The following is a 55687-nucleotide window of genomic DNA, read 5'->3' as shown; positions in this document are numbered from 1 at the left end:
TGGACGCTATCTTCAAAATAGTGGAAGGGTTTTTTTGATTTCTTAAAATTTCGGAGTTTTTAAACCGCTGTATCTCAGTTTCTAGTAGGCCTATTTAGGATTTTTTTAGCTCGTTTCAAGCGCGAAAGTCTCCTCTTTCGAGTAATTTCATTCCATTTTCTGGGAGACAAACGGTTTGGACGCTATCTTTATATTAGTGGAAGGGTTTTTTTGATTTCTTAAAATTTCGGAGTTTTTAAACCGCTGTATCTCAGTTTCTAGTAGGCCTATTTAGGATTTTTTTAGCTCGTTTCAAGCGCGAAAGTCTCCTCTTTCGAGTAATTTCATTCCATTTTCTGGGAGACAAACGGTTTGGACGCTATCTTTAAATTAGTGGAAGGGTTTTTTTGATTTCTTAAAATTTCGGAGTTTTTAAACCGCTGTATCTCAGTTTCTAGTAGGCCTATTTAGGATTTTTTTAGCTCGTTTCAAGCGCGAAAGTCTCCTCTTTCGAGTAATTTCATTCCATTTTCTGGGAGACAAACGGTTTGGACGCTATCTTTATATTAGTGGAAGGGTTTTTTTGATTTCTTAAAATTTCGGAGTTTTTAAACCGCTGTATCTCAGTTTCTAGTAGGCCTATTTAGGATTTTTTTAGCTCGTTTCAAGCGCGAAAGTCTCCTCTTTCGAGTAATTTCATTCCATTTTCTGGGAGACAAACGGTTTGGACGCTATCTTTATATTAGTGGAAGGGTTTTTTTGATTTCTTAAAATTTCGGAGTTTTTAAACCGCTGTATCTCAGTTTCTAGTAGGCCTATTTAGGATTTTTTTAGCTCGTTTCAAGCGCGAAAGTCTCCTCTTTCGAGTAATTTCATTCCATTTTCTGGGAGACAAACGGTTTGGACGCTATCTTCAAAATAGTGGAAGGGTTTTTTTGATTTCTTAAAATTTCGGAGTTTTTAAACCGCTGTATCTCAGTTTCTAGTAGGCCTATTTAGGATTTTTTTAGCTCGTTTCAAGCGCGAAAGTCTCCTCTTTCGAGTAATTTCATTCCATTTTCTGGGAGACAAACGGTTTGGACGCTATCTTTATATTAGTGGAAGGGTTTTTTTGATTTCTTAAAATTTCGGAGTTTTTAAACCGCTGTATCTCAGTTTCTAGTAGGCCTATTTAGGATTTTTTTAGCTCGTTTCAAGCGCGAAAGTCTCCTCTTTCGAGTAATTTCATTCCATTTTCTGGGAGACAAACGGTTTGGACGCTATCTTTAAAATAGTGGAAGGGTTTTTTTGATTTCTTAAAATTTCGGAGTTTTTAAACCGCTGTATCTCAGTTTCTAGTAGGCCTATTTAGGATTTTTTTAGCTCGTTTCAAGCGCGAAAGTCTCCTCTTTCGAGTAATTTCATTCCATTTTCTGGGAGACAAACGGTTTGGACGCTATCTTCAAAATAGTGGAAGGGTTTTTTTGATTTCTTAAAATTTCGGAGTTTTTAAACCGCTGTATCTCAGTTTCTAGTAGGCCTATTTAGGATTTTTTTAGCTCGTTTCAAGCGCGAAAGTCTCCTCTTTCGAGTAATTTCATTCCATTTTCTGGGAGACAAACGGTTTGGACGCTATCTTTATATTAGTGGAAGGGTTTTTTTGATTTCTTAAAATTTCGGAGTTTTTAAACCGCTGTATCTCAGTTTCTAGTAGGCCTATTTAGGATTTTTTTAGCTCGTTTCAAGCGCGAAAGTCTCCTCTTTCGAGTAATTTCATTCCATTTTCTGGGAGACAAACGGTTTGGACGCTATCTTCAAAATAGTGGAAGGGTTTTTTTGATTTCTTAAAATTTCGGAGTTTTTAAACCGCTGTATCTCAGTTTCTAGTAGGCCTATTTAGGATTTTTTTAGCTCGTTTCAAGCGCGAAAGTCTCCTCTTTCGAGTAATTTCATTCCATTTTCTGGGAGACAAACGGTTTGGACGCTATCTTTATATTAGTGGAAGGGTTTTTTTGATTTCTTAAAATTTCGGAGTTTTTAAACCGCTGTATCTCAGTTTCTAGTAGGCCTATTTAGGATTTTTTTAGCTCGTTTCAAGCGCGAAAGTCTCCTCTTTCGAGTAATTTCATTCCATTTTCTGGGAGACAAACGGTTTGGACGCTATCTTTATATTAGTGGAAGGGTTTTTTTGATTTCTTAAAATTTCGGAGTTTTTAAACCGCTGTATCTCAGTTTCTAGTAGGCCTATTTAGGATTTTTTTAGCTCGTTTCAAGCGCGAAAGTCTCCTCTTTCGAGTAATTTCATTCCATTTTCTGGGAGACAAACGGTTTGGACGCTATCTTCAAAATAGTGGAAGGGTTTTTTTGATTTCTTAAAATTTCGGAGTTTTTAAACCGCTGTATCTCAGTTTCTAGTAGGCCTATTTAGGATTTTTTTAGCTCGTTTCAAGCGCGAAAGTCTCCTCTTTCGAGTAATTTCATTCCATTTTCTGGGAGACAAACGGTTTGGACGCTATCTTTATATTAGTGGAAGGGTTTTTTTGATTTCTTAAAATTTCGGAGTTTTTAAACCGCTGTATCTCAGTTTCTAGTAGGCCTATTTAGGATTTCTTTAGCTCGTTTCAAGCGCGAAAGTCTCCTCTTTCGAGTAATTTCATTCCATTTTCTGGGAGACAAACGGTTTGGACGCTATCTTCAAAATAGTGGAAGGGTTTTTTTGATTTCTTAAAATTTCGGAGTTTTTAAACCGCTGTATCTCAGTTTCTAGTAGGCCTATTTAGGATTTTTTTAGCTCGTTTCAAGCGCGAAAGTCTCCTCTTTCGAGTAATTTCATTCCATTTTCTGGGAGACAAACGGTTTGGACGCTATCTTTATATTAGTGGAAGGGTTTTTTTGATTTCTTAAAATTTCGGAGTTTTTAAACCGCTGTATCTCAGTTTCTAGTAGGCCTATTTAGGATTTTTTTAGCTCGTTTCAAGCGCGAAAGTCTCCTCTTTCGAGTAATTTCATTCCATTTTCTGGGAGACAAACGGTTTGGACGCTATCTTTATATTAGTGGAAGGGTTTTTTTGATTTCTTAAAATTTCGGAGTTTTTAAACCGCTGTATCTCAGTTTCTAGTAGGCCTATTTAGGATTTTTTTAGCTCGTTTCAAGCGCGAAAGTCTCCTCTTTCGAGTAATTTCATTCCATTTTCTGGGAGACAAACGGTTTGGACGCTATCTTCAAAATAGTGGAAGGGTTTTTTTGATTTCTTAAAATTTCGGAGTTTTTAAACCGCTGTATCTCAGTTTCTAGTAGGCCTATTTAGGATTTTTTTAGCTCGTTTCAAGCGCGAAAGTCTCCTCTTTCGAGTAATTTCATTCCATTTTCTGGGAGACAAACGGTTTGGACGCTATCTTCATATTAGTGGAAGGGTTTTTTTGATTTCTTAAAATTTCGGAGTTTTTAAACCGCTGTATCTCAGTTTCTAGTAGGCCTATTTAGGATTTTTTTAGCTCGTTTCAAGCGCGAAAGTCTCCTCTTTCGAGTAATTTCATTCCATTTTCTGGGAGACAAACGGTTTGGACGCTATCTTCAAAATAGTGGAAGGGTTTTTTTGATTTCTTAAAATTTCGGAGTTTTTAAACCGCTGTATCTCAGTTTCTAGTAGGCCTATTTAGGATTTTTTTAGCTCGTTTCAAGCGCGAAAGTCTCCTCTTTCGAGTAATTTCATTCCATTTTCTGGGAGACAAACGGTTTGGACGCTATCTTCAAAATAGTGGAAGGGTTTTTTTGATTTCTTAAAATTTCGGAGTTTTTAAACCGCTGTATCTCAGTTTCTAGTAGGCCTATTTAGGATTTTTTTAGCTCGTTTCAAGCGCGAAAGTCTCCTCTTTCGAGTAATTTCATTCCATTTTCTGGGAGACAAACGGTTTGGACGCTATCTTTATATTAGTGGAAGGGTTTTTTTGATTTCTTAAAATTTCGGAGTTTTTAAACCGCTGTATCTCAGTTTCTAGTAGGCCTATTTAGGATTTTTTTAGCTCGTTTCAAGCGCGAAAGTCTCCTCTTTCGAGTAATTTCATTCCATTTTCTGGGAGACAAACGGTTTGGACGCTATCTTTATATTAGTGGAAGGGTTTTTTTGATTTCTTAAAATTTCGGAGTTTTTAAACCGCTGTATCTCAGTTTCTAGTAGGCCTATTTAGGATTTTTTTAGCTCGTTTCAAGCGCGAAAGTCTCCTCTTTCGAGTAATTTCATTCCATTTTCTGGGAGACAAACGGTTTGGACGCTATCTTTATATTAGTGGAAGGGTTTTTTTGATTTCTTAAAATTTCGGAGTTTTTAAACCGCTGTATCTCAGTTTCTAGTAGGCCTATTTAGGATTTCTTTAGCTCGTTTCAAGCGCGAAAGTCTCCTCTTTCGAGTAATTTCATTCCATTTTCTGGGAGACAAACGGTTTGGACGCTATCTTCATAATAGTGGAAGGGTTTTTTTGATTTCTTAAAATTTCGGAGTTTTTAAACCGCTGTATCTCAGTTTCTAGTAGGCCTATTTAGGATTTTTTTAGCTCGTTTCAAGCGCGAAAGTCTCCTCTTTCGAGTAATTTCATTCCATTTTCTGGGAGACAAACGGTTTGGACGCTATCTTTATATTAGTGGAAGGGTTTTTTTGATTTCTTAAAATTTCGGAGTTTTTAAACCGCTGTATCTCAGTTTCTAGTAGGCCTATTTAGGATTTTTTTAGCTCGTTTCAAGCGCGAAAGTCTCCTCTTTCGAGTAATTTCATTCCATTTTCTGGGAGACAAACGGTTTGGACGCTATCTTCAAAATAGTGGAAGGGTTTTTTTGATTTCTTAAAATTTCGGAGTTTTTAAACCGCTGTATCTCAGTTTCTAGTAGGCCTATTTAGGATTTTTTTAGCTCGTTTCAAGCGCGAAAGTCTCCTCTTTCGAGTAATTTCATTCCATTTTCTGGGAGACAAACGGTTTGGACGCTATCTTCAAAATAGTGGAAGGGTTTTTTTGATTTCTTAAAATTTCGGAGTTTTTAAACCGCTGTATCTCAGTTTCTAGTAGGCCTATTTAGGATTTCTTTAGCTCGTTTCAAGCGCGAAAGTCTCCTCTTTCGAGTAATTTCATTCCATTTTCTGGGAGACAAACGGTTTGGACGCTATCTTCAAAATAGTGGAAGGTTTCATCGATGAATATTCAGCTTATTATATGCTTTTCAGGGCCATTATATGCGATAGTTAGTGATGAAGAATTCATTAATGAAATAATTAAGAAAATAAAAGAAAACGATGTAACATCAATTAAAAATCAATAAAAACAGAAAAATTTAATATACAAAAAAATATAACAATTAATTGAACACATAACAATTAATTGAATCAGGAGAAACATAATAATGTTATTTAACATAAGATTCAAAGATGAGAAAAGATTGAAACACAAGTAAGATATTTTATATTGAGATGAACAAAATCTAAAGAGAATTGAAATATAAATTAAGAATAACATAAAGATTAAACAATATGAAAAACCTAAAAATTATAAATAGAATTTAACACATATATTTATTGAATTGAAAAAATATGTATAAAAGTAAAAAATTGTAATTATTTAATACATGTATTTATTGATTTAAAAAAATATGTATAAAAAAAATTTAACTTTGAAATGCATCATTAGTGAATAAAACATTAAAAAAAGGAAATAAAGATTATTTAACTATTATAATATAAAAAGAGATTGAATCATTAGAGGAGAATTAATTCTGAAAATTAAAAAAGATCTAAAAATCTAAAACATTCTAAAAAAGAATTTAACACAAGTATTAATTGAATTACAATATATATATATATATATATGAAATTTAATATTAAAAATTTGCTAAACATAGGTGTTTTCTCTAAACATTTTTCTTGATTTGAATAATATTTCTGTTAAATTCTTCTTTTAATTTAATTTTTTTAGATTTTCATTGAGATTAATTAATTCTTCTATTATGTTTTATTTCTTTTTAATTTATAATGATTAATTCCTATATAATATATTTTTTTTTAAGTTTTACTCATTATTTATGTATTATAATGTTAAATTCTTTTTTCATATGTTGCAATGTATAAAAGAATTTAATTTTAGAAATGATGAATCTAATACAAACGTAAGGGAAGAATATATATAAAATAGATATTAACTATTATAAAATAAAAAAAAATGAAAAACATTAGAGAAGAAGAAATTAATTAAATTTAAAGTTAACAAATTTTAAAGAAACTGTAACTTAAAAAAGAATTTAGAATAAGTAATAATTGATGTAACAAGAAAAATAAAAAAAAAAGAATCTTGATATAATAATTAAGTAATTTTCGCAAAAATTGTTATTAACTTTATAAGTTAACAATAAAATGAACAATAACAAATAAATATATAAAAATTGATAAATCATTGATTAACACATTCGAATATTTTGATAAAATCGGAAAAAGTCATATATTTTCGTTCGTTTTCGGTTCGCACTTGTATAAATAGAAGATGGGCAAGAACAATCATTTCCTATCGAACTCGCATCGCGTTAACATCAAAATTATAATATTTTAACTGAAATTTTATAACATAGAAAATTATTTTTTATTATTTATTCTTATATTTATTATATATATATTCTTTTTTGTTTTTATTTTTATTTTATCTAATTTTTAATTTTTAATTTGCATTAACATCAAATTCTTTATTTTTTTTTTTTACTTTTAATTTTTAAATTTCAATTTTTTTTAAGTTTTTTGTATTTTTTTTTAAATTTTTAATTTGATTATTTTTATTTAATTTTTAATTTTTAATTTTTAATTTTTATTTTAATTTTAATTTACTTTATTTTTTAATTTCTTTTTCAAACTTTAAATATTTGTTTTTTTAATTTTTTTTTAACTTTATTTTATTTTATTTTCAATTCATTTTACCTAATAATTTTTAACTTTTAATTTTTAACTTTTACTTTACTTTTTCTTTAATATTCTAATTTCATTTATACTTATTAATTTTTTATCAATTTTTTAATTTTTAATTTTTATTTTTATTTTAGTTTTAATTAAAATTTTTAATTTTGTTTAACTTTGAATCTTTAATTTTACTTTTCAAATTTTTAATTTGATTTAGATTTTAATTTATAATTTTCTTTCGATTATATTTCAATTATATTTAACATTTAATTTATACTGCTACAATTTATATAATAATTATAATTATTATGTGGATCTCGACGTAGTCACCTCCTTGTTGGTGAAACCCGGTAATTGGCATCAATTTTCATTTTATATTATTTGGTCAAATTATTGCAAATATTACATTAAAAATGTTATATTAGAATTATATTAAAATCATTAGTTTTGAAAACTGATACCAAGCTAAGAACTACACTAGTTTTAAGTTTTTACTTAGTTTAAGTTTAATTTATTATTGTATATTTAACTTGTAAAATTTTAATTATTTTGCGAGAAACTTCGAATATTTATAATTCGCGATATAATTTATTATAATTAATTATAATCTAAATTTTGATAGTGAACAATTATAATGTAAATTTTCCAAATTAATACTTCATAAACATTTTTGAATATTAAAAAGTATCACAGCAGTATTTTCTTAAATAAATGTTTGAAAGAAGAAAGAAAAAGAAGGAAAAATATCAAAGCATATTTTACTTCTTTTCTTATCCTATCCCTCTCTATTAATACAATTTTATTTTCAGTAAATTTTTGTAATTGTGCGCAATGCAATCAGTAGAGTCAGTGTTTGCTTCCATAAAAGTTTTTTTAAATTCTTTAATGAATAATGCGAAATTAGAATCAGGGTTTGCTCACCGAATTTAATTTAATCGCGTTAAAAAATTATGTGTTTAAATAATTCGTCAGTGTTTCTCTCAAGAAAATAAGGCGGTTATCCATCACGCGAAGAGATAATTATTTTTCATTTTATTTAAATTCTTATTTTTTTATTTTAATATAAAATCGTTAGATTTTTAATTTTTAAATTTAGAATTTTTACATCAGATTCTTAATTTTTATTTTAATTAAAGTACATTAGAATTTCAAATTTTATTTTACTATTAATATTAGTTTAGTAGAGTTTCATCTTTTTTTTGTTTCAATTTTTTCAAACAATAAATATACAAACATAAAAAGAAAATATAAAATAAATGTTAACTATTATAAAATAAAGAAAAATGAAAAATATGAAAAAAAAATTAATTAAACTTAAAGTTAAGAAAATCTAAGAGAATTGAAACTTAAAAAAAAAATTTAGAATAAATATTAATTGAAATAAAAAGAAAAATAAAAAAAAGTACTTAACATAATAAAATAAGTTAATTCAATAAAATTGCAATATATAAAAGAAGAATTTAATATTGTAAATTTGATAAGATAAGATAATATAAAAACAATTAAATAAAAGAATAAAATTTATTAAATTTAAATATGTAACATTTAAATGTTAAATTTTTTTTATGTTGCAGTTTTGTTAGATTTATTTAATTATTATGTTAAATTTCTTGTTTTTTATTCTTATTCAATTAATTCTTATGTTATATTTATTTTTGATGTTTCATATCTTTTAAATTTTTTTAACTTTTGGAAAAATTAATTTCTTTCTTTATGTTATTCTTTTTTTTTTATTTTATAATATATATAATAATTACTTCACAACTATAATAGTTTAACTTCTATATTATATTCTCTTCTTATGTTTGTACATTTATTCATTTACATATTATGACATTAAATTCTATGTTGCAATATAAAAAAAGAATTTAATTTTTTAATATGTAATATATAAATAATGAATAAAGCATAAAAAGAAAATATAATATAAAAATTAATTAAACTACAATATAAAAAAAGGAACATAAAAATAGAATTTAACACAAATGTAATCTAAATTAAAATAAAAAATCAATTAAATTTATCAAATATACAATATTAAATTAAATTAAAATATAATCTTAAATGCAACCTTAAATTAAATTAAATTATTAAACTCTTTCTTTATATGTTGCATTTTATTAGATTTATTTAATTATTATGTTATATTCCTTTTTTTTATTTTTCTTTCTATTTCAATTAATATTTATTCTAAATTCTTTTTTAAGTTTCAATTATTTTAGATTTTTTTAAGAATAAATTTCTTTATTTTTTGAGAATAAATTCTTTTCAATGTTTCAATGTCTTTTCATTTTATGATAGTTAACTTTTATGTTATATTCTTTTTTTATGTTTATATATTTATTATAATAATAAATATATTTATTTGCAACAATTAATAAATAAAAATTATGTAAATCTAAAAAAGTTGCAACATATAAAAAAAATTTAATATTTTCGTATACAAATAATAAGTAAAACATAAAAGGAAATATATAATAGAATTAAATATTATATAATAAAAAGAGTTGAGACATAGAAGAAATTAATCAATCATAAAATTAAAAAAATCTAAAAAAACCAAAACATCAAAAATGAATTTAACATATATATTAATTAAATTGGGAAAAAACATAACAAAAGAAATTTAACATAGTAATTAAATATACTATACTCTATATTAGATTTATTCTAATAAAAGATATAATAGAGGAATAAATAACATAGAAAACATACGAGTATTAAGAAAAATGCTTTAGGAAAAAAAATTTGTAAAATATGTATGTGAGAATTATCTATTAATTATTTATTATTATTAAATATTATTAATTACTATAATGAATAAAAAAACAAAAAAATTTAGAATATTATGTTTCTATTATATTTTAAAATAAATAAATTTAAAAAAACCTTATTATATTTGCATGAAAGTTATTGAATTCTCTTAATTGCCATGATATATGCAATAAAATTATTAACTTTTAAAAATATCCCGTTTTCGAAGTTCCAATCAAATGGTAATATCACATAAAATTCAAATCTAGTATAATAATGGTTACGCAAACATATATTATTTAAATGATGATAATTTGTAATAAATTGTAATAATTTGTAATTTGTTAATAATTTATAATGAAGTTTGATAACCATAATATAATGTTTTATCAATAAAAATTTTACTTAATTACATATTTTTGCCGATGAAACGCAACTTGTCATCACGATTTTCAATTGTAGATTAATGACATACAACGCACAATGATGCACTCTGATTGGTTTTGTCACTAGACTTTAAAATGGCTTTCTAATTGGTTGAAGTGAATTGTATCACTTCAACCACGCGAAAATTAAAGTATAATTAAAAATATTTAAATTTATTAGATTAAAAATGTAATAAGAAGAAATTATTGTTACAATATAATTTAATATAAAAGTAGTCCAAAGAAATGATTGAAATATAAGAAATATTACATTTAAAATAAAAATTGATTAAATCTGAAAAATATATAATACAAATATACATATATATATATATATATATATATATATATATATATATATATTGTAATATAATATTTTACCATTTATTTTTTTTTCTTTATATATTATTTTATATATAAATGATTTTTAAATACTTAAAAAAAATCATATTTAAATATTATTTTAAAAAATATTAAATGAAAAAAATTATAATTTTATTTTTGGATTTTATAGAATTTATAATATATAATAATCTATAATTAATTTTTATCATAATTTATTATGAATTACTATTGAATCGTAATCGATTCTAAAATAAAATTTGAAAGAAAATGAGAATTAATCTATATAAAATGCATAATAATATTTTTTTTTAATTTTAAAACTTATTTTATTAAAATAATTACGGAATAAAAGTTTATATCTAATATTTGCTTCATAAAAATAATTTGTAATTAAAAAATATATTTAATACTTAATAGTTAAATATAGTTAATAGGAGCCATTTCAATTATCTATTCTATAATTAATTAACTTACCTGTTTTATAATTTATATAAATATAATCACATATGTATTTTATATATGTTCTTAAAATTTTATAACAAAATATTTATTCTATTTTTTATTTATAATTTTGTATATTGAATTTTTTTTAATTATTATTAATAATACAATTTTATTCCGAATCATATCAGTAACATTGAAAATGATACTAAAATGATGATCTTATTTCGGATACATGGGATAAAAAAATATATTAAATATTAAATCTATTCCATATTTCGTCTATGATTAAGGCATGAAATAAAAAATACATCGAATGTTACATCTATATAATGCTTCATTAATGTTTTTTCAGACCAAGAATTGTTTTTACCAAGAATTTGGATTTTTCATCCCAAATTTTGAAATTATGTAAAATTCTTGGAAATTTTCTAATTTCTAGCACAATTACACAAATTAAATTTAAAACATATAATCTCTTAAGATAGTTCTTTCTATTAATTTATATAGATATAGATTAACCATTGATAAAATATAGTGTAGATTCATTATTTAATATATTTTTCTGATTTTCCATAAATAAGTTACACAATAGATTTATTACTATATATAAGTGGTGATAAAAAATCTCTACATATGTCATCTATCATATGAATTCTTACATTAAGAATAGTGGAAGATTAAAAAGTCTAGATTCTTGGTTCTAACAATACGATTCAATAAAACACTTGCCATTTCATCCTCTACTTTTATTTGATTATCGTGTGAATTACATCACTGAATAATATTAATTTTTCCACCACTTTCAATGTGGGAATTTATGCGGCAAACCTAGATACATAACAGAAAGTAGTTTTGTGAATTGTAGTTTTGCAGCGTCATTTACCATATGCCGTGAATGCACTCTAATTTGTATCATACGTGATAGAAAACATAGCAGCTAAAATACAGTATTTTGATCCACCAAGTTTGGCAAGTTCAGAAAGGTAATAGTATTTCATTTCACTATATATTTTATCAATTACAATGTATATTGAATTTTATGTAATTTAGTGATAATGAAGTTTGTTTGAATGAAAAAGAAATTTTCCTTGTTGACGAATTATGCGAAGATATTAGTCTCCGAGACCATCTTCTACAGGTGAATTTTTTTTATTTAAATTCACTTCTTCTAACATAAATTTTTTTATTTGAGTTTCTTACTTATTTTGGTGATTAAATAAGTGATATATTAATTACTTACAGAATTATTGATTTGGAGTACTTGTGTTTGGCAAACAGGATGTACTTGGTTTACTGAAGTAGAGTCGTTTTATAATTTGAAGAAATCAGTTAGAACTTCCCAAAGTACTTTTATCCTTTACCATATCATCTATAGATTAAAATAATTTTTATTCTTAATTTTTATTAAGTTTTGTTTTGATTATTTATATATCTTTTTAATTTAATCAATTTTTAATTTAACACAATCTTTTAAAAATAAATTAATTTTAAAAATAAATTAAAAGAGTTATTTTTTTTTGTTTGTTAAGTTCACAGAGATCACCTAGATTGAGGAGACAACTTTAACGTAGTTTATCTCAGTTTAGCAAAAAACTTCTGCAGAATCTATTCTTAGAAATAAATCAAGAACAATATACATAGCTGGTAAGCCACTATGGTATAATTCAGCTGGTCAACAAGTAGAACTTTTTATAATTAGTTGGTAACAATAAAAATATATATATTATTTTAAAAGAAAATTATACATATGATGTTAACTGATAATATTATGATTTTTAGGTATTTGTGGAGGTAGTGCATCTGGAAAAACAACAGTTGCAACAAAAATTAGAATCTCTAGATGTACCTTGAGTAACATTCCTTAGTACGGATTTATTTTATAAAATATGAAAAATTTGTTATAAGTACTATTCTTTAAAACTAAATGCAAATAAACAATAACATATTTATTTTTTTTTGTTATAGGTATTAAATGAAAAACATTATAAAACGACTACACATAATGAATATAAATCTGACGCTTTTGATATTGAGTTGATTAAAAAAACATTAGCGTTTGAAAGAAGGTAGAATAGTGGAAGTTCCTATCTATAATTTTGTAACGCATTGTAGAGAAAGTAAAACTGTATGTTGATATTGGTAAAAATATTATATGTATTATATTATTTTACGTTTTTAAAGAAAACAACACATGATGCCAATGTGATTATATATGAGGGAATATTCATTCATTCAATATTAACGTTTTGAAGCCGACCTACTGTCAGGAAAGCAGAATGAGAGGGATTAAATACGTAAGATATGAAAGTAAAAATCAAATTACCATTGATCTACTTCCTTCGATTGGTGAAGATTTGCGACATGAAGGTGTTTGTTGATACTGATGCTAATATGAGGCTTGTTCGGAGATTATAGAGATTATAGTAGAGATATATCTCAAAGAGGAAGAAACTTGGAAGGTGTATTAAAGCAGTATAGTATTATGGTACAACCTGCTTTTTATTATTATATATCTCCATTAATGGTATACGCGGATATTATTGTGCCTCGTGGCGGAGATAACAAAATCGCGATAGAACTCATGTGCATAAACAACTTCAATTGGTAAAATTAACGGTTTCTTAGATGTTGATATCTTTTATTCATTATTTACTTATCATCATTTCCTATTCTAGAGAGATTTCAAACTCAGAAAAAAATTAACTCATTCTTATATCGGTCAGCCACCTTCTCTCTCTGTCTGCTTCCAGATACACCTCAGATAAAGGGCTTACACACATTTCTAAGAAACAAGGAAACATACAGAGATGAATTTATATTTTATTTTAAGCATCTGATACATTTAGTTATTGAATACGCACTATTTCTTTTATCTTTCGAGGTAATATATCAGTGAAATATGAACAAAATGAGATTTTATTATTTAAATTATATATTTATATAATTATATATTTATAGGATGTAATAGTAGAAACACCACAATGAGTATTATATAATGAAAAATGTGCTGCTATGAATAAAATATGCGGGTTTTCATTTTGCGTGCGGATGAAACGATGGAACAAGCTGTCAAAGATATATGCAAAGATATTAAAATAGGAAAAATATTTATCCAAACGAATCAACAGACTGGAAAGCCAGAAGTAAGTGTACCTTTATAAAATTCTTCATTTTCATTAAAATATTAATATAAAAATTATCGCAATATTTTTTCAGCTTCATTATCTACGATTGCCAAAAGATATTAAAGATTATAAAGTAATACTGATGGATGCAACAGTAGCAACAGATACTGCTGCTATTATGGCTATTCGAGTCCTATTGGATCACGATGTTACAGAAGAAAACGTATTGTTTGTATCTCTACTTATGGCAGAATTTGGCGTGCATTCGATTGCTTATACATTTCCGCGCGTAAAGATCGTAACATCTGCCTTGGATCCTGTGATAAATGAGAAGTTTTATGTATTGTCCAGTATCGATAATTTTGGAGACCGATATTTTGGAACCGAACCATCTTCGATCGATGATTACAGTACAGTTGATCTCACTTTTCAGTTTCCTCAAAGCTATTAATCTGTTATTATACAAAATACAGTAATCTCATATTACCTCTAATAAAATTTGTGTTATTAAGAAACTTATGCGGTATTCAATATCGATTGTTTATTACATTTTAATCCATTTTACTATGTGATTAAAGTAATGTTGTATCGATATTAGAACCAATAGTACCTCCTTGTGCGCTTATACCTGTACTGCATAATTGTCTGTAACTTCGAGCACTTGCTCTACAGGAATGGCGCCAAGAATCCAAATGACCAGAACTGGGATTACTCGACAGTCCCAAAAGATATGTGATTAATCTATCCAGAGCGGCCAAATCTTCGCTCGTACTGCCAGAACCTTCCAGTAAATTGAAACCATTAGATATAGCTTGTTCTTTTTGTTCAGTATTTGTACCATTACTGGTGTGAAGTCCAAATTTTGGTGTAAACTATATGAAAAACAATCTTATGTTTATGTTATAATAATATAAATAATATATATAATAATTACATTGATTAGAAATTTTACGTTACCTCTGGACCATGTTGATCATAACTTGATCTTTGGACTTTGCGGAATGTTTCATCATCTATAGCTTCACGCACCGCTTGATTTAACGTTTACTCTAGCACGCGTTGTTTTGTTTTACTTAATCCACCGTAAAAACTGATAAAGATTTTATTTATTTTTTCATTAAATTGAAATTATAAATATTGTACGACTTTAAATAAAATTTTTATATATGGAAATTTTGAATTGAATCTATTTTTTTAAGATATCTTGATTTTCTTTTACTTATATTAGAAATATATAGAAGTTAGAAAATATAGCGTTTATGATGCGAAAAATTTTAATTAACTGGAATCTAAAGAACTGTTATCTCGTGAAATATTTTTATCACGAACCAAGCGAATATCATGTTCCCAAAAACGACGTAGTTCTGGAGCAGCTACTTAATCTAAATAGAAACCACGCATTTAATCTCAAAGGAAATAATAATACTTATATTTCCAATCATTTATTCTATTTTATCATTAAATAAATTTTATCCCAATAGATTTATATTAACTAATGAATTATTTTTATTAAAAAACTCTTCCTAATTTAACTATTTTATCATTAATATTCCTCTATTTATATTGATCGTTTAAAACATAAAAGAAATGAAACTACGTAATAAATAACTTACATATTCATTATAGATATTAAATCTTCTAATCTTCTATCCCTATTAATTATATTTATTTACATAATCATGAGACACGATCTGAAATTATCAAGAAATCTGCATTCTATAAGTAGATAATTTATTGCTCACCTTAAGCACGATGATCGTGGTGATAAAGATACACATTACGTTAACAAAGGTTAGGCACGCGCTGATTATGCAATTATATAAGAATTCGACGGGTAGGTAATCAGTATATACGTAGACATATAAGATGTTGTAATTGGTATAGGATTCTCATTTCGTATGCGGCATTTTAATCGGTCGATAAATTAACCATATATATCCAAGCAAAAACCTATATAAAATAAAACCTATGAGAATAAATTTCATCGATTGTTACAGTCAGATTAACAACCATCCATTAATCAATCTCTGATGGAATGAGAACGCCCCACTCTATTGCCGACATCATATCTATCTTCCCTCGCAAATTATTCTGTCTGTTTGTGACGATAGCTATCCAATTTCGATATTTTTCATGCGAATATATATGTATATTTCGACTCATGATCGGATATGTGAATAATAAACGGGTAACAAAAAACTCAAATTTTTGAGTCGATTGATAAAAAATATTTTTATTTTATTTTATTTTTTTTATTTTTATTCTTCTGTTATATTTATGGTTATTGTTTTGTACTTACGCAATTTACTATCGGTGTAATAATAAAGAAGTTGATATAGCAACTCCAATTAAGGGACCACTGCTTCCTTGCAACAATGTCACAGCTACACTTGTACCTGATGGGAAAGCCCATCCAGAAGGATCTATAATTTCCTCGGCAAGAAAATATATAATTCATGTGAATCTTCATTATTTTATTTTTCTTATTTATCTCTTTAGTTTTACATACAGAATTTAATATCATTATTTAATAGTGAAAACGTATCTATCTTTCATCTCATCGGTTGGCCAGTCGTTGTAACCCTAAAACATTTCCATGGTACCAAGAATGAGACCGAAGATGAAGCCAAAGAATATAGAGAGGAATATAAGGAATAAAAGACTTTTTAGACCAATAAATTGAAAATTCTATCTATGACGGTTCCGAAGGTTAAGGACATCACAGAATCCTTAATAATATTTAAAAAAAAATTAATTATTATAATCAATTAATAATTATAATCAAAGTTTAATTAAGATGGAATTTTACTATTAAGACACTAACATTGCAGTCACAATATTGATCGCACTATATGAATTTATTTAATATTAATTATATTTTACTATTGACCGGGCAGTGTAACCAATAAATAAAACATACGGATTTGGAGAAATAAATATATTTATTTACACGCAATTGCGCGTATCTGCTCACGGAACATGAGGAATGAAGAATTTGTATCGAGGAAAAACAAATATATACCAATTGAATGAAATAGTAATGCTGCTGACAACATTCAATCAGAAATAAAATTTCAGTGAAAGTTTAAATTCTATATATCATTTATATTTTGTCTAATTCATTTATATTAATTATTCATTTTAATGTTTTGTACTTTATTTATGTGCTCTTAATTTATTTAATTTTTATTGTATTTAATTTTGTAGTTTTAGGTAGATCTCGATAGATCTCGAGTCATCTCCTCGTGGTGAGATCTGGTAATTGACATTTTCCAAAATTTTTCATTTTAAAATTTTCTCTTAAAAAGAATAATACATGAAAAATAATTTATTAACATAATTCAATAATTTTCATAATATTTTTTTCTTCTTCTTTGGAAAAGAAAGTTAAGAATTACGCTTTAATCTATTCTTCTACGTTCTACTTAATTTAATGAGCTTTCGTATTTTTTTCCTTTTTTCTATTACATTTACTTTTTATGTATTTATTTAATTTTTATCTTAAATTATTTTATTGCGTCATTAATTCTCCCAAATTCGATTAATTTTTATTGGTAATTAATTTTTGTGTTTAATTCTTATTATATTTTTTCGTAATATTACGGATATTTATAGGATTTCAATGTATAGGAAACTATAACATTATATCATATTATATAATGTTTCAATTTTCGCGCGGTTAAATAAATAAATTTGCGCCATTTCAACCAATCAAAAACATATATATATATGTTTTCCTATTCAGAACTTTATTATATATATACTATAGTAAAGTTGTACTATATATATATATTATATTATATTATTTATAGCGCATAGCGTCATTTCTTTTTTGTCAAAAATCATCGCGACAAGATATATTGCCAGTGCGAGTAATCTTTCAATTACGCGATAACTACTTAATTCTATCTATTTTTGGTAATTAACAATGGATTCTACTAAATATTGTAACAATAAAATTAATTAATATTCCGAGTTTTTTATGCTTTTTCCTTTGATCCACAGTTTTATTGTTGAGGTTACTGATATTACTCGTATTGCACATATTATGAACTTTTCAGTCAAGATTTCAATGGTTATTGTTTATTTTAATATAATTTTAATTTATAAAATAGTCCACAGCATATGAATAATCTGTAATGGTTTTTCACGTAAAATGGCATTTAAAATAGTAATATATTAATACAATTAAAAAATTGAATAATTATAGTTGAATCGAAAATTAATATCACAGAAATATAAATTTAGTTTTAGTTTTTAAAAATATTTTTGTAATCAATTATTACGTTTACCATCTTAATATATTATTAAAGACGTGATAAAACAATAAAAATAATAAAGACCTTCTTTATTAATAATAAAGATATCAATCTTTTATCGTAATAAATTATTAATAAATGTTAAAAATTGCTGAATTATTGGTCGTTATACTAGATAAATCAAATTTGGCGCAATCGGTAGAAAACGTACGTTTTCGTCCATCTTCGTGACAATGGCAGCGGTCTTCTATATATACGATGCGATACAGCGTACATTTCTTAACGATCTCACATGTCGAGAAGATCGGTGATATTTTAACTAAATTTTTATAATATCGAGAACATTTTTAAATCATTTATTATGAATAAATAAAATTTATTTAATATTACTGTCATATATGTTTTATTTTTTAATTAATATTTACTTATCTCTTCTTTTATTTAATCATTTGCAAATGTATTTATTTAAATATTTATTTTTGATGTATTTCTTAAGTATTATAAATTTATAAAGTCTTATAAATTTCATTTATTTATTCACTTATTCTTTTGTTTCTTTTATTTCGACATTTATTTCTTCTTCTTTTTTTTTAATTTATATTTCATTTTAATTTTAAATTTTGTTTATTTATTCATTGTTTATTTATTGTTTCATCTATTCATTTCTAAATTTATTTCTTGATTTATTCCTTAATTTATAATAAGTTTTACTTATTAGCTCTTTTATCTATTTTACACTTATTTCTTGATTTATTTTTTTTTTTAATTTATAGTTTAATGTTGGTCTCGATATAGTTACCTCTTCGCTGGAGAGACGCGAATTAGCATCGGTTCCCAATTCTTTTATTCAAAATTTTGTCCACGAAAAAAGAAAATATTTCATTAAAATATTTCTAAAATATTATAGAAATATTTCATCATTCCATCATTATGATGGAAATCGATCGCAAGCCAAGAACACCACATGCACTCCAATTTAAACTTTGCATGATTAATCATTAGATGAACTCAATTATTAGAATGAACTTCATGTAAAATTTATATGATATTTTGAGCGTTCTCCTAGTATGCAACTTTTGATATAAATTAATTATATAATTTCTTTTTTTCGTTTTAAGTGAAATGAAAATATTTTTGTTGCGCGTTATAAATTTAAGATTTACATTACTATTAAAGTATAAATTAAGATAGAAGTACATAACATTAAGATATAAATTAAGCCTCGTTGTTGTCACGACGTGAAATTAATTATCAGCGACAAATTGCTATTTTAATACACTAATTTAAATAATCATTTTATTCCGAATTAATTTTTCTTTTCTTAATTTTTTATATTTATTTAATTTTTATTTCTTATTTTTTCTTCTTCTATTTTTTCACAATTTATTTAACATTAATTATTAGTTATTTTAATTATCAATTATTTATGTTTTACATTGTTCTTTTTCATTTATATTAATTATTAATTTTAATTTTAGTTTCGTACTTATTATGTGCTTTATGTGTTCGTAATTTATTTAATTTTTGTTGCATTTAATTTTTTAGTGTTAGATGGGTCTCGATGCATAGTCACTTCCTCGTAGTGAGACCTGAAAATTGATATCGATTTTCATAGATTACTCTTTGAAAAATTTTCGAAGGAAATTTTCGAAGGAAATTTTTCAAAGATAAATTTTTCAAAAATTGATATCAAGCTAAGAATTACGCAGTGCCTACAGTCTAATTTAGAAAATTGTGCCAATTTTCCTTTGGATAATTTGGTCGTCTAAATTGGACTACAAGTACCACTTTATTAAACCCCCATCGGGAGTATCGTGAGATCGTCGCTGGATCATCGTGAGATGCGTGCATCTTTTTTTAGTTTTAAGTTATGTTAAGATTATAAAATACATAGATTAAGTTTATTGCGGGCACATTTCATACAAAAACATATTCTCTAACTTCATGCGAAATATATATAAGGAATATACTCTTTATATTCCTTAGTTTATCGATTTTATTATTTTATTATATATATTATAACGAGATATTTTTACTTTCGTTTATTATTCTCAAATCTAATTCGAGTCACTATCCATCAATTGTCACGCAACAATTGCAAGAATTCATCGGGCTGGTGCTCTATTTCTGATGGCCAGTCGAAGATCTGCCTTCTGATCGATTGGTACTTTTGGATACCAATTGAACTGAGATAGATTTTGTACATCGAATGCGGTCTTCTGTAAATCGGCCTCGGTGGTTCTAGAATGACTTCCAGTTCCTTCCTGCGTGTCGTTGGGACGATGTTTGGTACTCCGGCTCCGGTGGTCCTGGAACGATTTCTGACTCCTTCCTATGGTCGTCGTGGATATCGTGCATTCGACTAACAAAATCGTTGTCATAACCTTCTGCTGATCAACGTGAATATCATCCATTGATGAATCAAATAAATCGATTGATATAAGCCGTGATGAAGATAGCAGTAACTCGAATTGGTTTTTTTATTTTTTCTCTCGTTATTCCTCAATATTCAAGTGTAATTTTAATCTCATTTAACTTTTTACGAAATAAGAGATGTGATTGTAATTTTTAACAAGAATTGTAGATTTAAGATTTTTTTATATTATTTATATAAGATTTATGTAAGATTTTTACAATTTAAATTAAGCTCGATCATTATAAAAATAATTGTGTACTAATTTAAATAATCATCTCATTCCGAATTACAAATATATAAAACGTGGAAAAATGTACGCAACGTTTACTTGGAGAAACGTTGTATTATATATGGTTTGCGTTGTTCTGCTGTTTTTCGTATACTTTTCTAAATTAATTTTTTATGTTGTAAATAATATTTTTAATTATAAATAAATTTTGTTTTTCTTTTTTAAACGCTTATTTTGAACATAGAAGAAGAACAAAAATAACGATTGTTCGATTCTAATGCCTGTTTAATTTTCTAACAAAAAAAGAAAAATGAATATTTTTTACCTAATGGATGTTTAGATCAAACTTTATATTCTACTGCCGTTTATATATATTTTTAGATACACGTTGTAATAAAGCATCCAAAGTTAATAACCAAACTTCCTGCTTCATTTCATTATTTACGATTAAAGAGAATAGAATATAATAACCCTAAAGTTAATGGCTGTACTCCTGCATAACATCTTAAGACTGCTTGTATAAGTCGACATACAGCTACAGGCATTATTAGATGAATTTTTTTTTTATAAGAAAAAATATTCAAATCTTTATTACATAAAAGTCATTCATATTAACTGCATTTTATTTCAATAATATATAGTTTAATTTTTAATTTTATGATTTTATGAAAACTTACATGACATTTGAGAACACTATCCAAATTTCAAACTTCCTTCACTATTTTCACAACAAAACACAATGCAATGATGGATTGTGAAATGAGCATTATTATTTCATTACAAAGTGCTGCATTTATTAATGACAAATGAACAAATCCATGATAATCTGGACATTTATATGCAACTCTTCCACAGAAAAAACTTGAACAAAATTTTAAAAAGAATGTGAGAATGTTTAAAATAATAAAACTATCAAAATTATTATGGATACAAATATGGATACGTGAGATTTATATTTATTTATGTTTTAAAATTATTATTATTATTACGTATACAATTAGTTATTAGTTTTATAATATTAGTTTTATAATATAAATTTGTAAAAATATCGAAGAGAAAAATAATTAAATTATTCACACTTTTACACTTTCAATTAAAGAAATAAATATAGACATAAGAAAACTCGAACACTTCATTAAATACTTATTAAAATTATTACTCTTTATTTTTTATCTCAAACGATTCATATTTCATTTTTATTTTTTTTAATGTCAAATTTTAAACTTTTATAAGATAGTTATAATCTTTTCATATATAGGTTATAATTATTAAAGTTAGATATTCTTTATTCATAACAATTTTTTTTAATTATGTGTTTAATTTCTCTGTATTTTATAATTTGTATTGTATTTTTAAATCTATTATTATAATATATATGAATATGTCATTGTCTCACAAAAAATAAATTCGGAAATTGTATTAGGAAGTACATACACGTGACGACAGAAAACGTCATTTTAACTAAAAAACATATATTTTAGCTCATATAATAGCATCCGAAAATTAAAGTATCATATATATTTACAATATATCATATTGTTATAAATTAATAATTTAGCACAGCTGTTAACAATATTATTTTAACATTATTTTAACATTTGTTATTTTATTATTTTCAGTTAATAATAAATTAATTAATAAATATATTGTATCGTGTATTTTCAATTTACCGAATAGAAAATACCGGATATTATTATCAGATAATATATACGATCGTTTTTCATAAAAATATCAATTATTTATTACATTAAAAATTATTATTTCTTTTTTTTAATTAAGGTTAACCTTTATAAAAGAATACAATATATATGAATACATTGTAGAAATTATTTGAAAATATAAATTTCCAAATACTTTTAATTATTTTGATATACAATCTTAATCTTTTTTATTTATATATGGTTTATAATATAACGTATTTTTTAGTTGATTTTGATAATCTTCTTTTTACTCGTTGTAATGTTCTTTGAACGGTTTTATTTTCTAATTTTTTCATTTTAATTTCATTTTAATATTTCCAAGTTTAGTCCGTTAAAAATTATAGTACAGAGATAATCTGATGTAAGATTTAAAAATCGGAAGTTATACACGAGAATCAGCACTAGCATTCAATCATCAATTTGATTTATGCATGTAATCATGCGTCTTAGATCGTCATAATAGAATTGTTATTCATTGATCAATTGCTGATTTTGTTTGTACAATAATGATTTCATTTTCCGATTATAATAATGAAAATCTGAATCGAATGTGAGCTTCCGTGCTGGTATGCAGTATTTTATTATTTTATCGAACAAATTTAATAATACTACTTTCAACATTAAGTGTAACGCGGTGGATAAAATCTTAAGTCTACATATACTACCAATGCAAGAGAGAAACAGATTAAGATTTTTATTTATATAAAATAATATTTAACGATATGTAGCACAATATATCAGTCGTTTTTCGGAATCACACAAGAGTCCTAACTCTTGATCAGAAATTATAGAATCTTAATTTTGACTCAAGCATATATGAAATATTTTAAATCATTAAAAAGCCTAAAAAGATTTCTATAATGCTGTAGTTATTAGATATATTCCAATTACATTAGAATAACATCTCGTAAAAGTCAATAAGATAATCAAGCAATTATTCATAATGGTTTCGCCGCTGCCGAAGTAAATTGTCGACCTAATGCCGGTGGGCGATGTCTTTTTTGGAAGGCTGTATCCCAACTCAATATCACCGTGTCCGACGGTCGGAGGCACGGTGTCCAATAACGATTGACTCGACTTATGACTATGACCTATCTGATGGAGAGTCGGTGCGGTAGTCGTGATTGCCCGAGAAGTATTCGGTAGTGTAAACTGTCCGAAGGCCTAATCGGTAGTGAGTGTTAGTCAGGAAGATCGCATCTCTGGTCGACTCTCTTTCTGGCTGATTGGGAGGGTCCTAATTATGAGTGGGGAAAATATCGATGCTGTAATTGGGCATCGACATTCCTTGTTTCGAAATATAGATCCAGGGCGGGAGGCAGATGGTCTTCATCCAAGACACTCAACAATTTAGGCGACATAAACACAAACCAGAGCTGCAGCTGTCCCTGCTTTGTGTCACTGGCGTCTCGCCGTCGCGGTCGCGAGGAAGACCGTAACCGAAACCTTCTCGAGTATCCTGTTTATGGTCGTGAGGACGCTCTTGACCGTCCTGTTTATAGGTCGCGCTAACGCTCGCGACCATTCCGCCCGCCTTGAACCGCTCGCATTCAATTCTTCGTGTGGTGGGTCCGGTTCGGCTGTTCGTCGGGGCTGGGAGGCGCTGGGTTGTCGCGATTGGGAGGCGCTGGATCATCGCGGTTGGGAGGCGCTGGGTAAAAGGCAGACTTTGGCCACTGGTCTGGTGAGGGTGCCAGTGCTGGTCAGCACTGATACGACCTGTGTCATCCCATCTGATCCTGGATGCAACTGGACTACTCGGCCCAGTCTCCATCGCTGTGGCGGCAGAGTTTCGTCCTTGAGCACGACCAAGTTACCCAGTCCAATGGTCTGAGGTATTGGATCCTTCCATTTTGATCGTTGCTGGAGCTGGTGCAAATAGTCGCGCTCCCATCTCCGCCAAAAATGTTGAATCGCCTGCAACAGTTGAAATCTGGACAGGCGACTGACCTTGACGTCCGTGACGTCAGGATGTATTATGTCAGTGGTAGGACCTCCCGTAAGAAAGTGTCCTGGAGTGAGGGGATCGAGATCTTTTGGATCTGATGACAGAGGATGGAGTGGTCTAAAGTTCATGCATGCCTTGACCCGGGCCAGCACGGTGCTAAACTCCTCGTAAGTGAGGCGTATCTCACCAATTGTTCGCAAAAGATATTTCTTAGCAGACCTAATTGCACTCTCCCACAGTCCACTGAAGTGTGCATGTGGAGGCATAAATCGCCATTCGACACCCTTCGCGATTGCATGGTGACCGATCGCCTTCCCGTTTTGGAGGAATTCGCGGATTCGATGTAGTTCGTTGTACACGCCCACGAAGTTGGTTCCGTTGTCTGAACAGATCTCTCGGCATCGCCCCCAGCGCGCGAGGAACCTGCTCAGACAGTTCAGGAACGCTTCTGTGGTTAGTTCCGTGGTCGCCTCCAAATGAACCACCTCAGTGGCCAGGCATACGAAGACGCACAGATAGGCCTTGAATGTACTCTTACTTCGGGACTGTTTCTTGATGAGGAACGGTCCGGCGTAGTCTACCCCCGTACTGAAAAAGGGTGCTTGTACCCGCACTCTTGCCGCTGGTAATTGGCCCATCTGATATCCATCTGATCTCTTCGGACCTGGGTTGTGCCCGACTGCACCGCATGCACCTCCGAATCACCCCCCGTAGTGTGCTTCTCGCTGAAAGAGGCCAGTAACGCCTACGAATTGATGATAAGACTGCCTCGCATCCCCCATGCAGCAGTCGCTCGTGCTCACCGCGCAGGAGTAACTTGGTGAGGTATTCCCTTTTTGGAAGGATTATTGGATGTTATAGATTGTATGATAGGGCAGCTCATTCCAATCGCCCCTCCCCCCCACCCTTTCGTCGAGGAAGGGACTCAGACATCTCAGGGAGCTGGATCGCGCCAGTCCCCTTCCTGACTTCAGATCCGCGATTTCCTTGGCAAACGAATGTGTCTGTCACCATCCCATGATGGCACCCTCCGCGCGGTCGATCTCCGCCCCGGTGAGAATGAGACCCGAGTGGTCGTCCGATTCTGCAGAAGTTTTCGATCGTCCTCCCAAAAGCCGTGCGCGGACTGCGCGATTGAATTTTATGCAATACGCGATGATTCGCGTGAGTCGCGTATAATTTGAGTACCTGTTGAAAGCATCAAACTGTGGTTGTACTGTTATGGACATGCATACTGGAGTGCGCTCCTCGGGTAGCTCACTCGGTGCCGGGCAAGCCCGGGGCCAGTCGTCCTGCCCCCGCCACAGCCAGGAGGGACCATCCCACCAAAGACGTGAGTTTTGTAAGGTGGATGGCCTTACCCCTCGCGATAGCAGGTCAGCAGAGTTGTCACCCGTGGGCACGTGACACCATGCGCCGCGCGAATTCGTCTGAATCTGCGTAACCCGGTTCGCGACAAACGTCCTCCAGCGACTAGGATGACTCCCTATCCATACGAGGGTGATGATGGAGTCGGTCCAATACATCTCGCTCTCGAAGCGAATGCGAGACGACGTTCGCATCTTTTCCATCAATTCCGACAACAGCAAGGCCTTGTATAGTTCGAGACGCGGCAAACTGATCGTTTTTAGGGGAGCGACGCGTGACTTCGCACAAAGTAACCGAACCGTGGGTTCCGTATTGTTGACGACGCGTAGGTAGACGCACGCGCCATATGTCTTTTCCGAAGCGTCACAGAAGGCATGTAGTTCCACGGCGGGGCACTTACCGCACACCGCGGAATAGCAATGTATCTTAGGGATCCGAGTTCCCCTAAATAATCGCTAAACTGCGTATGAATGTCTTGGGGCACAGACTCGTCCCAAGACACTCCCAACTTTCAGAGCTCCTGGAGCAGTAGCTTCGCGGGAAGTACTGCGGGACCCATCAACCCGAGAGGATCAAAAATTCTCGCGGTCTCCGACAGGATTGTTCGCTTGGTTATTCGGACGGTAAGTGGGTCGTTTAACTCAATAGTCAATTGATCTGGAACCGGCTCACAGCGAAGACCGAGAGTACGAGGATCTTTCTCGGGTTGGGGGCCCACGACCATGGATTCACCTGTGGCACTTTTGACAACCGAGGGCTTATTAGACGCCCATTTCCGTAAATTGAATCCCACTGCCCGCAAGAGAGCCTGCAGATCCCCCTTGAGTACGATTGCTTCTTCCACGGTGTCTGCGCCCGTCAGGAGATCATCCACGTAGAAGTCGCGGAGGATCGACGCGCTAGCCGCCGGATGGCTCGCGGTATTGTACAACCCCACCTACCGTAACACCCGTGTGGCCAAATAAGGAGCTGAGGCAGTGCCGTAGGTGACCGTGTTCAACTCGTATGTCTCGATCGGATCCTGGGGGACCTCCCTCCATAATATGCTGATGAGGAGCGACCAAGATCTGTCTATACATTTTCTCGATGTCTGCAGTTAGGACTACTCGATACATTCGAAATCGAAGTAGGATCGAAAAGGTCCTCTTGGGTCGGCGGTCCGACCTGCTGCAGATCGTTAAGGGAGATCCCCGTTGAGGATTTTGCCCAGCCATCGAATACCACTCGAAGCTTAGTGGTCGTACTGCTTGCCTTGAGCATCGGATGGTGCGGCAGGTAGAAGGCAGGTCCGGTGGGTACCTGACTAGTTACATTGATCTTGGCCATGTGACCCAAAGCCAGATAGTCGTTCATGAATTGCACATACCAGTCGCACAGTTCAGGCGCATTCGCGAGTCTCTACTCCAGAGCGCGAAATCTTCTCTCGCGCGAATCTCCCAGTTCGCACACGTCTCCCGCGAAAGGAATGGTAACTACATAGCGATCACTCGACTCCTTTCTCACCGTTTCCAGAAAGCGACTCTCGCAAGGATGAGGCGCCATCTCCCCGATCGACACACCCTCCAATTTCCAGAATTGTGACAGCTGACGATTCAGCTGTTCGTTCGTAATGACGCTACATATCGCTGATTCCGAACGCGGGACGTTGGACAACCATCTGCCGAACACCCACCCTAGCTGCGTTTTTAAGAGGCTTGGCAGCCCCTTCCCCAGCCTAATCCGTCCCACGGACATGATATCGCATAACTGGCCATTGCTAATTATGAGATCCACCCCGCGTGGAACATCAAACTGGAGATCCGCCAGAGGGATATGCGGCGGAGCGCGAATCGCGGATTCTGGGATCCGGGTGTTGGATATGTCGCCGGTGGTGACGTCCATGATCAGGCACGGTAGGGTAGTTTGGAATCCGCTGCACCTCGATGATATCTGCAATCGCGCTAAACCGAATACCGGTCGATGATCCCCGATACCACGAAGAGTTATTCAATAGGTTTTACGCGGCAGATTGAGACGTCGCAAAATGAGGTTTTGATAATATCTACTTCCGAGCCCTGATCGAGTAAGGCTCGGCACTCATGTTTCCCATCCTCCTTGTCCGTGACGTAGACAATGGCAGTGAGTAACATGACCTGATAGGGCATAGGGTCCCCATCAGATCGGGTCGCGCAATAAGTCTGCGGAGTGGCACTCGCGGGCGCCTCCGCCATGATATTGTCGGTCGTTGGTGTGTTCGTGGGCTTCTTCCCCAGATGGAGCAAGGTATGATGCCTCTCCTTGCACTGTTTGCATGAGCCACTGCTGCACTCTTGGGCTCCGTGTCCCGAACGGAGGCAATTGAAGCAAACTTTCAACTTCTTAGCCTGAGAGATACAGGCTTTAATCGCGAGCGCCTTGAATTGTTCGCACCGCGCGAGTATATGATTCGAAGCACATTGCGGGCAAACCGGATTTTCCGTGGTCACCAAGGCGACGATTTTTGCGCGCGATCCCTGAGACGACGAAGGTTTTGATTTCGAAGTGCCCGCGCGCTTCTCCAAGGCGGTCAAGGAGGAGCATTGTTGCTTGAGAAACGACCGCATGTCCGAAAGGGTCGCCAGCCGGTTCAGATTGGCGGTCTGCACCCAGCTCTCAGTTATTTGCGAGTAAAACTTGCTCTCCAGGAAATATATGATCATCGGGTCCCAATTTTGGACCTGGACCCCTAGTGATTCCAGTACCTGAAGCTGGGCAGTACACTCGTTGAAGAGCCGTCGCAGGTCCGCTGCTGACCGTGATTGCATTGCGGGAAGTTCGAACAACCGTGATAAATGATGCTTTACGATGGCGTTGGTTTCGTCGTAGTTGCTACGCACGAATTCCCATGCGGCCTCTTCATTGTCTTCTGCTATCCGAACCAATGCTAAGAGTCGATGTGCTTCACCCTTCAGGGACGCCTTGAGGTAATGGAGCTTCTCTATGTTGGTGAGTGATTAACCATCGATTCGAAGCTATCGCGGAAATAGATCCACTTACCCAAGTCGCCGCTGAAGGATGGTATAGAAACCGGAGATAATTGTTGTGATCGAAGTGGACGCGCGCGCGGGCTCTTTCGCGGATACCGACGCTGCTCGAACAGAATTCAAGTGATCTCTAACTTCAGACGTTATGTTGTGGAAGGTTGCCTCGAATTCCTCGTTAATCTGGATGTAAGCCTCCTCGTCCGCCGTATCTCAGACGAGAGTCTCAATTCTGTCCCGCACGGGTTTAAACCTATCCATGAGCTCCATTGCCCGGTCCAGCAGTTGCTGAAGGGCGGAAGCCGAAACTAGATCACGATTCGTCTCATAGTAAGCCCTAAACCGCGTCAGGCTCGCCTTAATCCGACCGCGTTCCTCTACCAGTTTGCGAAGTTCGTCGTTTGACGGCGCCATCACTGACCCAAATAAAAGATTGAAAAAACTCTAAACTCACCGGATTGATGGAATCAAGACGAGTATCGCCTGTTCAGTCCCCGCTGCTGAAGCTGGATGAAGGCCGAAGTCCGCTGTCCTTGATCTCGAGTCCTCCCAGTGAGTAGTCTCTCCGACGTTGCTGAATCCGCCGAAGATGAATGCCGGAACTCCGTGCTTGTTCGGAAATTCAGCTCGAAGAACCAATGGTTTCGCCGCTGCCGAAATAAGTCGCTTGTCGACCTAATACCGGTGGGCGATGTCTTTTTTGGAAGGCTGTGTCCCAACTCAATATCACCGTGTCCGACGGTCGGAGTCACGGTGTCCAATAACGATTGACTCGACTTATGACTATGACCTATCTGATGGAGAGTCGGTGCGGTAGTCGTGATTGCCCGAGAAGTATTCGGTAGTGTAAACTGCCCGAAGGTCGACTCTCTTGCTGATTGGGAGTGTCGTAATTATGAGAAGGGAAAATATCGATGCTGTAATTGGGCATCGACATTCCTTGTTTCGAAATATAGGTCCAGGGAGGGAGGCAGATGGTCTTGATCCAAGACACTCGACAATTTAAGCGACATAAACACAAACCAGAACTGCAGCTGTCCCTGCTTTGTGTCACTAGCGCCTCGCCGTCGCAGTCGCAAGGAAAACTGTAACCGAAATCTTCTCGAGTATCCTGTTTATGGTCGTGAGGACGCTCTTGACCGTCCTGTTTATAGGTCGCGCTAACGCTCGCGACCACATAATAAAAATTGTCAAAAAGTAATGTTTATAATGTCAATATCTATGAGAATAAAGGTATAATATTTATTTTTAAATACATTAAAGAAGAAGTACAAGATGTTGATGATAATGGTGATGTACAAGATGAATACAAGGACAAAATACAAGATTATGATGACAAAGATGTACAAGATGAATGTGCGATTAAAGTACGGGATGATAATGAGGATGATGAAGTACAAGATACTGATGAAATACAAGATGTTGATGATCATGGTGATGTACAAGATAAATATAAGGACGAAGTACAAAATAAATTTGAGGGTAAAGTACAAGATGATGATGATGATGAAGTACGAGATGATGAATATGAGGAGGAAGTTCATGATGACGATGATGCTGAAATAAAAGATGATGATGATGATGATAAAGTACAAAATGATGATAATAGAACACAAAATGACGAAGATGAGGATGAAGTACAAGATGAAAATGACGACGATGATGAACAAGATGACAAAGATGATGAAGTACAAAATGTTGATGATGATGGTGATGTACAAGATGAATATAAGGATGAAGTACAAGAGGATGATGAAGATTTTGAAGTACAAGATGAATGAGGGGATGAAGTACAAGATGATGATGATGGTGTTGAAGTACAAGATGAAGATGATGAAGTAGAAGATGTATAAACGTATTAAGTACAATATGATGAGTATGATAAAAAACAAAATGATGATGATAAAACACAAGATGATGAAAATGAGGAAGAAGTACAAGATGTTGATGATGATGTTAATGTATAAGATGAATATAAGGATGAAGTACAAATTGAAAATGAGAATGTAGTACAGATTGAGGACGAAGAACAAGATGAAGAGTATGTAGTTAAAGATGATGTCGATGATAATGAAGTACAAGATGAATATGAGAATGAAATACAAGATGACTTTGAGAATAGAGTACAAGATGATGATGATGATAAAGTATATGATAATAATGATGATAATGATCATGATGTTGATGATGAAGTACATGATGATGATGATGATGATGATGAGGATGAAATACAAGATGAATATAAAGATGAAGTATAAGATGAAGATGATGAAGTACAAGATGATGGGGATAATAAAGAACAAGATAATGATGATGATGAAGTACACGATTGTGATGATGGTGATGATGAAGAACAAATTTATGATGATTATGTAGTACACGATTGTGATGATGGTGATGATGAAGAACAAGTTTATGGTGACGAAAATGAGGATGAAGTACAAGATGATGATGATGAAGTATATGATATTGATGATAATATACAAGATGAATGTAAGGATGAAATACAAGATGATGATGGAAAACAAGATCAGGATGAAATACAAGATGAAGATAAGGCTAGAATATAAAAGGACGATGAACTACCAAATAAAGATGAAGTGCAAGATGAAGATGAAGTACAACATGAGGATGAAGTACAAGATGAAGCACCAGATGAGGTAGAAGTAGAAGATAAAGTCGAAATGAAGTAGAAATTGAAGTAAAAGATGAAGTGGAAGGTATAGTGGAAGATAAAGTGGAAAATGAAGTAGAATTTGAAAATGAAATTGAAAATGAAGTAGAAGTAGAGGATAAAACAAAAGAAGAAGATAAAGTGGAGATGAAGTAGAAAATGAAGAAGAAGATGTAATGGAAGATGAAGTTGAAGATGAAGTGGAAAATGAAGTAAAAGTAGTAGATGAACTAGAAGATGATTTTGAAATTTTCATTCACTTTACACAAAAATTCAATTAAATTTGTATTATCAAAATTAACCATAATTTTATATTTTATATAAAATTTTTATATAAAATATATTTTGAGTATTATAATATGATACCATTTTTTTATTATGGAATATCATTTCCACAAGAAGTGATGTCAATTTTTCAATTTTTTATTATTTTTTTGTCTCCTAGGATAATTTCATTTTACTTCATAATGATTAGAGAAAAAGGTAAATTTTAAATTATAAAATATTTATGTTTATGCAGCTATAGGCAGATTTGATAAATTTTTTTCTTATAAAAAAAAATATTCAAATATTTATTAATAAATATTTAATATAAAAGTCATTCATGTTAACTATGTCTTATTTCAATAATATATATTTTAATTTTTAATTTTATGATTTTATGAAAACTTATATAGCATTTAAGAACATTAGGATCCAAACTTCCTTCACGACTTTCGCAACAAAACACAATGCAGTAGATTATGAAACGTATTGTAATTTCATTACAAATTACTGCATTTATTAATGTCAATTGAACAAATCCACGATAATCTAGACATTTATCTCCAACTCTTCCACAGGAAAAACTCGAACAAAATTTTAAAAAGAATCTTTAAAATAAATTATTCATTAAATTTAAAATTAATATAAAAAGATAAATTATTCTATATATAATTTTTTAATATATTGCTTTATATAAGTTTTCATTAAAATCAAAATTTTCATAATAATTGAATTTTTTTATATAAAACAGTATATATAAAAATTCTTGTGATTGACTATATATTAAATTAGTAAGTAAGACGATTAATTAAACTAATAATTGTCGGAGCATATCTATGTGTGTAATACAGTTTTAGATAATCCTATAATTTATATTATTGCATTTCATATGAAATATCACAGTTTAACTATATATTAATCGTTATTATATATATTCGCTTTAATCAATTTTTTAGTCTTTTCATTTCTTTTCCTTCCCAGCTATCAAATTATCCTTCAAATTGTTAGGTCTATATTACATTTCCCTTTTTTTCTCTCTTAACATTCATTAACATTTAAAGATCATTACTTTTGTTATTAATGTTTCTAGATATACTCAAGAATACTGTTTACTGATCAAAATATCCATCAGATTTATTTTTATTATCCCTCATAAATGTATCTTTAATTTTTTTCTATCAATTTTATTTCTTCAAATACATTTCGTTTATCATATTAATTTGAAACTTCTATAATATCACAATGCCAATAATCTATATAGTATATCATTAAAATATTAAATATATTAGATAGATATCATATTATCTTCTAATAATATAACCTTTTAATAACATCACATTCTACTTGTATATTTTCAATACTATGTGGTAAAATTCTAAATTCTAAATTGAATCATTGAATCCAATTCTAATTTATTTCCATCTAAATATTCAAATGTTAAAGTCATCATTTCCAAAGATATGTATCTGTCAATTTTACCGTAGTCGGACTATCGATCTAAAATTTTAACGTAAAATGAAAAATATAATTTTTAATAAAGAATTAATACGAATCTTCTTACCAATTGCCTATTTTATTTTCTTCTTCATTACATAATACTCTTAACGTCAATGTTCTTTCGATATGCTTAAATCATTTTCATTTAAATTATTATAACGACTTTAAATTTTTCTCACAATTTTGTAATATTTGGCAAATGCACAAATACGCATAAAAATGTATGCAACGTTTACTTTGAGAAATATATGAGCTATATCTTGTAGTTTCCGTTGTTCTGTTGTTTTTCCTATACTTTCCTAAATTAATTTTTCACGTTGTGAATAATATTTTTAATTATAAATAAATTTTGTTTTTCTTTTTTAAACGCTTATTTTGAACATAGAAGAAGAACAAAAATAACGATGTTCGATTCTGATGCCTGTTTTAATTTTCGAACAAAAAGAGAAAAATGAATATTTTTTACCTGATGGATGTTCAGGTCAAGCTTTACATTTTACTGCCATTTATATATATTTTTAGACTTACACGTTGTACTAAAAGATCCAAAATTTCTATAGTTAGTATCCAAATTTCCTGCTTCGTTTCATTATTTACGTTTAAAGATGATAGAATAGAATAGCTCTAAAGTTAATAACTATACTTCCGCATAACATCTTAAGATATCTCTGTATATGTTGACATGCAGCGATGGGCACATTGGATGAATTTTTATAAGAAAAAAAATTCAAATAATTATTACATAAAAGTCATTTATGTTAATTGTGTTTTATTTCAATAATATATAGCTTAATTTTTAATTTAATGATTCTATAAAAATTTATGTGACACTTTAAAGAATACTAGGGTCCAAACTTTCTTCACGACGTTCACAACAAAACACAATGCAGTGGATTGTGAACTTTGTCATTTCATTACAAATTGCGGCATTTATTAATTGCAATTGAACAAATCCATGATAATCTGGACCTTTATATTTAATTCTTCTACAGAAAAGACTTGAACAAATGTGCCCATAATAAGTTTACATATGCTTCTGTTCACAATTTTCATTTTTCATCATATTTTTCTTTAAATATTGGCATCACAGTATTTGTTTTTGCACAACACAAACTATGAGATCCATTATAAATTCCATATTTTGGAATATTTTTTTATATTTAATTCTACGTAGTGAGAGAACTTTGCCTCTAAGTCAGTAGCTTTCTCACTAGACTTAGCTAAATAATATTAATCTTAATTAGTAATACAGAGAATTAAATCTTATTATGGAATAAAATATATATTAAAAATAGATTTGATCATTTTTTTGCATGATAATATTTAATGTAACAACTCATACACCAAATTCCATTATATCTTTTCAAGCATGATCAATAAATTTTTCTAAACTTTGATCCTCCTGTTACCTTTCATAATATGTTACACAATTCCATTACATCTCTTTATTTGGAAAAGTATTTCGTTTGTTTAGATGCATTCATATTCAAATTCACATTTAAATTTAATATATAAGTTGAGAAACGAATAAAGACGAAGGGAAAAATTAAGAAATGATTTTTTCATTTCTTCTTCTTCATTATTCTTTTCCTCTGATATATCTTTTATTTCATTTATTGATCTACTATGAATTTCAAATATTCTGACTGTCTTCGAGAAATTAATCATATATCATAATATTATATTATTATATTATTATAATGATGGTAGCAATAATTTTTTGTGAGTTAAAAAAAAAAAATTCTATATGCTTTATAATAAATTTCAGCAATTTTCTATTAAAAGAGTGCGTTCCTGCAATGAGACAATATGCACTACAGATTCATATTATACTATATTGTTATATCGAAAAAAGTTTTTTTTCATCCCGATCAAATATCTACAAATAAATTCTGAGTTCTTTAAATTTTCTTTTATAATTTAACTAAGATAACAGTCCTTCATAGTTCACTAAATGTATATACATTATTAGGAAGTGTATTCGAATCGACGTGAAAAAATATTCGAATGATGTTTTACATTGGCAAATTGCAAAGAAATCGTAACAAAATAAAAATGCAAGTCTTTAAAAAAAAAGCAGAAGAAAATACAGATAAAATAATCTGAAAGAAATGAAAATTTCATTTCAAATTCATTATTTATTATTAGATACATTATATAATATATCTATATATTTTTATATTCTTTTAAAGATTTTAAAATATAAAAATTTATAAATTATAAATCATTTGTTTTTTTACTTTTTTTTTTATTCAAAACTCATGGAAGATATCTTTTAGAAAAGAATTCTCGCTATTAACTATAATTACTGATTCATATTATTCAATGAGTTCAAAAAAAAATAATAGATCTGAATGGCTATCAAAATAAAGTTATTCATTAAACTCCTAAAGAAAATCATTTGACTATAAAAGACGGAATTACAGAGAATGCAAATATAGATTGATCATTCATAATATAACATTTATAATAATATTTAACATAATATAACACTATATATATATAATACGCAATCATTTAAACAGTTTAATATCAAAATTTATTTTATAAATATAATATGAATTATATTTTGATCATTTGCAATATAAATAAAAAAACATTTTATTGTATTATTAGCATCATCACTAATTAATATATCAAGAGGCGAATGGAATATTTCAAACGAATAGCATATTATTTATCTATGTAATTTATTTTGGCTAAAATTTAAATGTTTGTCTAATTTTTATTCTTCAAATATCTCATAAAAATAACAAATTTTTTCTACATGTATAAATTAACAGTAAGGATAGAATGGAATAGATTCGCAAATAGATTCAAATTTTGAATGATTCTTTGATTAATCTAAATATATATAGATAATATATAAGTAATAATATTCTATAATTATTTTGAATCTTTTATAAGTATTATAAAATAAAAACAATTGTACTTTCAATTGTAGAGTTAATATTCGAATCTAAACTAATATTTGAAATAAATTCAAATCTATTTTTCTTTTATGAATATTTAAAGAAATATAAAAACTATTTGCAAATAGACTCGAACACTTATATTATATGAATAAACTTAAAAATTGTACAAATATTTTATCAACAATTTTCTGCCAAATTATTGTTTCTTTGTTACTTTTACAATTAATTATTTATATTATTATATCAATTATTATTTCTTATATGTAATTTAGTTATAGAATAAAAATTATAGACAATTATATGTATATGGTTTTCATATAGGTATACTTTTTGTAAAATAGAAATAATTTTTAGTTTTCTTAAAAAAATTACGTATTTTGATGATTAACGAAATTTACAATGAATTTATGAGAAAATCTATTGTATTTAATAAATTTAAATATACTTAAAAATATATTATGTATTTAAACATACATTATGTAAATATGTTTTATGTGTACATAAATATTTTAAAAGTGCTTACAAATATTTAAAAAAAAACTATTATTTGCATTGTATTAGAGATATACTATCTATTCGAATTATTAGAAGTAATAGACTATTGTTAAGTCTTCTAATATATAAGATTAAAATAGCTGTAGCTATTTTGAAAATGCCTAAACGATCTTGGATTTGGTAATATTTTTCTAATCTACAAAATTCTTATGCAAAAAACAAAAAAAAATACAAAAAATACAAAAAATTATACAAAAAAATTCAAATATGATAAATATACAATAAATTTCAGTTATTTTTTAATACATAATTGAATTATATAAAATTTTCTAATTCGTTTTTAATTGATCTCTGTTAGAGATATGAGAAATATGAGAAAAAAAAATTTTCAAAAACATGAAATAATAGAAAGAAAAATTAAACAATAGTTTAAAATTAAAAATTGTAAATGAAATATTATTTCCAAATAATTATAAATTTAATGAATAAAATACAATATAACCTTGTATTTAAATTTGTTGTAGAATCCTTATTTTTAAAATTCGAATACTATTCGTGAAAAATTCGTTTTTTTATAATTTTTCGAATTTATAAGTACATTTCCAAAACTTATTTTAATTTGAAATTAATTTATATAACCAATTAACTGCATTCGACATGTATATAGGTCAATTTAAAATTTTATTTCGGTACGTATATACTCGGTGTAAAATAAAAAAACTATTTACTACAAAAATTTCAAATTTCAGGAGGAAATAATAAAAATATTAAATATATTTGATAGTATATTTTTTTTATGTTATCAATAACACTAGTATATATTTTATAAAAAAAAGTTTGGTTATACTCTTTAGTCTATCAGTTATTTCCCATACAATATATTGCTTTTTATAAACTGAAATAATTATTTTTCCTAATACATCTGGTATTTCCAAATTGTTTATATGTTTTATTATGTATACATATGAAGTATAATTGAAATATAATAAGTTATATATAATTATATAATTATATATAATAAAGAAATATATAAATAATATATACAAATTATAAAAGCTCTTAATAATTCGATGAAAAAAGATAATATTTATAAGATTCAAAAAAAGTTTTGTTTGAAAAAAATTTTTTCAGTTATTATCAAAATAATGTATAAGATAAAATGATATAAAAATTAGCTAAAAAAAATTCATTGTTAAATTTTATCAGATGAGTGATTCAGCGATGATAGTAAAATTTTATATATCAAAAAAGATTTTTATAATTAAAATGAATCAGAAAAGAATTTTTCTAATGCAAAAAAAACTTGTAGATGATCTTTACAGTGATAATGGATTAAGAGAAGAGAATCAAACTAAAACTTCTCAATGGGATAAACAAGAAAATATTACAGCTCAATTCGATTGTGAAAATTCTGATCAACAATTTGATGTGTCTAATTATCAACAATGACAAAAATGTTTATTTTATTTTGATAAAATCTTAATTTAGAATCTATATCTTTATATCCTAATTTAGTATCTATAATTGTAAAACAAGCAAATATTTGAAGAGAGAATCAAGAACAAAGAACTCGTATCCGACAATAAAATATTTTATCGCAATGTTAGTATTGCAAGACATAATCAAGACAAATTAAAAAATCAACACTTCAAATGTATTTCTCAAAAAGAGAAAATATATTCATTCCTTTTTTTAACAAAATATTGCCTGCAGAAAGATTTTTAAAATTTCTATATTTTAAAGATAATAGAAATGTGAGAATAAAATTTCTAAAATTGAAAATGTCGAAAAATATCTAAATGTAAAAATTTATATATACCAACCCAAGATATTTGTATTGATGAGTGCTCATTGTTATGAAAAATATTGTTATGCTTTTTAAAAACAATTATCTTTTCAACAATGAATTCTTAATTATTTATCAAATAAAAATATAATCTTTCTTCGTTTTGTTTTAATCTTTTCATAAAAACTTTTTTTTATAATAGAAACATTTGACATATAAACTCGTCATTGTTTGATTTTAAATAATTACGCATTCCGTGAACGATATTTAAAACTAAATTTCATAGTTAAATAAATAAAATAATTATATTGCAAGTATACTTATTAAAGGTTTATTCCTTATAAGTAATCGAAATGCACGAAATAAAATTTGGTTATTGAAATTGACTCGAATTTGTAAATGCATATTGAATTTTTGATATTATCTTTAATTAATAATAATATTAATGATTTCGATTATGTATTTGATATATATTTGATTATCTAAACTAAGTTTCGTGAATGCATTGAACTTATAGAAAATAAACAATGTTTATATTTTGACCTTTGAAAAATCATGATAAACAAGGTTACCTATAAAAATAACGAAATAAACTGATGCAAGTTCAAATTTCTGCAAGAATGTTGAGGACAATCCAATGAATTGTAAAGTACATGTCGAAAATACATTAGTAGTAAGAAAATTTTTCTTCCTTGCTTCAACGAAATGTTTTTTATACAACTTTATACAACTTTATACAATTCAAAACTTTAACATGTTTAATGTCATATTTATTAACTTGCTTGACTAATGAATTTAAACTTGAAGCACTTTTCGAAGCTTCAAATTTTATTACTTTAAAGCTATATATACATTTTGTCATATTATAATTTTTATTGTAAGAGAAATAAGAAAAAATTATTCTTTATTCTACTATAAATTCTTTAAGTATGAACTATTTAAATACAATTGATACAAAAAAACGTATATATCATAAAATTAACTTATTTTTTCATTTTTAATTGTATTCGGAAAAAAATTGTGGAATGACTTTATATTGATTATGAATATAATAAAAAAGAATATATTTAATAAAAGAGATAAGGTTTTAATAAAGCTATGTTATATAAATGTGAATTATGCCGGTATTTTTGTTCTACTTAGCTCATTATGTCGCAGCAATTCAAGAAAGAGAAAAAACAAAAGAGAATCGAATCAGCGATTATGTCCAATAACAATTAATTCACATGGAAATATGTATACAATATACGAATCACATATTCTTATATATATAAACTTAATACTTCCACTCGACAAAAATCTTTAAAATTATACATTCATTTCGGATATTTATATTTCTTTAATATCATTCTTAAATAATAAATTCTGAAATTTTTGTTTTGATTTTTGTTCGAAACGACTCTCCTATTTATCACTTTTAACATATTTAACATTTATTTCTCTTATTCTATATTTTTCGCAAATAAAATGATATTGTGTATCTATATATTTAAATTTTTTACATGATTTTGAATTCTTTATTAAAATAATTGCTGATTATTACAAAAAATCAGCATTGGCAAATCTTAAAAACAATTTAACTCTGTTAGATTTTTCAACCACGCTACAGAATCACAATTTAAATGACAAATATATTCAATGGTGCTCTTTTTTGGTATTTATCTTATCTGCCCCATCAGAGAATCATAATATGCAATTAAAATTGAATTTTTTAACACTTGACCATAAACTAAGTCATAATCTGTCGTTTCTTTAAATACTTATTCTATTTCACTGATTTCTACTTAATTTTTTTGGTAAATTTACTGAACTCACTTACAATAAATTACCAGATTAGATTTTCTAGTCACTATTAAAAACATTAATGAACCAATAATTTCATTGTAAGAAAATGATTCAACATTCTTGTCATTTGTATCAGGCTGAATGAACGTTAAGAACGGAAGCAACCGGAAAAGTTTGTATGATATTTACTTAATAATTTTTCTGTAAAAGCCTTTTGAAATACTTTCAGAGTTCGTAATTCTTCATTTTTTTTTTATTCGCAATTCCACAAAATATTCAGTCTCAAAATATTTCATTTTGAACACTCAAGTCAAATTTGAAAATAAATCATTCATTTTTAAATAATTACTATAACAGATTATACCATCACCAACATACAGTACATACATAATTAAAGTTATTGAAATCAAATAATATATACAGGCATCAATTTTTGTGATCAAGATTGTGTCAACTCATACATAAATTCATTGATTCTTTTATTTCATTGCTTGATGCCTGTTTTAGTTCATATAAGTTTTTTCAACAAACACGATTTACTTTGAAATTTGTTAGTTGTTCTATATAAATACTATCTTCTAAATTATTATACAGAAATGTAATCTTTTCATTGTATTATTTTTAAATTCATTATAACAGTAATTATAACGGACAACACCAATCTAACAGTCTCATATTTCATGACCGGAAAAATATTTTTTTATGCCTTTTACGATGAGTTTAGCCTTGTATTTATAAATTGTTTTATATTCTATTTTATATTTTTTTTCTAACAATTTAAAATAATGTTATATTACCTGATCTCGGAATTGGAACTTGTATTTTATTTTTTTCAAGAGTTCTTTACTGATTATTTATTGAATTCACTTGAATCTTCTGCTTCTTATGCTTTTTGAATTGTTTGTGGTTTGCAAACAGCAAGGAATGTTTCCGCTATTTCAGAACAAGTTTCTGATTGAATATTGAATATCTTTTATAAGACAGATAAAAAGTTTGTTGAATCAAATGCCGAGAACTTTTTCTTTTCTTCGATATATGATACTTATCGATCTTATGATGCCACTGCTAATTTGTTTTATTGGTCTCATTATCAATAAATTAATTATTTCTATAAAACTTATTTCTATAAAATCTAGATTTCTCGTTGAAAATAATATCTTTACGAATATAGTATTTCATAGTATTTATTTCTTCACAATAGGATCGAATAACTGATAGACCTTGTTTTTTTTTTTTTTTTTTTTTGCTTAAATCTATCATAAAAAAATCTTTCTGAATTTATCTCCCACTTGCTGTTTTGATACTGTTTTGATGAGCAACAATAGTTACTTCCAAAAATTCATGCATTTTTCATATTGCATTGATCCTTCTAAAGTTTTATCTGTAGTTATTCAATTTTTAATGTAAATAGTAGCTTTCGTCTTAGCCTATAAATATAATAATAACTTCTTTGCATGCAAAATTTCGCGACAAAATTTTTTTCATCACAATCAATTCTCAATTTTTTTACTTTATATTCATCCGTTTGTATATCACCATAAAACTTTTCCGAATAATTGAGAATGTCTGTTTTCTGTTTTAAAAAATAAACATAGCAATATCTTGAGTAATCATTCAATAATAAAAAATAATCTTCCAATAGACATTTAGCTCATCTTAACGCATCGATATGAAATAATTCTCCTGCATATTTAGTTCTGACAGATTGCTTTTTTTGAAAAATATTCGATGCTGCTTGGCATATATATCCTTCATAATATTATCTTTTATGAGCAACACTATCAATCTTTAAATCTCGTACATTTAAATTTGTTATTATGAATCGTAAATGTCTTTTTAAAATTTATTGTATTTTAATTTTTTATATTACTGTTCTGGTGTAACACTCATCAATACATTTAGTTTTGCTTCAAATACCCGTGTAAAATTTAATATATACAATCTGTTATAAAGTTTATTTCTTTTAAAAATTAAGTTATTGTTTTTGTAGAAATATACATTTTGTCCATCATTTTTAAAAATAATTTTGATGCCTTTTTCAAAAACATATTCGATACAAATTTTTCTTTATTTGCTATATTCTACTGATTTTTTTTACCGTATTTTCTACATATATTTTCATATTTTTAAATTTTTCTGACAAACTGTCAATGATTGTCAATGATTCTGTGAACAATGCATTTTATTAAAGAACGTTTTATTAATGAAGAAAGAAAAACTGTAAATTATTGAGAAAATGAATGCAACAAATTATTGAGAAATGATTTCCCTCAAAAGTAATTAAAAAAATTGTAGAACATTCAATGATAATGAATAATGGATAAATAAATTTTATGCTATAAAATTGAAAAAATTCCTAATAATACTTTGAAAAAAGGAAATATCCAACAATGGTTGTAGACAAAGTTTTAAATTTTTTTATATCAAAAAATTTATTTTATGAAGCATAAATATAATCATGATGAAAAATTGAAAAAAATGCACAAAACATGTTATTTCAAATTTTGAAAATAAATTTTGTTAGAATTGAATAAATAATAAAACCATTTATTACATGTTATTTATTATAACATGATACGGAATCAAACAATTCTAATTCTGAATAAAAAATATTAATTGAATATAAGTTCTTTTGTATTATATTTTTTATTATCTTATTATATATTTAGGTATTATATAGGTATTATATATTATAGGTAAATATATTTACATTAATGTATAACTTCATGTTATAGTTATAACATGTTATAGTATAACATGTTATAGTATAGTTATAGTATAACAAATTATAATAAAAATTATAATAAAAAAAACAATCTTTAATTTCGCATTGTGTAAAACTTGTGTTGACCTAGCCTTGTTCAACTCATTGAACATATTTCCGATTTATTTCGTCGTTGGACGAAGTGTAATTATTGTGTTCATTAATTTACCTTTCTTTTGCAGAATTTACTTCAATTTCAATTCCTTTACACTCTTTTAAGTAATGTCAGTTATTTATTATGCTTGTGAAACATGTATTATTATATGTATAAAATAATCATTAATCTTTTATAACCAACAGAATTAAATTTTATATTCTTGCATTCATTTTGCATCTATTATTATCTAATTTGCTCTTTTGATAATTACACATACATACAAACCTTTTAATCTCAACATTAGATTAAGTCGAAATTCTCAGATTTATATCGAATATATATATTTTTAATAGACAGAATCAACATTTGGAAATATCTATTATAAGCATTCATCATGTATTAACTGGTAGAATTAAGTGATATTAATGGATAATCTTATTTTTGATCAATCATTGAAATCATTATGCACATTATATTATATAGTGTGATATCTGTATGATGATTTTCTAATTATAACTAAGTAAAAATATAAGATCAAAATTCGTATCTATTTTTCAGAAACAGATATTTCTATTCGATTGGTTATATTTTGATATGAAAAATAACCATGGTTATATTTTGATATGAAAAATAACCGTTGAATACGAAATATTTTCGTATCGTCCAAAAAATAATGATTGCAATAAAAGCAATATGTTTTTCAAATGAAGCTCATTTTTTTAAATTGTGATTTTAGTCAAAAATTAAGATCAAGATGTATTTGTCTTGTATTTTATTGTAGTTAATAGTCTTTCATTTTTTTTTTTTTTTTAATGAAGACAATATGCGATGATTTTTTTTAACTTCGTACAACGTTAAAATATCAGGTTCAGAATTTTGTTTTTATTAGGCAAAACAAAATCTATAAATGAGAATGAATTATGATTCTGACCAATCTATGATATCGTTAATAACCTATGATAATAAATATATTTTTTGATTTCTGTAATTATTATTTAAGAATTTATTAAGAATTTATTAAGAATTTTGGTTTATTTATCATAGATAAAGTATCCATTTTCTAAATTTTATTACAATATTTTATTGAATAAATTTTTAATTTATTGTGATTGGAAGAAAAAATAACTTGAATTTTATTTAAAAATTTTAATTTACTTTTCATTTTATATATTTTACAAGAATTAAGTTATAGTTCATAAATCCATATGGAAGTCAAATATATACTAATCGAATAAACAAATTACAAGAATTATATTAACATTAAGGTCCAAGATTCATATTATATTGTTTTGTTCATATTATATTCATATTATATTTGTTCATATTATTCATATTATATTATATTGTTAATTAATAATAATCGTTGATTAATAATTGTTGTGATAATTTCAATATAATTCGATCAGTTTTATGGTATTAAAGATTTTATGAAGCAAAAAAATTTTGTACTATCTTATTGTTCTATCTTATATGTTTTATATTGACATTGTCTTTTAGATATTGAAGATATTGAAATTATTTAATTATTAAATTAATAATTAAAAAATATCGAATCAGCGAAAGAAATAAAATTCAAAATATATATTTAAATCTCCTAATCGTTTTAACTTTCAATGGGACCATCAAAATTTAAAATAAATTGATTTTGATTAACTGATAATAGCACATATAAAAAAATCATGCGTATTTCTAATTGTTTAATAATATAACTATTATTGTTTAGTAATACAACTATTACTCAATGACTGATGTATATCAATTATCAATTGTCAGTTGATGTTCGTTTTCCTTATATTTCCTTATATTTTCTTATATTTTTGAAAAGATTTTATTTTATTATAATACATATCTACCTGAAGGTATCAAACTGCTTTCGCAATTTTTCATTATTCAATTTATTGCAATTTGATGTTTTTTTACAGAATCTATATATATCTATATATAAATATCTATATCTATATATAAATAAATTTCTATTTGAAATTTCCAAATATTGCGATTTAATTCTTAAAAAATTGTCGCTTGAGTTTCAAATATACATAGATTTGCATGCCGTCAAAATAAATTTTAATCGCAATCGATATTTTTTAGAGATAAGTGAAAACGAATATTTTGTTATCATGTGATAAAATGATAACGGATTGCATGATTTTCAGTTCTTTCAAGAGTAAAGTAATGTATTGAAATTTTATATATCTATATAAAATATTTCTTAATAAGGAAACTATGGTTAATATTTTTATCTACAAATTTAATCTGTTTATATGAAAAATATGTGTAACAAAATGATAGCATGATAAAATATAATTAACTAGATATTGTTATTTGATAATAGAGAGATTCTTTATGTATTTTCTTGTATTATGAATTTGACCGTAAAAGTTGCCTATTAGATTTAGGAAATAAATAAATATATAATATTGATTTTTTATATATTATAAGAAAATTTATTCTTATATATTTAAAGAAAATAATTTTCACATAAACAAATCAAATTTGTAAATAAAAATGTTAACTTTCTTCTATATTATTAACAAAAAAATATTTTATATGAAAAATGCAAAATTTGAATATAGTATATTAATCATGAGAAATACTAAAAATTATAGTGGCAGAAAAATTAAATGGCAATTCGTAAATAAAAAGACTATCTTTATGATTGAATTTTGCATTACTACTAACTTTGCCTATAGATCTATTATCTTTGATGAAATTGATTTATATACGAAATTGAATCTAAAAAGAACCTACAATAACAAATGACTTTTTCCAGAAAGTGAAAAACAAGACGACAAATTCATTTCATCTTTCGATTTCTAATTATGTTTGATTCAATGATAAAAAAAATTGTAGAACGAGTTAAAAACAATTGTTACTTTTAATTATATTTATTATAACTGTATTTCGAAATCATTACCGATTATAATTACTCTACTCTATTTTATTAAATGTTTCAATTTTATTTATTAAAATAATAGCTAAAAAAATCTATTCAAGTCTTGATACTCAATTGGTTACAAATTTTTTTAGTAAGTTGTAATAATTTTAATTGTAATTCATGTTTTCGTTTTCATGTTGCTACTGATGATATTTTTTTCAATAAAATTATTTCGATAATCGATTATTATTTATTATCGATATAATATAGTTCTATATCAAAATTATTCAAAAATTAGAACTTTATTTGAAACATGTATTTCAATATATATATATATATCATTTCATCAAAACCGAACTCTATTCTGCAACATGACAATGTGTTTACTGTAATAACGTTGGTAATAATTAAATACTGATCATAGGCGTTAAAAAAAAAAGATTAAATAAAAAACAAATGAAATACTCAAATTTGATTTATATTTATCAATAGTTAAATTGTGTATATAATTGTATGTTACATACAAAAACGCGAAAGATCATTGTTATAATGCAATCTTTCTAATCTTGCTAAATTAATGTTTGTTCTATTATCTTATTCATCGATATCATATCAGAAATAAAAATGTAAAACAAAAATTAGTAAATTTATAATATATATTCGATATATACATAAAGAAAATAATATACATAATATACATAATATACAAGAAAATAATATATATGCATTTTTTATCATATAATATATTATATATCTATAAAATTATATCTACAACATTATATATTAATATATAATATTGATTCGTGATATGATTATTAATATATGATATTTACATCGATTATTATTTCTATCTAAATAGCAATAAATTAAGTGAAATAAATATAAAGATTTATCAGTTAATCTATGTATTAATTTATGTTCTGTAATTTGAAATTCAATTGATTCAAATATCATTAATACTTCAGATAGTTAAGTCTAAACCGAACAACTGAATATTGCATAAATAGAATGTCTAAATTGATTATTCAAAAGACCATTTACTTATAAGACTCGTTTGTATTATAAGCTTGAAGTGAACGAATAGTGTTTACTTGAACTATTTGCGGTTTCCTGTAATTTTGTTGATTCTAACTGTATGATTCTGATGTGAACTTTTATTATGATATAATTAGATATAATTTTTTATCGATAAAGAAAATATTCGTTATATTTAATTTAACATACACTTTGTTCGAGATATATTCATTTTTCATTTATTCATTTTTTTTTTCATAATGAATTCTTTTCGTAATAAATGACAATAATACATCAACTTCTATATATCTTTAAATAATCTTTCGAATCATTTTTTAAGACAAGTGCAAATCTTACTATATTCATTAATTATTTTTCTTCATTGTAATATCTTCAAATCATTTTAAATTTGTTCACAATATTTTTTTAATTCCATTCTTTCTAACAACATATTGTAGATTGTCATTGCGTTAACTATTTTTAATATTTCAGAAGTTTTTATTGTTCTTAACATATTTTGTTATAATTTTAAAATTATGCATTCTTAGAAATAACATTGTTATGACAAAATGATGAATTTCTTTAAAATTATTAACATTATATTAATATAATTGTAATCATTTGACTATTAATAAAATGAAATAATTGTTATATTCTTTTATTTGTTTTTTTTAATGTTTTAATTTTTAATTATCTGCATAAAGTAGAATAAATGTACAAAGATTCATCAAAATAATGATTTTATCAATCAAAATGAATTTTAAAATATAAATTTTAAAATAATAAAATAAAAATAATGAGTTTTAGAATATCTTTTCTTCATTTATACAAAAATTTAGCGTTATTTATTTCAAAAATTTTGATCTTTATTTTGAAAAAATATATTCTTGTTCTTATTTTATTAGTATATTTGAAGCATATAATGAAGAGGAAAATTGAACAAGTAATGGAAAATTTTATTTTTTATTATAAATAATAATTATGACAGAAAATAAACATCACAATAACATTTTACATAGTTTGAGCTAACATGAACAATTTTGTAGAATTCTTAATTTTTTTTAATTCGTTTATAATCAAAAATATTTATTAACTTGGTATTAACTGTATTAATTTTGCACATTATTATATGCATGAGATTTATTGTGATATTTATTGTCAATATGAATACTTCTGAAATTGAAATTGCTATTTGTATCGAATTATTCATACAGGAATTTTATTTTATTATTATAACATGCAATTTGTCTTTATTATTTAGATAGATAGAATATAAAAATGAAAATGAAACTAATTTTTTATGATAAATAAGAAAAATCATTTCTCTCATAAATAAAAATTATCAATGCGACAAATTATTATGAAATGTTATGTTTCTCAATATACTGTGCAACATTAAACATTAGGTTTAATACTTTGGGTTAAACATTAGATTTACGAATATTATGTAACTACATATCTCCACGTGTTAATTTTAAAAACAAAATCATACATTTTTTTTAAAAAACACCTTAGAAAACAACATAATTATTATTAATACTATTAACTTATAAATGAAACTTATAAAGAAACTTGAGATATATATTTATATAAAATTTATAATATTCAATATTATATAACATTACATTCATTCCGCGCATTTTTTATACGTATATTGAATTTTGTTTACATATTTTCCACAAATAATTTTTTTATACTTTGTACAGGTATGTTTCCATTTTTTTTTTTTTTTTTACAATATCTGATTGGATAGGTTTTACATTATATATATTTTATACGTTTATATAAACAAATTTGCATTGATATCTAAAATATGAAACAAATTTATAAGCAAGTGTCAATTTTGTTATAAATCTCACGAAAATATTTCAATAAATGAGTAACTGTTCTCTACGAAAACTCGATGTAGATTCATGTGATATAATATACCAAATAAATCATAAATTTGGCACAAAGTTTTGATTATTAATAAATATAAATTCAAAATATATTATAAATAATTTCTCTTATCGGATAAAAATGAAACATGAACATTCATTGGGTGCAAATTTGTAGTTTAAAAATAAATCATATTTATATCAAGAAGCGTAACAACCGATAATTTTTTTTATTATTCCTCTTGCGAAAAAATTAATTGTAAAAAAAAAGTTTAATCGAAGCATCCGAATCAAAAGGGAATCTTTAAAACCAGTAAAAAACAGGAAAGAAAGAAATAAAATTATATTCCTCAGAATGTTATAAATCAGAAAATTGCATATTTACCATCTGTAAAAGTAAATCAAAGATAACGGTGTTATTACTTAAGTATATGTCTAAAATTAAAAGATAATAACAAATGCATCACAGAAACAAATTGTATATTACAATAAGACTAAATTTTGAGTAGATGTAATTGAAATAAATCAAATGGCGCTGAAATATACCATAAAAACAGCATCAGTTTGGTGGCCAAGTATTCTTTAATATTCTTTAATATTTCGGATTTAACTGCAATAAATGCATAGGTATATAAAGAATATATATTGAATCAAAGTTATCAAAGAGAGAATTTTTTTTCAATTAGCCGAAAAAGTTGCAGATAAAAAAAAGGAAAATTAACAAAACATTGATTATTCGTAGCCTTTACGAGAATGTAAAACCTATATATATAATATATATATATAATATATATATAAATTAATCTCTAATTTTTCAACTTATTGCAATAAAAATAAAAAGCTTGATGATTCAAATTGTCTAATCATTTTTCAAAACACCACATGCTTCTGCTTTAATATAATATTTTATATTATATTAAATGTTCTAACATGTTTTTGCTGATTATCAAATAGAAGACACTCTCTGCTCTATCTGTCATCATATTTCTTTTTGTGTAACCAGAAGGGTCAACGATATCTTTGCATGTTATGTGGATGGTCTATCACTTTTCACTTATTTTCAATTTCTTTCAAATTATTCCATCGATTACAATTTCTGTATCATTTATTCAAATTTTTGGATAATCTGGGAATATTTTTGTCGTTCTCAGATGTTAGAATTTGTCGGATATCATAATTGGATAATATATGCATCCTTTTTCTGCTACGAAAATTCGGACGAAAATTCCGGAAACTTTTCTCTTTAGTATCTGATAATTTCTCCGTCTAGTTTCATTTAATACAAGAATCTTAATTTCATTGTCATTTTGAGGTAATCCTCACTTACTATTTTTTTTAATATGTCATTACTTTTTCTAAATATGAATAGAATTTATTATTATTAATGCTTACTTAACGATAAAATCGATGCATATCCATACAGATAAATATATCATATAAATATATAAATATAAAGAATTTCAAAATTATAAAGCTCTGAAGAAAATAAATTTTGATATATATTTGTCTATTTGTTAAATGGATAAGTACAAATGATAGAAAATAAATGTAAACGATTTCTATAATTTTCCTTATGAAATTCAGATTCATCCATAAATCTAGTATTAAAAATATTGCAAAGATATGTTTGAGGAAAGACTCAAAAGATTAACTGAACTTAAAGTTATGTGTTACATTCAAAGAAGACAAAATTTGCAACTATGGCAACAGAAATGTTAAAATCAGAAGAAGATGTAATATAAATAATATAAATAATAATATAAATAAGTCTGTAAGTACAAAGAATATTGGAAAGAAATAATATTTTAACTATTGAAAAGAAATATAATGCTATCGAAGAGAAATAGATAGAGACTTTAAACATATCGCTAAAAATATAAAAATTGATTAACCATTTCGTTACAGCAATTCATTCCACTAGAAGTATTGCGCCGAAAAGTACACATTATACATCTTCAATGTTCGCACTTTCAACACTCTCTTGTATACTTTTTTAAGCGTTACATAACAACTTTCATCATATTATATGAAAATAAATACATATTCAGTTATTTGCATATTTACAAATTTTGCAATTGTTATAAATAAAAATATAAATAGGATAATTAATATATTAAATTATAATTCTTAATAATTTAATTAATGAGAATGATAAATTTTATACATAAAAATATCCATTATCAAATAGAAAAACGGAAGAAACTTGTTTCGATGTCTAGAATATATTTTATTACATGCATTCAAAATATATTTTTAATAGGATTAATACGAGTCAATAGAATTAGAAGATACTCTACAAGTACAATAGAATCTTTTTGCCGACTATAATCGGCGTTCGTATATACAAGTCGTCGTATGGATGTCGACTATAGTCGTAACGAAAGTATAAAATACAAATTAAGTACAAAATAAAATTTTTGTTTTGAAGAACCGGAATAAAATCCGGATTTCAATGAGAATCTAGACATTTTACAGAATTCTTATGAATTCTTATTATTAATGAATTATAAAGAAGAATTATAAAGAAGAACAATGGGATAATCCTTGCAGGAAATTAGTTAAAAGTATGTCTTAAGTTATTTTGAAAAACTAAAGGAATTTAGACAAAATTAAAAATATTTTAAAATAAAAAAATTGTTAAAAATACCGTACAAAAGAATCAATGAATATTCTTTGTTAAAAATAAATAGATTAAAAATAAATTGAGAACTCTACAAAATTTTATTGTTAATTTAAATATATAAAATATTATTGTGATGTTTATTTTCTCTAATAATTATTGTTTATGAAAATAAAAAAAAAATAACAAAAAATTACGAAAAAATAAAAATAAAAATAGATTTATACAAAATTTTTAATTATTGATTTAGTTTTGTTTTTCATTATATATCAGAAATATATATAAAACAGAAAGTTATAGAAAAAAAGACTAACAATAGACTTTGGAATAAAATGTTTAATGAAAATGAAAAAGAAATAATAGTAAGATATTGCTGTTATTGGACTCACAATAATAGTATTGTATTGTTTTGGTGCATGTAAGCTGGGTGCTTGTCGAATGCGTTCGACAAATGTCATAATAAGTGATATACTTCTTAAAGATGTTTAAGTAGTTACATGTGCGGAGCGCATACTATTAGAGAACAGAATCTTTCACACAGTCGTAGGTCTTCTCGTGTCCGTCAGAGCATGATGTGGTGTTAGAACACAAACTAATGAAATTGTTGTATCCGGCGATCGGATTACGACAATAAGATTTTCTTAGCAAGCAATGATAATCATGTCTAACGGTTAGAGCATAATGTGTTCATAACTATCTAATTTCGTATCCGATAGTTTGAAGCATAGCGGGAATATAATTCTACGCAGCTTACAATAAAAAATTGATGCGACTTAGTGACTAAAAAGAAATGGAATCTTTAGATGTTGAAAGAAACTGTTAATTTTGTTTATTTCTTCTTGAATAAAGTTTAATGCAAAAGAAAGTAATCATTCTATTATCCAAAAATTCTACTATCCGACTACTTTTATCTCTCTATTAGTTCAGATACGAGGAATCTTTACTGTATATGAAATTAATAACATTAAAGTATAGAAAATTGCTTGTGTTTCAGACCATATGATTATATGAGATTCATATAAATTGGTTCTTTGCTAATGTTCAACTTTCAAAAAGATAAGAATATTGGAAATATTCCATATAGAAATCGCGTAGAGATTAAACTGAATCGATTGTAACGTTACTTTCGACTTAGATTGTTATCCATAGTTTAAGATTTAGATCACAAATTTATACTAAAAAAATATCACTAATAAAAATTCTAATAACAACCGCTATTATATTTAAAAAGATCATTTTAAAAATTGAAAAAAACAAATAGCACTTATTTACATGACATTTATATTTTTAAATCATTGAAAATAATTTATTTTAGAAATCGAAAAATTATTTCAGTCATTATATATCCCATAATATCATAATTGCAAATAAAAATTTTATTTACTACTAATTATTACTAATTAGTACTAATTATTTGTCAACATAATAACATATGCTTGAATGTATGCTTGAATGAATATTATAAATTTTTTTTTTATTTTTATTTCTAATATACGTTACGAACAAACCGAATCCAGAACAAAGCAACGCTATCTCAACAACGGAAATTTTTATTAACAGTAACTACATAATATAAATATTGCATATTATATTAAACTAAAATAGTTAATTATTAGTTATTTATAGTTAATTATAGTAAATTATAGTTTATTATTTCAAAATAGTTAATGCAAACCACCAATTTATAAAACCACAACAATCTTAATCATTGATCATTTTTATCTAATCTTTTTCTTGGTTTTTCTTATATTTTTTCCTTTTATTCTCTTTTTCCTTATCTTTCTCTCCTTTTTATATTTTGTCTTAATTTTACTTTCTGAATTTATTCTTAAATACTTTTATGTTTATCTCTCTCCATTATTCTCCACGTGCTTAGATTTTCACGTGTTCTCCCGTTTTTCCTTCTGTGATTGTATATTCGCCGAAACCGAATCAACGTAATCGCGTGGCGGACTAGTTAAACGCCAGGCGATGTATTATCTGAGAACAGTATCTCACAGTGGTATTCAGGTGTCGTGTCCGACGGTCGGAGCACGATCTTATAATTGAGATTGCGACTGTTCTGCACGAGAAACTGGTAGTGACGATTAACCAGGAAGAAAATGGCTCAAGTCGATTCTCTTTCTGGCTAATTGGGAGTGTCCCAATTATGAGTGGGGAATATCAGTGATGTTATTGGTCACCGACATCACCTGATTCACGATATAGGTCAAGGGCGGGCGGGTATGCATCTGGTCTAGAAATTTCGATGTTCACAGCGAACGTTCAGGTAAATCTAAACAAAGAACTACAAGTGTTTTTACACTAATAGTGGCGCGATACAGTTTACAATTTTTTCTTTATTTAGGTTCACTGACGTCTCGTAGTCGCGAGAAAGACTTTGTCCGAGACCTTCCTGAATCTTCTATTTACAGTTTATAACGACGCTCGCGACCAGATGATGTAATTCTCAACCGACTACGAGAAAGCGTATCATTCGCCCAAGAAAATAAGAAAATTTCAATCTCCTATCCCTATACATAGGGAAAATTTAAAAAAAAAGAACAATTTAATCTATTAAAGAGAATTTGAAAAACGAGCTTCAATCGTATTAATAATATAATTGAATATGAATAATAACAATTGATTATGTATTATCAAATATGAATGATAACAAAAATTAAAATAAAACTATAAATTTAAAAATCTTATGAATATTTCTATATACATCTATCTTATTAAATTATATTATATCAAATTGTTAATTTTATATCAATCAGTTAAACTATTTCAAGATATCCTAAATTTTCAATATATATTTACACGAATTTATTAATTTATTATACAATTTTGTGGAGTTTTTTATGTGAAAGAAAAATCGTTCGTGGTAAAATAATATGTCTAAAATACCAAAATGAATTGATATAATAATATTTAATAGTTGATAATTCTGAGAATCATTTATTTTATCGTACAAAAATCTATAAATTGAACAAAAATTGAAATATGAAAATATATATAAGTTATAAAAAAAGCGAAGAAAATCATTATTGAAAGATTTTTCATGGAATATGATTTGAAAGAACTTATATAAATACACAAAAATTTCTTACCTTATTATTGCTTACTTTTTGTTACTATAATGAGATGTTTGATAAATGAATTGAAATTAAATGCTAGATATGTAATCAATGTAATTAAATTTCTGTTAAGAAAGAGGCAACATATATAACTACATAATTATCAATAACTACAATAATTATTTCATGTTATTCATTAATATTTGCTCTTATATTGCTAAATATTATACTATTATTTGTTAAATTATTTTTATTTAGTTCAATAATAGATCAAAAATCAATCAGTGAAAATATCGTTGAAATAAATGATGCTAAAATAGATAAGAGGAAATATAATAAAAAACACATAATATATAGTCAGAGAATTTTTGACAATATTGAGCGTGATAAAAAAATCTTTATTATATTGTATTTTATATTGAAAAATAATTTATTAGTATGATACAATAATTTTCATAATTTTTTTTCTTTTTCTTTGGAAAAGATGCAAGCTAAGAACTACACCTTAATTCTTCTACGTTCCACTTTTCCTTAATTTAAGGAGCTTTCATATTTTCTTCCTTTTTTCTATTACATTCTTTACATATTTATTTAATTTTTATCTTAAATTATTTTATTGCATCATAATTTCTCCTAAATTCGATTAATTTTTATTAGTAATTAATTTTTATGCTTAATTCTTATTATACTTTTTCATAAACGGACATTTATAGGATTTCAATGTATAGGAAACTATAATATTATATCATATAAAATATTTCAATTTTCGCGCGGTTAAGTAAATAAATTTGCATCGTTTCAGCCAAACAAAAAGTTCTAAGTAAGAAAACATAAATATATAAATATATATATATATATATATATATATATATATATATATATATATATATATATATATATATATATATATATATTTTATATTATATATAGCACATAGCGTCATTTCTTTTTTGTCGAAAATCATCGCGACAAGATGATTTATTGTCAGTGCGAGTGATCTCTCAATTACGCGATAAGTATTTAATTCTAGCTATTTTTTGGTAATTAACAATGAACTCTATTAAATATT

The 55687-nt window shown here is 27.3% G+C and overlaps 3 protein-coding genes and 1 pseudogene across 4 annotated transcripts; 1 reads left to right on the top strand and 3 right to left on the bottom strand.

Moving 5' to 3' along the window:
• Positions 1 to 11774: 11774 nt before the first annotated feature.
• On the top strand, positions 11775 to 14516 carry LOC100872595 (uridine-cytidine kinase-like 1; annotated as a pseudogene). Its single transcript, XR_015295219.1, has 10 exons — positions 11775 to 11832; positions 11900 to 11987; positions 12378 to 12547; positions 12629 to 12731; positions 12813 to 12974; positions 13031 to 13075; positions 13175 to 13453; positions 13525 to 13730; positions 13808 to 13992; positions 14066 to 14516. The product of XR_015295219.1 is annotated as a uridine-cytidine kinase-like 1 (transcript).
• A 9694-nt stretch (positions 14517 to 24210) lies between these two features.
• Positions 24211 to 25164, bottom strand: LOC147658483 (uncharacterized). Its single transcript, XM_086917740.1, has one exon. It carries the CDS (start codon positions 25162 to 25164, stop codon positions 24211 to 24213), a length of 954 nt encoding a protein of 317 aa, XP_086773866.1.
• A 1801-nt stretch (positions 25165 to 26965) lies between these two features.
• On the bottom strand, positions 26966 to 27775 carry LOC147658482 (uncharacterized). Its single transcript, XM_086917739.1, has 2 exons — positions 27398 to 27775; positions 26966 to 27292 (listed from the first exon to the last, which is right to left on the bottom strand). The coding sequence occupies exons 1-2, from the start codon at positions 27773 to 27775 to the stop codon at positions 26966 to 26968; spliced, it is 705 nt and encodes a 234-aa protein (XP_086773865.1).
• Positions 27776 to 27876: 101 nt separating this feature from the next.
• Positions 27877 to 29307, bottom strand: LOC147658481 (uncharacterized). Its single transcript, XM_086917738.1, has 2 exons — positions 29113 to 29307; positions 27877 to 28830 (listed from the first exon to the last, which is right to left on the bottom strand). Exons 1-2 carry the CDS (start codon positions 29305 to 29307, stop codon positions 27877 to 27879), a joined length of 1149 nt encoding a protein of 382 aa, XP_086773864.1.
• Positions 29308 to 55687: the final 26380 nt, after the last annotated feature.

Source organism: Apis florea, unplaced genomic scaffold (genome assembly GCF_048593485.1).
Source record: "Apis florea isolate Af1SG1 unplaced genomic scaffold, ASM4859348v1 contig_2272_pilon, whole genome shotgun sequence".
Taxonomy (NCBI): domain Eukaryota; kingdom Metazoa; phylum Arthropoda; class Insecta; order Hymenoptera; family Apidae; genus Apis; species Apis florea.
Note: the sequence above shows the minus strand (reverse complement) of the source record. Positions and strands in the feature narration are given on the sequence as shown.

Bases quoted from the DNA above. Each gene is read 5' to 3' on its own strand.
- LOC147658483 (XM_086917740.1), bottom strand. From the start codon at position 25,164: ATGGGCCAATTACCAGCGGCAAGAGTGCGGGTACAAGCACCCTTTTTC.
- LOC147658482 (XM_086917739.1), bottom strand. From the start codon at position 27,775: ATGGACGTCACCACCGGCGACATATCCAACACCCGGATCCCAGAATCC. The intron at 27,293-27,397 runs GTGAGAAAGGAG...GCTCTGGAGTAG, and splicing joins AGAGTCGCTTTCTGGAAACG to AGACTCGCGAATGCGCCTGA.
- LOC147658481 (XM_086917738.1), bottom strand. From the start codon at position 29,307: ATGGCGCCGTCAAACGACGAACTTCGCAAACTGGTAGAGGAACGCGGT. The intron at 28,831-29,112 runs GTCTGAGATACG...CATTACCTCAAG, and splicing joins GGGACAGAATTGAGACTCTC to GCGTCCCTGAAGGGTGAAGC.